The sequence below is a fragment of the Apteryx mantelli genome, chromosome 13 (genome assembly GCF_036417845.1).
Source record: "Apteryx mantelli isolate bAptMan1 chromosome 13, bAptMan1.hap1, whole genome shotgun sequence".
NCBI classification, from domain to species: Eukaryota; Metazoa; Chordata; class Aves; order Apterygiformes; family Apterygidae; genus Apteryx; species Apteryx mantelli.
This window is the reverse complement of record NC_089990.1, coordinates 14,554,494-14,626,582: the sequence shown is the minus strand read 5'-3', so window position 1 is coordinate 14,626,582 and position 72,089 is coordinate 14,554,494. Positions and strand designations below refer to the sequence as shown.

The 72,089-nt window shown below is 39.8% G+C and overlaps 1 protein-coding gene and 1 long non-coding RNA gene across 2 annotated transcripts; one reads left to right on the top strand and one right to left on the bottom strand.

Annotated features, from left to right (window-relative positions):
- Window positions 1-23,792: 23,792 nt before the first annotated feature.
- On the bottom strand, window positions 23,793-56,997 carry LOC136993248 (uncharacterized). The gene is made up of 3 exons (XR_010885486.1): window positions 56,982-56,997; window positions 24,551-24,676; window positions 23,793-23,818 (listed from the first exon to the last, which is right to left on the bottom strand). It is a non-coding gene; the product is annotated as an uncharacterized lncRNA (long non-coding RNA).
- A 1,240-nt stretch (window positions 56,998-58,237) lies between these two features.
- On the top strand, window positions 58,238-61,810 carry SLITRK4 (SLIT and NTRK like family member 4). The gene has a single exon (XM_013946365.2). It carries the CDS (start codon window positions 58,238-58,240, stop codon window positions 60,749-60,751), a length of 2,514 nt encoding a protein of 837 aa, XP_013801819.1. The 3' UTR covers window positions 60,752-61,810.
- Window positions 61,811-72,089: the final 10,279 nt, after the last annotated feature.

Sequence of the window (72,089 nt, the reverse complement as noted above, 5' to 3'; positions counted from 1 at the left end):
TTGCCTGTAGGACAGAGGCCTAAATTAGAGGACCTTTCGAGGCCTCTTGTAACTTCACTTTTGAAGACTTCTATATTTCTAGAAAATCTCACAGGCACTCATAGGCCTTTATTTGCTTAATGGTTGGCCCAAACATTAATCTTATATCAAGAATGTTAATTCTCTCATAAAAAAAGATCAGTGTGATGTGTAACTGAATGAGAAATTCTCATTGCATGCTGGTAATGATATTACATGATTATTCTTTGCCATGGGTTCAGAAGTGTCACTTTTGAACTGCTACTTATTGCAGCTATATTGCAGCCAATTCATTGTCTGCTATACCTATTGTACTAACCTGGTAGGTCATAATCATTCATGCACTGAAGTCAAAGGATTCGTCTAACTATTATGCAATAACAGAAGTTGACACTGCGTGTTTCCAAGTTTTATGTCAGTAGAAGGTGACTGCATCTATTTATTAGTGACATTAAACAGGTTACGACCTTTAAGCTAGCACAAATAAATACCTTGTGCTATTGAACTCAATGGGGGGTTTAGTAGAAGTGCTAGAATCTACCCAAAGAATAAAGATGAAAAGTACATATCTAAAGTTAGGTGCCCAGGCGCACAGTGAGACAATCCATCTGATTAAGGCACGTGAAAAAGATTCTCCACTTCCCCCTCAAGGTCCTGTGGTTTCTCAGATTTGATTGGAGCCTGTGAAAGATACAGATTCCTAGAAATATTTTAAAGGCCTTTATTTAGGTCACCAGTGAAGCATATAAGACCCTAATTTTAATCACCTTACTTGGAAAATTTCAGTGAAAGTTTAACTGAAAATCAATCTACTTACCCAGTTTCTGCAGAAGAGCTCTATTTTTTCATAGCTATCCCCTAAGAAATTAATAATTTTCATTTTGTGTAGTCTTCCCCTTTGAGCAGTGATCTGATTAAGCATTTTCATCTTTCTCTATGAGGAGAATGGAATTTAATAAATATATTTGTTTTTTGTATATCCATTTATTTATTATATAAATAAATCATACTAAATTCATGTTGTGTTGTTAACAAAGAGCAATATGTCAAAACCTATCATTGATATACTTCTAATTATTTGATTAAAAGGATTTACATGATCAACATCAAACTAGTATTTATTTCCTCTTCATTTTCCATTGTTTCATTTCATCTTAAAAAAAAAACAGAAAAGCACAACTTGTAAATAGAAAGATCAACATGTAGATTTACTTCTGTCTAAAGCTATGCTGTTATTATATGTGTGAATCCAGATGACTCTGTTTCTTTACCTGTACAGGAGTATGGTGTTTGGTTGAGCTTGTTACGTAACTATGCCTAGTTAAAAGTAAAAGCTTTTTCCTGGAAAATGTCAGTGTTACCAAAGTGTTCTGTAGTGACTCAGCCTAAATTGGAGTGATTCATTACATCGAAGTGACACAACACTTTTTGTTTTTAAGTGATTCAATACAAAAGCAAGCTTCATAGCTTCATTTTCTTAGCTTATGCATTATGGGGATTGCCAATGAGGACCCCGTCCCTGCAGTGTTAGACAGGGCAGAGGGTTTACTCTAGGTGTATCATAAAAGATACAGTCTCACCAAGAAACCTAGCTTCTGGGATGCAATGGGATGTCATGCAACCTACGTGGGAATGGATCAGAGTCTCCAAGGGGTAATTTTTTAGGTTTTTTTTTTTTTTTCCCCACAGACACCTCTAATGGTAACTTTTCTCTGTTTTTTAGGATGAAAACACATGTTGCAATGTAAGGACTAGGGGAAATTCTAGAATTTATTAAATTAATTTCTATCCCATTTAAAACAGAAAAGCTTATGAAAATGAGACAGAACATGGGCATGCACCATGGAGTGACATACCTTTGTGAAGCTGCTATTGCTTTACCTCAGAATAGGAAATATCTGCCAGCTGCAATGTTTCTGAACTCAGACTTTTTCACTGGCCCAAATGCTAGGCACAGTACTGCTGGCTTTAATGACAGTAACAGTCATCCCATTCAGGTTATTTGTTCAGACTGAGGTACATCATTTGCTGTGTTGAAAGCATGTGGTGATAGCAGCGTAATTAAATATTTTACAGATATCTTTGCTAAAACATGTGGGTTCCTCCTCATATCAAAGCAATCCTAAGGGGAGAGGAGAGGAGTTGGGAACTGCGTACCAATATTCCTCATTACACATTATTCCTGAGCCCCTGAAACATAACAAAGAATCAGCAAGAGTCACACATTGCATTAGCAGCAGATTGCTGTTTCGACTGTAGACTGCAGGACATGGAGTAAAGCAATTACTTGTTATTGACATTCTTAAGGGTAAAAAATTATACTCGCTAATTTTGAAACCTAGCTGAAAACTCATGCACAATGTTGGTCAGGATTATATAAACACTGTGTGAAAATAACAGAACAGCATTTGGAAAAGCAGAGACTAATTAAAGGCAGCCCATGAAGTCTCAGAAAAGGCAGGCCACGCTTCAGTGAGCTTTTGAAACTATCTGAGGAGAGCATGGCCATGCTAGACTTGCACAATGTGTTCTTACTCGTAGATCAAGAAAAAGCAAAGTGACAGAACTCCACATCAGCTGGCTTTTTTGGATTTGGCCCTGAGTAATGAGAGCTATACAGAGCATTGCCAAAACCTCAAGCTGTATGAGGGTAAAATAAATGGATTAGGACATAAAAACATACGTTTGGCTGCCTACCATGCACAGAGCTGTGGGGCAGAAAGTAAAATAAAGATATTGAGTATGATAAATGAGGGTGAGATGTTCGACATTGGAGAGCGTGTCCTGCCAGAAAGAAGTACTCAGAGGATGAGTGCAGGTGGGAGAGGTTGCGTATCCCACTAGCAAACCTCATCCCATCCCAGTGCATTAAACAGGACAAGATTATCAACAAACAGTAATTATGTCCTGAGTATTTCTTTGGGGACTCAAAAGAACATAGTGTCTGCTGGTAGCTCATTTCTTCATTTGACACTGTTCTCTGGGCTAGTACTTTTATGCTATTCACCATTGTTATTGTGCTGGGTTTCGCTTCTCACAATAAGGAAAATCATGTCTTCTTGGTAAGGTGGTCTATAACTTACAAATAAATGCCAGTCTCCTTCCTCTACATGTCAGTGGATGATAGGTCCAGGTAACATCCTGTGGGATTTTCAGTATGTCTAATAAGGGAAAATACTCAGATTTCCTTGATTTTGAGTTTTAGGTTTGTATGATTGCTGACATTTTTCACAGCATGACTTGGTGTTGAGTTGTACCTTTAGAAATACCTGAAGAGTGTTGTGTAATGCCCAGGGCCTTAGGCAGGCCCACACAGAACATGTCCATGAGCACATTAGACAGTGGTTAAGGCCAGTCCAGATGCCCAGACAAGGGCATTAGCTATAAGACTCTGTGCAGCATATCCGGCAGGGGGAAGAGATGTGGGTCACAGAGAAAAGCAGTGTTTCAGCACCTCCCCAGGGCTGCTCCATCAGTGTGCACTTGGTCTGTGATGCATCACCTCCTCCAAGACAAGTATAACCATGGGAGGCTTTAGTCTTTCCTACCGCAGCCTATGCAAACCACCAGCCCATGTGCTGGCCATCATTCCCCCGTCTGCCAGTCAAACATAAACCTCCTCCTTGTCAGATAGTCCCCCCATGGCCTATCAAACATGTACTGCAAGGGTAACATTTTGTAAGTGAAGAATAGAGTGAAAACTAGGAGAAGCAAATGTCAACCGGCAAATAAAAGTGGAAACACCTGTTTGCCAGAGAGGAACAGCTGTATGTGTGCAGCTGCTGCTCCCGCTCCACAAACACTGCATCCTTGTTGCTTTACTTAAGGTTGAACAGGTTCTCCATAGGCCTGTAAGATTTATTTGATGCTATTTAGAAAAGGAGGCTCCTTTACCTTGTGGATTTACTCAGCTGTAATCAGTTCTATGGCAAATAGCAGGCATATAAAAGTTGTATCTGGTTTTAATTTTATTTCTGCGGGAGAGATGAGTCTTGAATGGAAAGTGTTCTTATTACTGATCCTTACAATAAACTATGGACAACTTTCAGAGGATGATATGAGGCCCAGATTTTACTTTTAATTGTCTTCTGCCTCCATGTAGTCTGTTACCTGGCCCTGTAAGAAATCTCATTCATGGAGAAGCTACTTAAAGCGGATCTACATATGAACTTCATTTTTAGAGTTTGTCAATTTTTTTTAATTTTTTTTTGACAGGAATGTTTTCTCTCAGAAAATGCAGTTTGATCACAGTTTAAATGTACTATAGGTTATTTCCATAACAACTTTGTTTTCAATAGCTTAAAGGAAATTAAACTTACATCTTTCCTACATGCAGGAAAGGCCCCATTCCTCAAACATATGTAGGCACCTAACTCCTGCTGAAGAGCTCTCAACTCATGGTATAATTCTGAGCAACAGCTAAGTGCCACCAAACTCTACTGCACTGAATCATGAAGTATAAAAAGTGTGGGAAGAGAATATATGTTTTGCAGAGATACGTGAGCTTAAAATAATTAGACAGCAAACCAAGTGTAGATGCCTAGTCATGTAGTAAACTGTGTAGAACAGCCTAGCCAAAAATGAATTAGCCGCTGATGAACTCAGGGCCAGCCCTGCTAGACTGACACCTGGACACAGGGTAGCCTATAGACTAGCGTGTGTGCTCCAGCCCTCCAGTGCAGTCAGGTTATTTTCCTTGGGGTGTAGATGTACTTTATGCTAACTGTAAGTAATTAGCTTAAAGATAAGTTATATATGATAAAATTCAGACAGGTGAAATATTTAGGTATCAATTAGTTTAGCCATAACATACCCAAAGATAACTGGAAGTTGGGAACATATGGGACAATAAAATTAGGCCATTCAGTTCATACGAAATTCAGCATTGATATATCCTGCTCTGGAAAAGGTAAAAAATTAAATGTAGGAGGCATTTTTTTTAAAAAAAGGTCAATCCTCTATTACAATGGTAAAGAACAGAGTGATCTTTTGTAAAATATATTATTGGCAGTGCTTTTTTCCATTTGTGTCTGCCAAGTTTTATGACAGTATACATAAAACCAACTGTAAAAGAATCTTATAATTAGAAAACTCATCATCTTGCATTAAAAATTGGTACAAAAAAATTAAATCCCTTTAGTGGATGGCACTTAACTCCGTTTGACAGTAGGCTCGATCGTACATGCTTTACTCATGGTTTAATGCCAGTGACGTCAGTGACTTTTGTACAAGGCCAGCAGGGTTTGTCCTGAGTCATGTTCAGTCAGAAGGAATAGGCATAAAGAAAATTGCCTTTAAGGAAAACTATAATATAATCCCAGAAAAATCTCTGCATTTCCTATTAACGAGAAGCATCTTTTTTTCCTATGTAGAAATCACATGCAAAGACCCTCTTATATGTCTATGTTTTGGGTGTGCTAAAACACACTGAACCCTAGCCTCCTTGCTCACCTTGTATACCGTTTCAAAGGAGTTTGTGTGTCAGCTCTCCCTCGGCACGCGCCGCTGCTGCGAAGCGCAGCGCTCTGCCCGAGCTCCACCGCTCCGGGAAGAGCCTGAGCTCAGCGTCGTGCTACGGCAATTTGCCCTGTGAAACTGTCCTCCTCTGAAATCCTGCTAGTCTGACTGATTGAGGGCATCATGTGCTTTTTTGACTGTGCTCAGCACCAAGCAAAAAAACAAACTGCCCCATGACCCCTACTGGGTGATAGTCAGAAAATGGGAAGAAAGGGAAGAAAAAGTGACAGGAAAAAATGACAGAGAAATTTGCTCTGTTATACCGAGGCGACTCCAGCGCGCTGTGCTCCGGGCTGGCTGCGCCTGACCAAGAGCATCCCCAGCAGCACAGACCTACCGGCCAGCAGCCCGTGCCTTCGCGGGGGACGCAGCACCTTCAGTCACGCAGCCCCGGAGGGCTCCTGGACCTCGCTGCCCGCAGCGCGCTCTGCCATACTGCTCACCTGCAGCCCGCGGGCTCTGCGGCCGGCCGGGTCCAGGCTCGCGCTGAGGCCAGCCCCCTCGCGCGGTCCTTGCCGCCCGGCTCTGTGGGGACATCTTCCTCCATGTCACCTGCTTGAAAGGCTTCATAGGCAGATTTAGGGTCGCTTTCGTTTTTCACCTCACTATAAAAGTCAGCAAAAAGATCTGCTCTCAGCCTTGCATCTTCCGCATCAGCAGCAATTTTTTTAACGTTATGTGTGCTGAGGATGCCTCTGTATTCCCTTCTGTTCTTGATTGTCTCTGATTTCTTTAGGCTTACTTTGCATTCAGTACTACATTTTCTGAGCTATTTGTTTACCATTTCAATAAAAGCTGAAGAAACTTAAACTGTGACAATTAACAACATGTATTGTTTCTCTAAGAAAATTCTTGTAATTAGTATGTTAATTCCCCACAAATATGACCAAAGCTATATTAGCAACCAGTATTACCATATGCTTCTGGGAAGAAAATAATTTACAAATTATTTAAGAGTCTTCTGGGAAAGGAGACGAGAAGATCTGATTTAAGAGAGTGTGATGTCTTGAGAAAATTATACTCTGTCCCTGTCATATTTTAATCTATTATGGTGCTGTCTGCTTATGCATTTCCATTTGAAGAGTGTTATAATTTATCACGCAACTAGAGATCTTCTCAATTATGGTTAGTTATGTATCAGCAAGCAGAACACATGAATCTGTGGATTGTATGGCAGAAAGCTATCCACAAGGTATAGGCTGGAGCTGGTCCTGTCAGATCTCCTTGTACCTTATTATTGAACATTGTTTGACATCAGATTTTAGAGGGGGGAGGAGGAGGGAATTTGGACAATAACTGTGTGATTTTTAAAAAGAATCATTGTGCTGTATTCTCTCTGTACTTCTGTATATTGCAGCCCAGTCCAAATTTGCCTCTCATTGCGGGAGGTTAAAAGCTTCAGGATCTATTCAAAGGGAAGATCATCCTATAGCAGGGCAAGTATAAATGTCCTTCTGAGCTTCTGCAGCCCACAAGACTGTAGATCTCTTCTGCTGATTCAGCCTCTTGTGATTATTATTCCCCCTCTTCTCACCGTGGAAAGACACATTTCTTTCTAAACTCCGGAGGGTAAAAACAAGTAGTGCAGTGATGCCATATGTTGGTGAATCAGTGTGCAAGGAGTTAGGCAAATTTTAGCTTAGTTTAAAAGAAAGATGCCCTTTCTAGGCATTTAGGCCCTTCTAAGTCTATGAAGTTCTCTTAAAATAGGAAAAAGAAACAGAGGTTAGCCAGTCTAGTGTGTTACTGTTTTCTAGACTTCTTAAGATTTCTCCATTGTTTCAAGCCTTTTCAATTCCTCTGCTTTATTATATCCACCGTCTCTGGGCACGTTCTTCTCTCTGTCACAGTGTATATAATGTGCGCTCTGTCTCCAGTACTCTTGTCTGTATTCAAATATAAAATTTGGCGACTTTCAGTCCTGCTTTATAACTCCAGCCTAATGGGCAAGTGGCCCTAGCTGTCTGGCTAAGGAAGCCTAGAGGAACTGGTTAGACAGACTCTAAATATATAGAGTACCCTCTAGCTGTGTCTGCAGTTACAGTTTTTTGTTTCCTATAGGTATATGCTGAGGAATTTCTTGCAGAGACCAACCAAAGAGAAGGCTGAAAATCTACTCTGAAAGAACATATACTTTTGAGAAAACGGCATTTAGCCTTTAAAAATAGTCTGCAACCATGTTCTGTTTTCCTTGAATGGCTACTCAAGTGGAATATTTTCTAGCCTTTGTTTCTGTGAAACTGCACTAGATATACTGAAAGCCTGGAGGTTGCCTCTGAATTGGAGTGGGGAGTGTGCTTTCACATGGCTTGATATTTTAAAAGAAGAATTTGGAAGGCAAAAAAAGCACTACAAGCCCCCAAGACTCAAAATCAAAGAATGCTATATTGAAGCTGGATGAGCATTTCTTGAACAAAATCCTTCAGAATCCTTCATTCTGGTTTATTTTGCCAGGTTGTTCATTCTGAATCTAAATCCTCCCAAATGTTCTGAAAAATCAGGCATTCTATTTTCCTAATGAAACAGTATGACTTTTCACATGAAGCCCATGGTGTTTGGTATTTTTATGCTTTAAAATTAATACTAAAAATGCTGAAAATCATGAAGAAAAGGGTTTTCTTCTAAGCAACTGTTATATTTTTTAAAGGACAGTCTGAATTCTGTTTTGTTTTATCTGAAAATTTTGTTAACTACCAGCTCAGATACACATCTTTCTAAAAATCCAGGAGGTCTGTCTGCAGACTGTATGAAGCAGATATTAAGGCAATGGTATCAGTATTATTAAAAATTTGTTTTCTGATCAGAAAGGCAGAAGTAGCCTAAATTTCCTTGGATTAACACTGTCTAAATGTTACCATTAAAAATAGATCCAGCATTGATATTGATGACGATGGCATGAAGAGAGCTGTCGTGGGCCAGAGCTTATTTCTGAACAGCAGTCTAAAGACAAAATTCATAGGTTATTCTAATTTAAGGGACAGGGTAAAGAATTTTTTCAATTAGTTAACACAATACCATGTGTAATTATGCACTTTGTTCATAATTATCTGCTTTTGGCACTTGTATTTTGAGCCCATTATGTTTCCATGAGATCCGTAGTTTCAGTCAGACTCCTTTACAGATGACACATGAATCTAGTGAATAAGCTAAAAAGGCACTGCTTTCTTTTCTTCCCTTTTCACCAACAAAGAAGCCACCTGCCCTGCCTGCCACTTGCACAGCTTCTGGGAGCTGCCTCCGGTTGTGCCAAGGCTCCAATACCAATGTGACTTCAGGTCACTGTGGAGTCAGCTGCGGAGGCGATGGGGAATATTGGATGCGAGGAGTCAAATCCTTCTAACTGCTGTCAACAGCAAAACCTGCCTTGCACTGCAGCTGTTTTTCCATCTACAGATTTAAAGAAAGATATTGTTAAAATGCAGTTTTCTGCATTGTTTATGAGCTAGGCCACTGAATAGAAGGAAGAAGAGAGATTTGTAGATATTTACAAAACTGAGTTAATCTTAGAAAGCATGAACAAATTCAAATCCCCATTAGTAAATCTGGCCCAATAATATCACTGATTTTCCAATGCATTTAAAAATAGTATTATAAGCAAAGCAATCAAAATAGCAATGGAGTCAGGGTCAGAATCATGCTTTGTATAATGTCAGTAGTTCTGAAACCTAATATAATTCATTTTTATATGTATTTAAGCATAGTGAAGTGCCTTACAGCTGCATGTGTGTGAAAGTTGTCTTTTGCTGTATGCCATTTCAGGGAGCGCTCTACCTCACAGAACTGAGCTATTGCAATTCACAAGCATATTATCCCACATAAACCGCACACTGCAAAATATAAAAGGAGTTAACTTAAGGACATTGCATACCTTTATCATAAAATAATGAATATGAAATAAACTAATAAAATATTTTAAAATTTAATTTAGCCTCTCTCAGAGGAATTGGACAAGGAAAGAGTCCAAGAGCATTCAGTACCAAAACACAAGGCAATCTTCTGTTTGCAGAATGAAAGGTTTAAGAATATTCAGCCAAAGCAATGATTTGATTAGTTGAACATCAGTGGGCACTTCATCATGGATAATGTCAGTGAATGGCCCTCAGTTTATAATATGTGTTAATATGCAGTCATTGCATTCACCATGACAACTCCTGTGACGGTGTCATGCATTGTGTGCATACAAGTTAATGATACCACACATTTCCAAATGTCCGGGACACTGTCTTCAAAGTAAAAGAAGTGATTGTTAAAGTATTGCTTTTCGATCTGTACAGTACTGGCACTGGTTTTATTTTAATTACTGAAACAGCTAAGTTTCAGCTTCCCAGAAAGAAGCTATTGCTATGTTTCACTTCGCAATAAATTTTAAAGGAAAATTGTATACTTTAAAAAATCTAGAGTTCACAAAGAAAACTTCACAATGCTTTTAATTACAAAGGTACTACTGGATGCAATTATAATGGATTGAGACAGTGGTTGTACCTGTGATTTGTTTGATTTTATCCATTTTGTCTGTAAATGATGAACACCTTCCTTCTGAGTTGAGCTGTGATTATGCTCTGAAAATACTTTGCAACATATAACTGAGGCCTGGATTCGCTCTATGAGAATGTGTGGTACATATGATCACAACAGCAATATAGTCCAAACTTACAGCTTGACCACAAAGACTGATTTTAGAGATGAGCAAAGTGTGCAAAAATGCTCTGCTGCATTATCCTAGCCAGTTTCACTTTTTCTGTGGGAAATAAATGAATGATAATATAATGCAGAGTCATTATGCGTTTGACCTTATTAAACTAGAGTAGAAGCAAATTGTATATTATTGACCTTAACCTTGGCTCACTGTGTAGATGAAAGAAAATAATTGCACTAGTAAAATTAATAAAATGCCTGCATGCAGCTCTGCAAATTGAACGGACCTGGGCTCAGTATTATTAGGAATGATTTAGCCTATAGAAATGGAGTTTTATAATTAACAGTGAACAGGGACAGGAAAAAAATATTAGTCCACTGGCTGCCTTTAAGCAAAAGTGGATGTATGCAATCATATTGGCAGCTGGTTGTTATAAATATCGAGACTGGTTTTAAAGGCTGGAGCAGAAGAAACGCATGGTAGGGTGGAGATGGAAAATTAAGGACGTATGGCTTGAGGCCTAGAACAAGGGTTTTCTATGATCCATATGAGACCAATATCTAAGGCATCCCTAACTGTTATTACAATCAAGAAAAATGAACTAGTGAGACTTGCTGCCTGTGTGATTTTGTTGGAAATTTGGCCCAGGTACTGTGAAAAGAAATGACTGGAAAAATGCCTTCCTTGGGGCATTTCCTGTCTTCATTTTGGGTAAACAGCATATCTGCAATTGGCACTGCTGGACAGTAGAACAGGTCCTGTGTGTGTGTACGCAAAGGTCACTGAGGCTGAAGGATATGCTGTTCTTCTTGTCCCAGAACTGATAAATCAGCAGCTCAGAGTCTCAGAAAGCCTGCTTCAGGAATTGGAGTTTAAGTGGCACAAAGTCTCCCGAGGCCACTTGAGATTTGATCTTAAACCTGTTATTCATCAAAAATAATATGTTGCGTGATTGGGTTTTTTTCCCTCCAGCTGAAATTCTTTCTTCCAGAAGGGATGAGCAGTCATATTCTGCTTTGTCCTGTTAATTTAATTAGTATTCAATTAGTGTAACTGAGAGCAGAATTTGGCCTGCACTGTTTAACTTAAATGAGAGGTCCATCAGACTGATTCTTACATATTAGAGGACATCTTCATTACAACTTCATTTAATTCCCTCTGTGATTTCAGCACTTTTTTCTTTTTCTCAGGCAGAGTATCACTCCAACAACATCACTCAGGTGGGGCACTTTACTTCTTCCTTGACAGTAGTTGGCTCTTCCCAAGTACAAAAGAAAAAGCAGGGGTTGGGGTGGGAGTGGGGGTGGTAAGGAACAGACACCCTGATGAACAGTTGACTCTTTGCTTTTAATATTAATGTCATAATACAAATGACACGATTTCATTACTACCACAAGCATGTTGAGAATATTTTTGTGGCAAAGCGGTGCCCAAAATGTTTGCTGCCCAGCTGTTAACATGAAAGGGGACACGCTGGCAGTATATCCTGTAGACAACTGGCTTTCTTTGCTAGAGTGGTTTCAGGCCAAACACATGAAGTTTTAATTACAAGCAGTTTGAAATATTTATGCTCTTCACATTTCCTTATTCCTGTGCAGAAACAAGGATAAAAGTTCTTTTGAAATCTGATGACAGAAAGCATTTGATACCAACACCATGCAATTGTTGTGCCTAATTAATTAGTCTGAGTGAATATTTATGTTGTTGGGATTTCTATCATTGTATTGTCTGCTTAGTGATACTTTGAGCCAAGAAGTGTCATTGTGCAGAATGACCTGAAACTATTAAATCTCCCTCCCTCCGAAAAGACAGTTTGGTGCATGGTGGAATTAAGCATCATTGTGCGGTGTATTGCAATGCCTAACTTTTGTATGTGTGGTTTCTGGGATGGGATTCACTGCTCTGAGTGAGTCACTTAAGCATCCCCTTCTACGCATATACATTTAGCATCTAAGACCCTTTTCTGAATTTGAACAGTCACACCAGCTCTTTTAAAGGCTTAGCTAACCTCACTGCTTTTTTAAAATCGCTGTTGACACCGTGGTGCTGTTGCCTGCCTTTGTAAAATGTCTTTGTGGTTAGCTCAGGCACCGACGAAGAGATAGGAGCTGGGTTTTATGTCCTGTTTTGCCTTGAAGCTCTCCTGTTTGCCAAAAAAGACTAAGATTCATTGGCTAGGAAAAGTGAAAAGAGAAAACATGACATTCTAGAGTGGCCTAGGAGAGGAGATACAGATGCCACACCACAAAGTGCTGTGTGGTTGTGTATGTGCAGGGAGGGGAGGAGGGAGGGCGCTTTAAAGTAATGGTTGCATGAATTAAAATACAGAAACATTCTCTCCCATCTTCTGGGGAAGTCACTAGTCATTTGACTGACGTGTTTGTGTCTGTCTGTCTGTCTGTATGTGTGTGAGTTATATATATATATATATATGCACACACACACATGCACATATGCATGAAGACAAGCATAGTTATATATATATGTAACATCTCTTTCTGATTTTTTAATGGTTACCATGCCTGATGTGAGGCTCATTAGTACCTGCTGGTGGGCTCTCAGTCTGCCTGCTAGATCCGACCTCACAGGGAAGTTTAATGGAAGAAAACTTTATGTGCACAGATCATTTTACTTTTAGAAAGATTTTTGAGGAGTGTTATTCAACTTAGGTAGTCAGGTCCTTTCATGTAATTGAACTCTCATCCTTAAAATAGCGCTGATTTTCAGAATAGGTAACATCAGCTGAAAAGTGAATCTTCATTTTTTACCCTAGTAACATATTCCTAGTCTGAGAGAGCAAATCAGAGTGTTGTGATGAGTTCACTACAATGTCAAGGTGCAGAAAAAAATGTGCTGGGGAATTATTGTGGTGCCTGGCAATTGTTGATAAGGGCAGATTTGCTAAGATAGCCACAGAATTTTTTGAAAAACCCAACTCATGGATAGATGTGTAAACTAACACAGCTTTGTCTAAATCTGAACTGCAACTTGTACAACATGGAGAATGTGTTACTGCACAATTAATTACATTATCAACAGCAATCCTATTGTCTAGCATTCATTAGAGTAACATCATAAAAGCGTCTGCCTTGTAGGCTGAGGTATACTGTAGCCATACCTGAGTTTTAAAGGAGCTGTCTTGGATACTGGGAGTCCTTGCCAAGATCGAGGTAAATTAATCTTCCTGATCTCTGTTTTGTCATGGCTATGCAGTTCTCATTACCCAGGTTAGCTCATATAACATTAACTTGGGTACCTTCTAACTACACAGTTTTCCATATTTCAGATGTATCCAAAATCAATTTGCTTTTGTGAGTTAACCAAGAAAAAGTCAACTATTTATGTTACAGTCAAATCAAAATGTTTCCTGCCCTCGCTCTTCCCATGTCTCCTCTTAACCACCTTTTTCCCAAGCTGTTTGCAGTAGCAACACTGCTGGCTAATTAAGTACTTTTTTTGTTTCTGACTAGTATTTCAGCACTACTGTATTCCCTTAGAGCTGACCTCCTCCTCTGTCTACCTTGTACTCCATGTCTTGTATGGATTGCCCTATCTGATAATATCCCTCCTGCATGGCCCCATGGCATGCTCTGGCTCCAAGCCTGGAGGTCCCTGGCTCAGCAGGATGTCCAGGCAGCTCTCCAGGGTCAGGAATAGGATAAACAGGCTTCTTGCCAACCCACTTGATTCATGTGTATTTGAGTATTTTAATTTGGAAAGGGAAAGAAGAATAATGTTTCCAGGTTCACTTCTAAATTGTTTTCACTGGCTGTCATCCTCAAAGGGTGAAAAATGGAACAGTGAATGGGCAAAAAAAAAATCAAATGTGCAGCAATTATGAAACAAAAGGATCAAAGGGAGAGAGGGAGAAACAGTAGCAGAAACCAATAAATACAGTTTTCCATTAACAAGTAATCAAAGAGTATATTTTTATTTCTTGTGTATCTACCTTTGCAAGGAACCTAGCCACAGTATCCATCAAACACAGTGTCTCTATCTAAAATACACACCTATGAACGGTGCCTTTTCTTGCAGTAGGACACTATCTGCTTGTACAACTATCTGGGCAAGTGGGTGATCAACCTCATCTATGCTTATTTGTTCATTTCTTTATCTTGCAATTACTTAGGCTTTTTTGGGCTCATAAGGAAGTTTTTTCAGTCCTAGTTAAGTACCTCAGTTTTCTATTGCCTTCACACTTTTTTTTTAAACTAATATCATCTGAGAAAAAATAAGTGCTGGAGATGACATCACTGGAAAAAGGCTTATAGTCTTTTCTCCACCAAAAAGATTCAGAGGATCAGTTAGTGATATACTTCTCTCTAATAAAAAATGTTGCATGCTTCTGCTGCATAGCTCCATGGGGTGCTTCCCCAGCCGAGAGCTATGAAGCCCAATTGACTGGAGAGGGGTAGGAATTAATCAGAGGCCATTACTGATCATTCATGAGGGTTGTATGTACTGCTGTATGTATAATATTGCATCAGTTGAGCATCTGACTGAAAAAAATGAAATACTTTGATGAATAATCAGGATGCTCTTCTTTCCTGCCACAGGTTATATCTTAATATGGCTTTTCTCCTTTTTTGGTTGTTTGAGTTTAAAGTGAGTCCAAAGCTTTTGGTTTAGTTCCAGAATAGTTATTTAGAGGCTCCTGAAGCTTGGTAAGCCTGATTCTCTGTAGCTAGCAGTTCATACTCCATGACTTTGGTAGCACGTCATGCTCCGCAGTTAGAGCCTTGCAGGTAGGAAGCCCAGTGAGAGGGTTTCCTAAAGGGCTTAGATTTGCTTGACTGCCCCATAGCATAAAAACTCTCGTAATTCCTGTAGTGCTAAATCCTTCAGCATGCTCTTTTGGAGAAGCAAGAACAGTTTATCAAGGAAATGATGCTGACCTTCTGTCTTGAAGGCAACCTCACAGACATACTCTCAGTAGGTGAATGGATCCTCAGGGTAAAGAAACTTGGCCCTTATCAAGATGATTTGAGTAAAGATATTAATAAGTTTCTACAAGGCATCATTTTCAGCTTCTGACCTTCCTTTAATTAAACCTCCATTTGCTACATGCTGTTTAACTCTTGCAGACTGTGATATTTTGTCAAATGTATGAATCTGTAACGCAAAAATAGGTTCAATACTGTCTTTCATTCAGCTTTCATATTTTTTATACTGCTGGCACAATAAGGCACAATAAAACATGGTACATTGCTTGTTCCTGTACCACTGATGTGAACGCAGAATGCAATGAATATAAAAGGCACTGTAAGCAAAATCATTTCAGAAAAGCCTGAGGCTCATCATTTCTTATGGGGTTTTTGCTGCAAAGATTCACAGAAGTTTGATTTTTTAAAATATCTCAAAGACTTTTTTTTTCATTTTTCTCTTTCTCTCAAATTTATAAGAGAATTCTTCCTTCTGAACAGTGCTTAATAATCTGTGTCACTTCAGCCTTCCAGACCACCAGAAAACCTGTGGGTGAAATACCTTATACTTTTCCAGTGGGACCACCACCAGGAGCAATTTTTCATGTACTTCAATCTGCGCTGCTGCATTAGTGTAGCAGGGATTCAGTTAGTGCCAGTTACAACAGCAGTTTTGTATAGGAATATCAATTTAGTCTTAGTTTGAAAATGCTGAATGATTTCATATCAAATACTTTTGGATCATAGTGGTTTGGGGTCATGGTCTGCCAAGTTGCACTTGACTTGAAACAATAACCTTGTGAGAAAAATCTCCTTATCCTACTCAGTGCACTTCCAGCTGTAATGCAGTGCCGCACAGAATATGATCTCAGGTTGTGCAGTTTTGGAGAGGACTTATTTAAAACCTCTTGCTCCCCCATCTGTACTTATTTTCTTGTCAAGAGTACAGTGTCATAGAAAAAAAAATCACTGTATGTTTTAGATTGCTGTTTTGTAGCAGCATTTCAGAGCAGTCTTGATTCTGCCACTCTTTGGTAGAAGAAATTTTCCACAGAAGGAGAAGTTATCAGAGCCCCAGTTTTGAATGTGTCGACATTTCTAAATAGCAGCTTTTGCTTGTTTATCTGACATTGTTCATGACTCTAAAAACTCCTGGCTCTGTTTTCTTATGGGGGTAGAGGAAAACTCTCCTTCATGGAGACTGTGTTTTCAACACAGGCATTTTACTGTTATCATTTATGCTTTTTGATACATTTTGGAATTGTTTGCTGTTGCCTAATATTAGTACGTTATAATAATAGCCTAACGCATGCAAAAACCTTCTTGCAAGTTCTTAATGTGTCCCTGTTTGATAACCTATCCAGATGTGGGGTTTTTTTGCAATTTGTGGTTGTATCATTGCCACTGTCACCAAAATAACTGTTTGTGAATAGTATAGGCAAAAATACAGTTTTAACAGTAAATAAATTAAAATTATTCAAACTGTAGTTTCACCTCAAGAATACCTTACATCACAGAAAATACAAGTGCACGCTCGGGGGACCAACACCCAAGTGCACCCTGTAAGTAGCATCCAATATATATTCAATCCCATATATTACTTCTCTTTGAATTCTTTTGGTGTATTCTTCATGTTCATGAGGATCTCCTTGACTTATGGTGAGTAGTAGCTTATTTCACAAGCAGCCATATTGATTTCAGTAGAATGATTTGGGATGTAAGACATTATCTAGTGTAAGTAACACTTGCAGAGGCTTTTGAAAGAGGCTTCCCCAATATGACGTCAAGCTGTACTGAAATCTTTTAGATGTCCTTTTGTAGTAGGCAAACCATTCTCTTATAAAACATATTGACCTGTTAAAATCTCAGGACAACCAGTGAGATGGTATTACTATGCCTCTGTTACCCAGAAGCTGGGCAGAGGATATATACTTTTATGTTTCTGAGAAGGAAATGCTTCATTGCTAGAAAATCAATTGCATTTATTTTATGGGTCTTGTGGTGGCTTAGAGGATTCCGCCCCCTCCCCCCCCTTTTATAACTGGAGCAATGACATTCTGCTTCTCGGTGATGTGCATCATGAAGGATCAATATTCACTAAATATTGTATCAGAATTAAGCATATTTTTAAAAACGCTGCATGTAAGTTGACTGTGCCAGCAGCAGTGAATTAAGGACACCTATCAACACAAGTACAATTTACTTTTACATTCGTATGTAAGATACATCACATAGTCTTATGTTTATGGCTCCTTTTCTATGTCACAAAGTATCACAGTTGTTAAACAAACCAAAATGAAAATTCCAGAATGGACTCTACTGGGCATTTTAATTTCTCGGCTTTGTAGCTAACATTGTTTACCTGCCTGGCTTAGTATTATGTTACATCAGTCACACAAGGTTGTGGCAAGTTAGATGTTCTCATCTCTATAACTAATTACCAGACACCTCATTCACATACGCTTTCCATTCATAACCATTACAGAATTTGTTTGATGAAAGACTGCATTTATGTTGCTGTGTGTATACTTTATTTTGCCTTTGTATATGGAGAAATGGCTGTTTTTCTGAGTATTTCCTCATCCTGTCTTTAGCAGAGTGTATATCCCTGCATAATTTAAATGAGAAAAAAAAAAAGAAAAACACAAAATAAAGATACTTAAGAATGGTGCTTCCAGAATGCCTTGAGGAACTGTTAACACTGTTAGTGGAAGCTGTGGTATCCAACATGTTTGCTGTTACTATACATGTGCCAAAACAAAAAAAGAGAACAGCCACAACTACTTCTCAAAATGTGTGAATTATTTCAAGATACAGATTCAGTCCTGCTGTTTGGTGTAGCAGATTTGCACCTTCTCATTGCCACAACAGTGTCTTAAAAGCATTTTCCTTGGCCATAGATCCGGCACAAGATATCCTCTCTGCAAGACCTGGGCTTTGTGCAGCAGATTAAATGGGAGTTCTTTATATCCAGCTTCTGTATTGACTTCTTGGGGGTTATTAATATTTGGCATGACTAGAAATCCTTCACCATCACTCTGTGAGATTACTCTCAAGGAGACACACTGAATGTCTATTGTCTCAGCCTTCAGGGACTGGCCCAAGATCTAACTGACCCCAAATCAAAGCAGTACGAAGAACAAGATGCACACACTCCAAGCTGAATATCTCAGCCAGGGCCAAAGAATGAGTCCTGAGTCTTTATTAGCAAAATGTAAGTGTAAAGACTTATATTTTATTTTAGAATTAGTCATCGACAATTGGCAAGATGCTGGGAAAGTTTCTGGACTTCTAAATAGCAAGATGAAGCTGTAGAATTTATTGGGTCTTTATGCTGGCATTTGCTTTTGGACACCCGAGGAGTTTTGAGTAAGTTTGAAGAGTGAATCCTTGATTATTCTAGGCTCATCACTCTAGAATACAGTCCTGCATTCCTTGCACACTCAACCACCAAGCTCCTGCTGAGATCAATGAGTGTTTTGTGTACATAAAGAATGCAATAACAGGTTCCGAAAAAAACGTTTAGACAGAGCCACTGTTAGACTTTACTGCTTTTGTCAAGCCTTTTGTCGTGGTATAAACTTAATGCATGAATTTGCTTTCTCCTTGATGCTCATTATTTATGAAAAATGAATAAGGATTCATTTGCACCGTTGAGCACTTCCAACAGATTTTATGAGACATTTTTATGTGCAAGGACTGTTTTGGAGGATATATGTGTTCTTATGTTCATTGCTCACTATAGTTTCTCTTCCTGGCAGCTATGACAATTATTTACAGTAGTCTTCCACACTGTGGTTTGAAAAGAGGTAATAAAAAACATAAGGTGGAATCCTGACTCCATTGAAATAAAAGGAATTCTGCTACTGACTTCAGTTAAGCCTGTGTCTCCAGAGTGCTTTTCTTTGGTTCTTGCTGGCATAAGAACTGCCTCATATACCTTTTTTTTTTTTTTTTTAAACAGAAGTTCATTCACTCCAAAGTCCAAATCTCTTTTGAGGTCCCTATTAATAGAAACTTTAGGTTCATTTAAAAAATCAGGTTTTAAAAGCAAAGGAAAATACACCCCAAAAGAGAAAACGGTAGAAAAATCTTAACGTTTAACAGCTTTTGAAATATTTTCAATGATGCACTTTTCAAGGCATCCAGTAGGAATTTGAAGCTCAGTCTAATGGGAACTTGACTTCTTCTGCCTTTGTAGGACTGTATTTCTGCAAATTCTGTGTGGATATTCTCATTTACCCTTTGTCTCAAGCAGTTGTCAATGTTGATGCTTTTATCTTTGCTGCACAGCATTTTTAAGTTGCCTAGCACCTCAAAATCACTGACAAATTAACAGAGTTGCTCCCAAGGAGCTGACACAGGGATCACCAGGACTGCTGGTCTCAACCAGGATCACAGGCACAGCTCCACACATCCGATTCCTGTGAGGTAGCAAATGGCAAAGTCAAAGCAAATGGTGTGTTGCCCCAGGGCAGACAGAGACCAGGCCCTAAGGAAAAGTAGAGGCATCTACCCCAATGACAGCCTCTGTAAGGCGCTCTGGCACCATCAGCAGGCACAGTTTAAGACTGGCCTAAGTCAGAATTTTTTTGGTTTAGTTCAACAGATGTAAACATTTTAATTCAGGTCAGTCCAACCCCCACCCCCCCACACACCCCCAGCCCAATATGTTGCTTTTCAAACATTGGTATTTGGAATATTTTACCATCTTGTGAAAAAAAATCCCTTTTAGGCAGTGTGCTTTCCACTTGAAAAATAAAATATTTATCTAGTATTTTAGGTAGAAAATTCCCATCAAGTTTTAATGACATCTGACACTGCAGGTCATTTGCCATGGCTCAACAGATCTACACAGATGTACTCAGCTCCTCTTTTCTTAATTCTTACTTCTCTGTCCGTGAGGGTCCTGATCTGAAGCCTACTCTAATCAGTGAGAAGACTGCAACTGATTTTAATGTTCATGTCTCACATTCCTCAATTTAAGCCAAATTATAAACATTTACGATTTTGTATTTTAATAATCTCCTTAGGCTACCAGAGTTCTCATATAGGAACAGCTTCAAGACCTGCCATACGGATTGTGCATTAGATTTTCTTGCCTTTAATCAGTGATCAGCAAGTTGCTGGCAGGCAATAATTTCAGATAATTTCCGTCTAATGATTTGATATCATATACAGAACAAAGAAAAGTTGTAATGAATCATAAAAGACATTTTTATTCTCCAAGAATAAACTGGGTATAGTTATTGAATAAGACAGTTGAGTGTTATTGCATCCTGGAAAATTTCACTGAACTGTAGCTAACAATATCTTATGCCTCCAACTAAACATGAGTAGGAATGAGATTTATGAAGCAGAAATGATAATAAAAATTCTGACCATAAGTTGACTGGATTGCAAAAATGCATTGAGATCAACACTGAATTCAGTTTACTAAAATAATTACAACCCAAGTCTATTTGAGGGAGTCTTCTCTCTTTTACAGAGGAGAGGAAAAAATGAAACAACGATGCAACTAACAAGGATGGCTTGTCAAGGGTGACCAAGTGTATGATTTCTATCTTAGAATCAGTACTAAAAGTGAATGCAGAGCTGTGGCGCGGGAACTGCGTTTTATCTAAAAGCAGTGACTTTTATAACTGCAGGCAGATTGTTAGGATTTGAACCTTTATCATGTCCCTTTCCATTTTTTCACTTCCAATCAAAAGGCTCATCGATTTTGCCTGGCAATGGTAAGGGGACTCCTATAAATAATGAGGAAAAAAATGCTTCCTTAAAAAAATAAATAACCAGCCAGTGCAGTGCAGTGAGATGAATGTTTAAAATGTTAAGACCATCAGTTCTTCATGGGAGCAATTCTGTAGATATTATTTGGGAGAGTAGTCACCGAAGTCAACAGGACCACTCCAGGTAAAATTTTTGTGCAAGTCCCAGCTTTGGGCTTGCAGTCAAAATTCTCTTCTTGCCTGCAATTCAATAACACTCATTAAATACACCCACTGAGTTGTTTGTAGAAGTAGCAATGCTGCTTAAAAGTTGGGTATAGTTATACAGGTACACTATTTCACAAGAACATATAAATCAACAGCCTCTGCCCAAATTAGCTTATGCTTATGAGACTGAGTGAGAAACATCTTGGTGAGGAGAAAGATAATAATTTAGAACAAACAATAGGGAGAAATTTGGGCAATATTTTTTGGAGGAGAGCAAAATTATGTAGGTTGTTGTCTGTGTTGCTTTTCTGTTACACTCAAACTTTCAAAACCTTTACCTTAAAGTCTCCATATATTTCACTCAAATTTAAAGAAGATTTGAGAGAACATCTTTTGACCCTAGCAATGCTGCTTGCTTTCACTGTATGGTTGCAAATGGAGTGTTTCTTCATTTCATGCACAGGTAGTATGAAAAAGGATTGTCTTATGGTTAACGTGTGTGTTACACCTTTCTTTTCCCCTTGCCTTGAGATACCATGTACATGAGAAGTTACAGTTACATTTTTCCTTCTGCACTGGTATAAATGACTTTACAAGGTGCTGTAAAGAGTCAGACCCTTCATTCTATTTTCAACCTTGGCATTTTCTTTTTGTTTAGCCTAAGACAAATCATTTAGTTTTTCTGCTTCTTCCTTTTTCCTTCTGTAAAGCTGAGACAGTACTATTTGTCTAACTCAAGTTTCTTCTGAACACTTACAAAAACATAGCTACAAAATAATTTTATTTTCTGCTAAGTATTATTTATCCATATACTATATTATTTTCCTGCCCATATACCTGTTCTTGCTGAGCTTGTTTGCTTGAGCAAACAAGATATGCAGGGCGTGAATGGAGCTGTTTTTCTTATGTGAGAAGAGTGAATGAGTGTTTGGGCTCTGTCTCGTAACTGGTGATTCAGGTCTGGTTCCCTCACACCAGTGTTAAAAAGTTTGTTCTGGGAGGAGTGCTCAGATAGCCATATCTTACCAATTCAGGAAGCATGGAAGAAAAATGTTTAAATTGAAGCCATTGTATCCTGGAAAATGATTTCACTCAGAGACAGGTTGTCAGTATCAGATGGATAACAGGTCTTATCCAGTGTAACAGTTTTTTTCTTTCTTTGCTCTGTTGCAGAAAATATTGGAAAAACTGGATCATAAAATCCGTAGGACACATAGTCCTGTCTTTTTATTTACTCTATAAAATGCTATAGGCACATATGACACTAATATTAATGAAATAACTCACCAGTAGATGGGCAACATAATTTTCAAATCAGTGTCATTCTTAAAAATCACAGCAATACTAAAAATAGAATTATATCATTGGTGAAAGGGATGAGTGAGAAGAATAAATGTTATCCACAAAGCTGTTTAGAGATATAGGGGTTTGTTTGACATGATAGATATTGTGGTAACTATAAAGCAAATAGCCTTTTTAATTCGTAGGCATCTAGTAAGAAAGCTGCATAAAGTGCCTGAAAGAGTAAGATAAAAACTTGATCTCACTCCTTCTGAAATCTCTTGATGCATTGATTTGGATTAGATCCTATCTGATTATATTGTATGATAATCAGATTTGTGGTTATTTATTTATATCCTATGCAAAGCATCAGAATTAAAAATCAGGTATGCTTGGCTTTAGTAATATAGTCTTCTAATAAAGGAACAGCTATACTGAGCCATTGAGTTATACTGAGAATTGATACTAAGGAGCAGATCCATTACATTTTTATACAGAGAAATCATAAGTCCATACTTCACACTTCTGGGAAGGCATAAACAATAAACCAGATAGAAAATCATTCAAAATGGCATGAAGGAAAATAATTGTATGATCACTAAAGAACCTTGAAGAAACTGTGAGTTACACTTGTAAAATTTACAATAAGAATAGATCCTTTACAGATGTCTTGTAAAGGGAAAGGTTTATTATCCTTGTTGTATTTTGAGCTCCTCGTTTTTCTGGTGATTATTTGAAAATGTTCAAGTGATTTTTAGCAACTCTACTGCTAGGGGAAGATCTTTTTTATTATAATTTTTTGAGCTTGGAGGAAATGCTAGATGATTTTCACAGTCTTGACAGGGACAGAAGAAAGTGTGGGATAGCAAAAAACTGGGAAATTGCTGTTTATTGATAACATATATTTACATCCCACTTTATTCTTTCAGCAACAAATGAAAGAGAGACATGTTTACATATACAGCTATCATCCATTTTTTTATGAAGTTCAACAGCTGTTCAGTACTACACAGTAATGTTATTGTGCTGTGGTCAGGGGCTGGAAATACACGTTTTGACTGGATCTGCCAAATGTCTTTTGTTAATCAAAATTTGAATATCTGAGATTGAATATAGACAGCAGGACTGTAACATCTGTGTGTGTTAAAATTTCAGCAAATTCTTTCACAGCTTCAAGAGCACAAACTGTGTCCTTATGTCTCAGTCGAGATGACACTCAGCTATGGCACTGGTTCAGTGCCACAGTGTGGCTTTTTGACTTATTGGCCTACCATGGCCCTTTTTAGCTTATGAGACATTCATAGAATAAAATTGGGTATCTGCAGGTGAGAAGAGCAGGAGACTTCTGGAGAAAATAGGAAAAGAGTCAGTCATTGACTATTTAATTAATTTATTTATGTGAATATGCACCAATGTGTTTCTCCTTCATAAGTGTGCAGATTGCCCATTAATGTCAATGGGAACTCCAGAAGAGAATATACCCTTTGGTGTCTCTGGCGCTTTTCCAGCTGCAAAGATAGCATGCAGATAAAAGCACTATGATATAATGTTCTCAGCTCTTATCAGTTTCAAGGAATATTCAGAAAATGCATTTATTTACATGTCTAAATGTAATTTGGTTACCTAATTAAGTAAATGTGGGTAAGTTTCAGATTGGAAGTTGTAATTTAGTAAGTTAGGTGAGAATCTAACTTCCTCCATCTGATAGCATGAAAGGAATCTACAGATGGCAGTTAAAGCTCATAATATCACTCTCAAATACATAAGCATCTGTAATATCCACTTTGTAGATGAGTTAACAAAACACTAGTATGCAAGGATCCTGTTCATCTTCATCATAGACTACTGCACTTGCCCATATTTTAACCTCAAAGACTCTGAACTAGGACTACTGAAGTTAATAGCACTGAAGTTGATAGATGCAAAGAATTGCACAGAGGTCAATAGCATTAAGCTACTGTAAAACTGACATAATCATGAGGATAATCTGTCTCAGTATCTTTAAGTGCCAGCTGTCTTTTGTTCTACCTCCTCCAATTGACAATGACTATGTGAGGCTTGGAGTCCCGGGCAAAGCCATCCAGCGCACATGGGGACAAAGAAAAACTGAGACAAATGGTACAGTCAAGCTTATAAATCTCTGCTGAGACAGGTAAATAAGAAGATGATCTACCTGAGAGGCAATCATAAGTCAATAATGAAACTTTTTTGAGGCTAAGTAGGCAGTGTACATTAGTTACCTGCTGAAGACATCATATGATGGAATTCCCAGTTGTGGTTTAATAAATATGTGCCTGTGCTTCCATCCTTCTTAGACCAGGACACATCTTTCACCAACTTTTCCTTTAAATTGCAGTAATTCTTCTCTGCAAAAATAAAAACAGAAATCCAGAAAATAAGAATATCCAAATCTCAAGACATACAAGTCATATTCTCACAAAGATTACAGGTAAATAGGCTCCTGAAAATAACTTCTTTAAAAAGTTTAAAATCAGAAGTTAAATGAGAGAGAACAAAAACATGACAAAGTTACAATAGCTTATATTGAATGGATGGCTTGAGAAAAGTGGTTCTGGGCACATTACTTCAGCAAATGTCATATTTCTACAAAATGGCTGTTGAGTGTGAGCGCTCAACAGTGTGATTTAAGGGGAAGTGAAGGCTGCTGGTTACAATCGGAATATTAATACTTCACAGGATTGAGATCATAATGTTTTGTCCATCTTCTAGTCACACAACTCTAGTATGTTTGACACATTTCTCCAGAGAACAGGGATATGCTGGTGGTTTCTCGACTTTAAAATTTAAATGGGTGCACAGCAGGACTTGCAGGGGTCAAGTCACTGTGCCAGGTTTCCCTTGTGAAGTTTTTTGTGGTGATTCAGCCAACACTGTGAGCAAGCCTCAGTTCTGGTATATGGATGAAGCTTCACTGACTTTAGTAGATTCAGAGCGAGTTAAATAGCAAGTGGTCTGACCTTATCTGTCAACAAGAGGCACATCATGATCATAACCTCTTTACTATTCTGGACTTTTAATAGACTTGCCTGTTACTACACAGTGGGAGCATTAGCAATTTCTGTTGTAGATCATCACATTATACATTAAGCAGGATAGACTTTCACCATGAAAAGTATTAAGAGAGAAATTGCTCTACTTTAAAAATAATTTCCACAATATAAAGAGAAGTATGTATGAAACTTTAGGAAAGTCTATTTTCTGTGTGCAATTAAATTATTTATAAAGTATATAATTAATATGTTCGGTGATTTTGGTAAAGAGGCTTAGCTTTTAATCCTTCTTTAAAGATAAGAGATCACAGGAGTGAAATGCAAATATGAGGTCTTACTTTATGTTTGTACAATAATATCAAGCACTTTTCACTGTGAATGAGTATTAAAAAAAACAACAAGAAATCCAGCAATCCCCAAAGACTAATGATTATGTTATCAATGCAAGAAAATTCCTCAGCATACTGCTGAAAGAATTAGTTATAACAACAGTTCAGCACTGTCTGAATCATGGTATAGCAGATGAGAAGGTGTTGAAATAACTTGGTTACCCATAGGTAATTTGGATAGCTAATAAGTGGAGTAACCAAATGCTCCAAATGCACTCATTTAAGGAAAAAACTTCACAGTTTTGGAGACTACAGAGGCCCCAAACAATGCTGACCTGCCAGTTTCATTACATGAGGGCGGGGAGAGTAAGGAGAGAGAGAGCAGACAGACAGATGGACACCAGAGTCTCTCAGGCCCTGTGGCATCATGCTCTGCAAATACGTACAAGAAGAGATGAGGATGGCATGACTGCGGTCTGCAAAATGTGCAAATCTAGTGGCCATGTACTTGGATTAGGGATAAAAAAATGCCAGTGCCAGAGGAAATCTTGGGGGTTGTGGATACATCCGCTCAAGTATTAAAGTGGGGTGAAAATTTCAGGTGATGTTATGCATGCATTTCCCTATGATGTATGTGTATGCCACTCACTGTTGTTGAATCTCACAGCTTCATAGAGTAAATCAGTTTCTAGAAAGAGGCAACCTACTCGGTGAATTAATGACATCTGATTTCTTACTGATTCACATACCACATCCTTCTCCTCTCCCTTATTGTAATAAAGCAGCTCTCTCCCAAGCCTCCTACAACCATATCCTTTTGAATCGCTTCCCTGACAAGCGTATCCTCCAAACAACACCTCATGACCATGGCCACTGGTGCAGGAGACATGCTGGTCACAAGGCACCGCGTGCAGAGCGGCTCCCAGCTCCCTGCCTGCTACCTGGGGAGGAGGCAGTCGAGCCGCAGAAGTCACCCTTGCCTCACCCTGATGGGAGGCTGCGCGTAGCTCTTTCTTACTCTTCTAGTTCACTGCAGATTTGCCTGTATCATGTAGGAACTCAATCTGTGAGACCTCTGTATCTCTGTCAAATCTAACTGAGGTGGGCCAACGGATGGAAAAGGTGTTTGGTAGGGATTAGTGTACCGATATGCAGGCTGACGCCTTGCCTGTGTAAATCCTACTTTCTTGGGAACCAGTTCTTCAGATTTCCTCAGACCTATGCCTGCTTTTAAAAACAAGTCTCTGCTTCACCACCAAGTAAGTCTGATTTAGTCTTGAAGATGAAAGAGCAAGAAAGTTGTAGGAAAAGGTACCTATTCTATGAGGTTGCCAAAGCCTAAGAAATTCTGATTGTTTGGATGACCCCAGTTATCACTGAAAATAGAAGGTTCTCCATCTTTGAAATATATATTTCTGTCTTTAATTAAGGTGGCAGTAAACAACCTTATTATACATATACAAACTGTCCATAAGTTGAGGTACATAATTGTTCCTTTTTCCCATTTTATTATCATTTTAGAATTAGGAAGGCTGCGCAAGACACATTGTATACATTTTGATAAATATAGATCCACAACTACAGTCCATGTTTCCCCTACCCTCTGTCATATGCTTAAAAAAAATAACAATGTGGTGTATTTTGCATTACTGTGATGTATATATTCTTAATTATGTTTTGTGCAAGTTTGTATGCAAAAAAAAGGCGAGGCATATTATCATTGTGGCTAAATTCTGCATGGCCCTGCTGAGCCACGGGTTAATATATCATTTGTTTGGTTTTACTATTGCGATTTTCTTTGTTTAAACTTCTTACATCTCTATTCCATGAATCTATAAATTAGTCACTCAGTCGCTATATTCCACTGATTAAGACAAAATGAGATAAAGCAAAAAGTTTGATAGCTGAAGCTAATGGGAGCAACCAAGATTCAGCCACATGAAAGAATGATTACCCATTGTCAGTTTGTATTAAATTGTACATTATTAATATTTCTACTATCTAACAAGATAAATTTGCGATGCTAAATGTATCTACTGAAAACAAAATTTCTCAGTAGAGGAGCATAAAATTGTTGAGAATAAAGAATGCATGAATTAAATTTATAGAGTCCACTTAACTAAAGTTCTATGATCTAAAATTAATCTGTACTGTAGATTTTTTTTCTTACAATATGTGAATGCAAAGTTACCATACTTTGTCATTAGAGAGGACGTACTTCCCCAAAGACCTTGGATGAGAAAAAAACACAAGCAACTGACCACACTCCAGCGGTGTTTGTCTGAAGGGAGTTGAAATTTTTTTTCATTTTAGTTGCAAAGATTTTAATCCTCTATGTTTACTTTGAGGTGGAGACTCAGATTTAAGAATGCAAAGGAAACCTAAGCACCAGATTGAAAATATTTATAAATTTCAGGTCAAAACACACTGCATTTTATGCATTCTTTTCACTCAGGCTCATTGAAATTATTCTTCAGGCTCTAGCAGATGCCATAACTTTCTACAAAGAGAATCTTAGTCATTCACTAAACGATTCTTGTTTAATGAGATGTTTGTATCAAACTAATTTTGGAGAATATCCCAACCATTTTATCTTCATTCTTTGCTCTCATCTTTAAACAAAATCTATCAGGGCACTCTGAAAACCTATCATGAATTTATAAAATTTTCAACAGTTCTTAAAATCAGAGAGAAAGAGACTGTAAATTCAGTCTTGTAAACACTGTTACTGTTGGTGTACGGTATGTCCTGTTTTAAACAGAGTCAGGTATCTTGTCACAGCAAATGATATTTTATGTTGCCTACTCATGTGTTGCAAATAACTCTACCTTTTTCCTGAATCCAGTAGCTGCATTTTTTTGTTGAATTTCTGCCCTGTGCAGACCAAAAACCATGATTTGTCTGGTACCCTCTCTGTACTGCCCCAAGGTTTCCATGAGGCTGCCAGATTCATAGTTCTTTCCAAGTGCTAGAAAACAAGTATCTATTGTTCCGGATGACAGCGATTTCTACCACTGTCATCTCATAAATTGTGTCATGTTTAGGTCTCCAGAAAGATGCCAATCATTATGAGATCTATTTTATTTCCCTTGCTTTAGACCAACTGAATTAAGAAACAAATATCTTCTAAGCAAGAATAGTTCTGGACAGTAAAATCACACAGCAAAATTAATGCAAATGGTTCTTTTTATCATAACTTTCATTCAAATCTCGACTCTTGTTCAAATTTTAACAAGATTGTTGGCGTGCAAACTGAGTGAATTGTTCTTGCTGTTATATTTTTAAATATAGATTTCACATAGTTTTGCCAATATGCTGGCCTTCTAAAATTATCCTTTTGATTTTCACCACCTTCTTACATCCAGTCTTTAACCTTAACTAATATCCTAAGTATATGCCGTTATATATTTTAGAAACGCCATGTTCTGTGTACTTTTGACATGAAGACCATAGAACTGAAGCACTGACAGAGACCATCTTGTCAGATGTCATTCTGTCCATCTCCCTGGGCTGAGGTGCCATAAGTACATTTACGCTATTTGTCCAAGCTGCATTTTAAAGCTTGTAGTCTAAGAGATTTGCTAACACACCTTGGTAACCTCTTTCATGGTTCACGAATCTTCTGATGGGAAGACTTTTTCTGTGTATCAAATATAAATCATCTTTGCTGAAAATGAAGCATGAAGAGAAATTAATAAGAGCTTGATGCCATCCCTAATTATTCTGTCTCCTTATTCTATCATTAGAGTCACTGATGAAACGTTGACTAGAGTAGGGGACCTTCACTTGAAATCCCACTTTGACAATGAAGCACTGATACCTACTCTAAGAGGTTTTCTTCTTTCTTTTAGGTGTGCAATTAGAGGATGGTGATTTCGTAATAGATACATTTCCCAACTTGCTTTTTAGAATGTCAGTCACATTACTAAAATAAAAATGAAGTTTTGATCACATCTACTTCTTCCTATACAGTTATTGGTTACCGTGTCAAATAGGTAGATATATTGGTTCGACATGATTAGTTCTTCATATACCTCAGCTGTTGTTATCATCTAATTATCCCCCAGCTATTTTTAAATCATTTTAAAATCCATTTTTCCCAGAGAGCAGAGATTTTTAATTTTATTAAGCAACTTTTACCGAAAGTATACATAACAGCATGTCAGGGAATCTTATGGAAAGTGTGCAGCACATTATGGAATACAGCCTTTTGGAAATATATTTGCTCTTAAAACTGGCATTGTTACATGGAATTACATCATTGTATACAAGGTATATTGAATAAATAGGAGATTCATTGTGGCAGTTTAATGTGTTCTTTATTTGTACTTTTTCTTTTAAGGACCACTGTTAGTGCATTTCCTTTTAACAGGTGTTAATGTACTAGGCTTTCAGCAAAACAGATTAAAGAGGAAATTTTTATGACTTTTATGGGATTGCTGAAGAAAGGAATTTTTTTCTCATTTAAGAAATGACATATTATGGTAAATTAAAATTATCATCACTTTATTGCAAAGCAGTTCCCAGCAGCTATAATGTCCAGTCAAAGGCTGAGTGAGAATTGTTTCGTGCAGCTTGCACCAAGGAGCAGTTTATCAAGTGCGGTGTCTGCTTCCCTGTGCTTGTGCAGGCTCTGAGCTGTGCTTTTGTGGGACTCTGTTTGAACTGGCCATTGACTTCCCAGGCAGCAGGAGCAGGGCCTTAATGTTTTAGGGCAGATGGTTGAATCTCATAGAGCATTGCTTCCCATGCTTGAGGACAGCTGTGAGATTTAAACCTCCTTCGTTCTCACTTTGAATTTCTGTGAAATCCTTTGCAGTTCTAACATGGCCTTCCCACAGGGTTTTGATCGTCTGGCAGTATTTCAGCCAGGATGCCTGCACAATACATAATGACTCCATTGAAGACCACAAATAATAGTCAACATTTCTCAAAATGTGTGTAATATTTCTTTCTTGATGTTCTTTTTTTCCTCACTGGCTCTGCACCTTAAAGGGGCTTTTTGCTTACTACAGGTAAATAGCATAGTATTCACAAGGTTTTGTATCTCTTGTTATCTGTACACTTATTGACATGCTTGTCTTCTTTTCAGGCTCAAGGACATTTTCTCACTGTGTTTGAATGCCTTTCTGGTAGCTGATTACTTTGGCATTTTCCTATTCCATTTCTAGCAGGATTTCAGTGTATGTTTTTGCAAGGATAAGTGAAGTTTCAGTGAAGTTAAATGAACAGAAATACAAGTTAATGAATTGTTCATCTTTGGCTTTGTGATCATACAATTGAGCATTAAGATACAAAAATTTGTTTTGGAATGTTACAGGACAACTGAATTGAATTAATGCAGACAGCAGTAGTGGTTTGCCAGGTACAGCACTGAGTTATAGCTTATCTTCTATTTCTAACTTTGCAGCAGTTTTACATTTCCTATAGGGTAACCTAATAAAATATGTCATAAATACAGAGACAAAGTAGGTGTAGAAATGAGTTGGAAGAATCTGCTAGATTATCTATTGAATTATTTTGCCAAATTAGAATGATTGTTTGTGATCTTTCTTTGGCTGAATTAACTTTTGAATTTTCACAGCCAACAGTATGTTCCGTAACTCTACACACTAGTAACTCTCAAGTTTTCATGATTGTCAGGTATGTTCCTATAATTTATTTGCAGCTCTTATAATCATTTATTATGTGTAAACAAACTCCAGTGTTTGTAGACCAGAAAGTTTTCACATTTGCTCTTTATGATTTCTTTATTTATTACATTTAATTTCATTTCTTTGTGATTTTGTGTATATATATATATATATGCATGTATATGTGTTTGTGTGTGTGTGTATACACACATATGTAAACATGTGTATGTATGTGTATGTTTAACTTTCCTATTTACTTCTTGACTATACTTCATATATTTCAGTTTTCCTATGATACTAAGATGCCCAGAAATAATTGTAACTGTAAGTAATATAATTACAGTTTTTTCAAGGCACTGATATGGTCTTCATCCATGGGGTTTCTAATCTCTGCTTCTAAACACAGTCTCAGTGAGATTTCTGATCTCTGCTCAGTCCAAAATGGCCACTAGACACATTTCCAATTGCCGTTCACTTTCAGCCCTGATTTTCTGCAGTGTTGTTCATTTCTGCAGGGTTGAAAAACAGAAAATAAAATTCTTTACAGATTTTGGATTTTTCTAATTACTATTTTTAACTGAAATTTAACATTTTACCATTCTTAAATATGCTGCTACCTCAACTGTTGATGAAAATTTTGCAATTTGAAAATTATCCACTAACTTAAGAGTTAGTTAGAAAAGATGATGTAAAGAGCACAAACAACATTTTTCATTCTCTCATGAAAACTCAATTTTTCCATGATATTTTTGTCATATTTTCAGAATCTGGATAATGGAGAGCAGATATTTGTTTATTTAGGCTTTTGATCTTTCTAAAAATAGTTTGGTGGTGTGTTATTTAGTATTTTTACTCTTTATGATCTCACCCTGTTGCTTTGTTATTAACAGTCTGTAGATTGTTTTTGTTATGGCTTTTTTCTTAAGTCACGGGGCTCACATTTGGAACATCCCAGTGATGGATGTGATTTTATTCAAGCAAACCATGATCCCTTTCCTTTTGAAGCATGAGTGACAGAGTCGGCAGGCTGGATCTAGCCCTGAAATCATGTGATAGCCAACCCATCTATGTTCAGTCAAACCCTGTCCAAGAACTTTCAAAGTGGGATATGGAAATCATTACATTGGGAAAGTGCTATTTATTGCTCTTACTTTCACTCTGAATATAAGCTTTAGTAGCAAAGCTGTGCAGCTTTTTTGATTATTTAACTTCCTAGAGGAAAGGGCTGTTTACATTTCTTTCCCCAGCACAAAGATGCACAAATGGTAATGTGCTTTGCTGGTTTTAATCATAGCTACTGAAGTTTCATGGTTACACACATTGACTAAAACTACTGATTACATAAATGAAGGAAAATGCAATTTACTTTCCACAGAAATTAAATCCAGAGCCAGAATATATCCAAGGCCAAAGGGCTGATAGAAATATACATTGAAATTTCACAATACAAATAATAACAAAAAAGTAGTAATATCCTGTTCTTTTAAAGGACATGAAGAGGCTGGTTTCCATGAAAACACACTGTTGTTTTTTATCACAATGTGCATGTTCATAGAAAAGTGAGTTTCAGTTCTTGTGAGAGAAATCGAACATTATGGCTAGGAAGGGGCTGGCAGATGAGAGAACAGTGTTTGTTCAGGGGAGCTGGCAGTGGCTGTGTTTGGTACTGGCAATGATTTTAATAGCGCCCCTGCATAGGTAATCCAACAGTGACCAGCAAATAAATGTGCTCAGGTAGTGATGTGGGAACTGTTCAGCCCGCCGTAGGGACTACTCTTATAGGGCTAAAAGGCGTAGTAGTATGGGATTCTAATAACCATGTTTTATCCTTCAGTTTAATACTAACTGTAACTTGGATCTAATATATATGCTACATTTGTGTGTACACAAAATAGTACCACAGGTTGGAGTTGTATTAATTTAGCGACTGTATTTAGGGACTGCGCTGCTACATATGGCGTTCTTCATTCCTCTCCTTCCTGTTCATTCCTAAGGCCAATACGGTTTGCTGCTGTCTCAGTGCAAAGTGATTGTTCTGCAGTGAAGATCCTGGGTTTGATCTGTGATAGCTGTCTGCATATGCCAGAATTGTCTGTTACATAATTGCTCCAATTACTGGCATTGCATCTGAAAAGAAATGTGTTTTTATTTTCAGATGTGAGCTATTTTATGGAGCTATTTTAGCATAAGCAAAATTTCTTGCTTTAAAAAAAACGAGGGGAAAATATGTGAACACTAGATAAAGGAAGTGAAAATATGGGATCATGCAAGCATTTAAAATTAAGACAAATTAACCCAGGCAGGATGAATCTGTCTCAAAGACTGCATAAGGGAATGTAATTAATTTTCACATATGTAAGAAGTTCTCCTTTGTTTTCCTTTTTTTTAAAGTATGCACTCATTGATCCAAATGTAAAGAGCCCTATCTTATGGTTTTAGATCCCTATGAAGAGTTTTTATGCTTTTGTTAACGTAAAAATTAAAATAGGGTAGCAGTTTTAAGAAGCTCTTAGAAGGTTTGGGGGGATATATGATCTTTCAGCCCTAAAGCTATAATTTGTCCTGGATGCTAGAGAAAATCATCATTCAAAGGCACTCACTGACTTTGTGTCAGAAAGGCAGCATTTGTGCAGGGTAGCTAACCAGTAACCAAATTATTCACACATTTTTACATTAAACTACACACGTTTTTTCCTACTGCAATCTGTGATTGTTCTCAAAAGGGTAATTGTATGAGGCTGGTCACTAGGGAAGATGGTCTATGCTGTATATAAAACCTGAAAGAGCACAAATTCGGGGCAAGAGGAAATAAATGACCTGCTAGTAACTTGATGCAGCGCTAAGTGTAAGTATTTGAATGTTAACACGGCTTAATTTGAGCTATGATAGCTGACCTACAACATTTTTGTAGCAAGATTAATGCTGGAAACAGCTGTAAAGCTAAGTTCATATGGATACAAGATTCATGGGAAAAGTACTTCATATGCATCACAAAGAAAGGATTTTTTTAAAAAAATGCATAATATTTGCCTTTTATCAGAAATCATTGTGTTGTACCCCTGTATACCTCACTACACCTTTCCGTATACCTTGCCAGCTCAAGATGTCATGAATAGTCTTGTGCAGCCTCTAAAATCCTGCTGGGTAAACCCAAGTCCTGCTGCAGCGCTGGTCCCACACTGGCAACTGGAACTACAAGAGATAAGGTTTGACTCCATATAAAGAGCACAGTACAAGCCTCCAGATAGAATTATAATGAGCTAATCTAAATGTAATAAGGTCGCTGTAATGGTCAGATCACTCAGGCTATAATTTTCAAGCCAACAATTTGAAGTCCATCTTCAAGCACCTCAGAAGTGTCATGAATTTCCTCCAGCCTGTGATGATTTCATTCGGGATGAATGACAGTGAACATATATAAATATATATATACCACGAGGGGCTACATAGGCTGCTTTGCTAGCAGAGTTTGTAGTGACTGCAGAAATCACTGATGGCAGCCTGGATGGAAGCCTGGACCGCGTTACCCTGTGTAGTCCCCTTCAGCTTGTAACCACGATTCCTCCCAAGGCTGGGTCTGGGGAAACAGTGTCCGACCCACAATCTAAGACCAGTCCTCCCTTAGGCAACAAACTCTAGGTTAGGCCTACTGGATAGTCTCGGATAGTTATATGCTCAAGAAAACCTTGACAACTAGCAGGCTTTAAATGCCGCGTGCTAAACAAGAAGAGCCACATTTACCCAGGACATGTCTGTATCTCCCAAATCACTTCCCATTACCCCTCATGTGTCAGTATTGCCTTCAAGGTAATTTAACTAGCTGTCTCATCTTCCCTGTTGATAAAAAAAATAATCTCTTCCTCTGAGACACCTAATGGATGATCCCCTGAAATACATGCCTAAATAATTATCTGTCTAGGAGACTCTTTTATATGGTGAGTCATCATTCACTGTCACTATAAAGGGCTTGTTCTAATTTTGAGACCCTCATTAGAATTAAAATATCAAACAAAGTATCTGCTACTGACTGTCCACTAGAATTGCAGCAATAATTCTGTAAAGTAAAGAGAAAACAAAAACAAATTTTCTGAAGACACAAATTTGGAATATCCGATATCTTCAGCACAAAGCAAAGTCAGAGTTCATAGCATAGAACACCTGAGTTCAATCCTCATGGGGGAATTTTCTTACTAATTGTCTAAGCAGAAGGGAAAAATGCTGAGAAAATCAAAGGTGCAAAATGTTGTGCTTCAGTGCCATCTTCAACAGTACCTCCAGGAAAGGGACAGAATATAAGTTAGTAGATAGATAAATAGATATAATCATTATTGTGAAAGAGGAGGTCAGTTTGGGATTACAGGAGCTCTTACAGAATGAATTACTGGTTCCTATGCAGACTAGCATGGAAGAAAAAAGGTGGGAAACCATCTAACAGGAATGTTGAGTGATTTCCAGCTTCCAGGGACAGCTGAAGTCAGCTGGTCTTACTCTTTCTTCTAACAGTCTTTGTATTGGATTTCTTTCAGAAGACACAACACAGAAGACAAACGTAACAGGCTAAAATTAGAAAAATATCCCTTACAATGAACAAAAGCAGAGCTCAGTATGAGATTAGACTCCACAAGTCAAAATCCAGGAAAAAATTGCTATGAGGGATTGGAGTCTCCACAGAAGAAAATTGCTATTTGTGCCTAATTTCAGTCATTAGGGAGCAAGTTGTGCTTAGTCGGATTTGTTTAAACTATACATCAGAATTACTCTTTGAAAGAAAATTTGGCTTTTGACTCAAAAAATTTCAAACTGGAAACGTATGCTGAAAAGCTTCTCATAGCCCAAACCCTGGGCTACAAATCCCCATGTCCGGTTTCATTTGTAGATGAAAAGACTGGCTTCTTAGCAGAGTTAAGCAAGCTAGGGCTTTTCTTCAGAAAATATTCTGCTGCACAAGAAAGAGCTAATCTCTCCCCCAAAAAAGAATCCTTACCTATCACCTGCTCATCTTAAAAAAATCCTTCTTTTCACATTAGTGTTGAAGCCAGAAGGCTTCATTTCCTTTTCTTTAACAAGTGTTGACATATACTGGGGAACCCAATGCCATCATGAGTATCCATTTCCTTCTCTCCCCGCCAGCCCTTCCCCACATTTTTCTGCGAGTTTCTACCTATAACAGGAGTGATGGAGCAAGGAGAGAGCTGCGGAAGAAATCTGTTCCTCTCCGGTAACGGCATCTGGCCTGACAGGCACCCTGGCTGGTGGGGAGTAGTGCCTCTGTTGACTCCGCATGTAACTACTGTATAGGCAGAAATAGATGCAGTTGCATCTGATTTCTCCTCCTGCCACTGGTTGAGTTGGCTGGGAAATAAATGCATTTGCTGGAAGGTCTGTGTGCTCTTGTAGTCTCTTAAAGCACCATGGCAAGAGCCTTCAGTAGTGGTTGATAGCAAGTGGCTTCTGAGTATGTTTCCTGCATGCACTGTTGGTTCTTTTTTCACATGTTAATCACAGTTACCAGCTACCAGGTACCCACCATGCAAAATTTGAGCTAGACAGGGCAATGTGACTGGTTATATCCTGTGTTTTCTCATCCTTGACTTGAGCAGCACAGTTCTTTCGTTCAGGTGGAGGGCCTGAAGCCACAGGCATGCCAGCAAGGTCTTCAGTGCGTGGTAAAGATTTAAGGGAGCAATGCAAATGAGGATTAAGGTAGATTTGAAGATGTGAAATGTGTGGGTTTCCAACCTACACAGCAATCGTTTGAAAAAGGAATTGCACCAGCATAGTTCTGAAAAATATATGCAAGCTTATAACCTAGTTTATATTTATGCTACTCTTTTCATTGACTGAATTAATTGGCTGCACAGAGCTTTACCTGAGCACAGCTGCTCCTCTCATGGCAGGTACCTGTGTGAGCGAGCAGGGTCTTCACACACCCATGTGGAGAATAAACACCAATTCTGCTGAATGTGCCGTAGATTTGGTCTCAGCTGTAACTTGGATGACATCAGCAGCACATTAGCACAGGGTGATATTCTCCCTACACCCTCCTGTTCAACCCCGGCACCCAGAAACCCTCCTATTTGTCAAGGGTAGCAGTCATGCTGAGTTGGCAGCTATTTGGCAGTGGTTTTACCCAGGGTTCCAGCACCTGTTGACAGCAGGTTAGGCAAAAACAAAAACAGCCTGATTTGAGGAGTTTAGGATTGATTTGAGTATTTGAGGCTTGGGAGCCCTTGTTTCACTGTCCCATACATATCACTCCTCCTCCACATTTCTTCTTTGCTTACTCTGGTGTCCTCTTCCTCAGCTATCGCCATCTTCTTCCCTCCATCTCCAGACAAGGTTCATGTGTATCTATAGTCAGTTAAATAGATGCAGTAACAATTGCTAAGAAATATATAGCTTGGTTCCTGGAGAATAAAAATACTTGCGTGCTCTGCAATTTTATTGTCTTTACACTTGCTCCTAATGTCTTCCTGCTCCCTTTTCTCATTTAAGCATTCTGTGTGTGACTTCCACACACACAAGCAGATGCTAAAAATACATTAAAGGTAAAAATAAAAACAAAGAAATTGGGGGACCTCCCATGGATATTTAGTATTGCAGTGAGTGACTCTCAAGCTGCCCCACCTTTAAAGAAGTGGGAAGGACAGGGACAGAAGAGAGATCATTTACAGGAGGTAGAGGAGCAGCCTGGGGGCCACGTTGCTGCTGTAGGTGGTAGGAAGCCTGACGCTGCACGAACCACAAGCGCAGGAAAGGACAGACCATGTCACTACCGCGCAGGGCTCTGGAAAAGCCCGGCTGCAGCAGGGAGGCTCTCCGGCTGGGCACCCACAGAGGGGGCAGAATACCTAACGTCTTGCTATCTTGTCTGTGCCAAAGCCCAGAAAAGCAGAGGAAGGGTCAGGGTGTGCAGTGGGCTGGCTGTTCTTCAGCAGCTTCCCTGCTGTCTTCCCTGTCCCTATGCCCGTGCCTCCCAGTCCTGCAGTGAGCCCCTGCCCTGGACCTCCTGTTTTGAACAGTCATCCAACCCGTCTTCTCCGTCCTGGGGCAGCAGCCGTCCAGCCCTCATCACTGACTTGGCAATATTTGGCTCGGCCTGACGTGGGTGACCCCGCATGAGGTGCCTGCCCCAGGAAAAGTCATTACGTGTCACTTTACCCTGGCTGGCAGCAATTATCATTCTTCATATATCAGCACTTGGGAACATCTGGTGCTGAAACCCTCTCCGCAGCATGTTGCATGCCGAACCGCCCCTGCTGCGCCTGGCGTCGTTGCTTGTGTGCTGAACCTATGTGAAACATCTGCTCACCCGTCACAGTGGGTCCTTGTACTCCGGCAAGAACAAAACACCTTCCTTGGGGCTCACCATTTTTTACATTGTATTATGATTGTGGCATCTGCTTTGTAGTGGCTGTATTTCTACTTATTAATTGTCCCAAGTGTGGCAGACAGTATTTTACTATATTTTATACACGCATACGCACACACATACACAGATATATTATATATATTTATTTTATATAATAAAGCAGACAGTATTAGCTATTTTTTACAAGGTCTTTTTTCTTCATGTTGCAAACATTAGGTTAACATGGAGATTATTAAAACGTACAATCCATCAGACACTGTGCTATTGTTTTAAAGATGCGTATTGCAGTGATGCTTGTAAATTTGTCTTGTGTAGTATTTAATTCAATGGGGCCATGACGCCAGCAGGCTCTTTGAGTCATTTTACGATATCTCCTTTCCAGGGCTCCCTTTGGAGGCTTCCATAATACCTTATATTAAAAAATAACTCCTAAAATATTTTATTATATCCCAGACTAATAAGACATCCAGCTATCTCTGATTGTTATTAAACTATGCACGTTGCCACCTCTCCTAAAAGGTTTGCAAAGTTTCAGTCAGCCTGTACCATTTTTTGGTTTATATGGAAATTGTGCCCAGTCAGTGATAGATTGAATGCATAGCTTTGGGCAAAATGTGGATATGTTAATGTGTCCGCCTTGACATTGAAGAAAAATGTCCACTTTAGTCCCTTATAAGGTAAGTTGAGTTTAATATAGCTGAAATACACAGCTCTAAAAATGATGAGAATTTACTTTTTATCTGAATATGTTAAGAATAAACATAAACATTGTTATTTTTCTGTATTCTATGTTTGGATTCGTTTTCTCCTGTTATACTTTATCTGTAGCCAGTCCTGTCTAGCACAGAAGTGGCAAATAGAGTGCCATCTTGTGGATAAAGAAGACCTGTGCTTAAAATAAACCATGGGCTCAGCTTCTCTCCACTGGTTTGAATGCAATCAGTGCCAGTGTACAAATACCACCCAGTACAGCAAGCTGTGTGTACACAGGATTTGGTGGTTTTTAACACTCCTTCCCCCTGATATACAGCAACAGGCCCTACTAGGGGAGTAACAGAGGGCAGGTAGAGCCCCAACGTATATTTCCCTGGTGAATATTATTTTAAATTATACTCATGGTAATAGTAATAGTTATTCATTTGCACAGTTGTATTAATAGAGAGCAGTTTCCAATAGTGGAAAACGTACCATTTTTATCATGGTATGTTAATTATAATATTTTGGATGCTAGTAAAGATCAGTCACAATTTATATTTAGAGAGAGACTGAATGATTAAGAACATTCCTGCAGCTTATGTTAATCCAGTTTTGGAACAGAGACAAAATCAGTAACGTCTGCCTATTAATAGCTGATAACAAATCTAAGGCATGTTTCTGTGCAATCTGTCCATAAATTAGTAAAAAAAGAGATGAATTGCCATACCATAACTTTCAGTGCACTCTATCTATAGAATCACAAACACATACACACACACATTTCTCTGTTCCCACTACATCTAGGCCATCTTCAATAAATGGCTAAGCTATAAACTGAAACCACATCATTTGCTCAGATTTGGTCTGTGGTTGCACCATCATTACTACTATATCTGTTCCTGTCAGATCACCCAATGGTACAAAAGTGATCCAGATCAGGTGTACACATACAACTGCATTCCTGTGAAATTAGAGCACATGATGTGGGGTTTATGCTGGCTCTGAGATTTTATTCTGGATTCCTGCTGGCTGTGGGAAGACCAGCAATACCTGATCAGGCATAAAGCTAGAGTCATGGAAGCATAAGTGGCTAGTGCCTACACAGTCCAAATAAAGTTTGCTTAACAGAAATGTCCTGAAAAACTTGAACCAGCAAAGTGAGCTTAACATTTTGCAAGGTGGGATCAGCACTTTGCATCCTGTGGCTGCAGTGTTTCTCATCTGGTATGTGAAGCCCTGAGGCTGTATTGCCAGCCCATGGCCTGAGGAGTATCTCAGTTTCCCAGGCATGCCCTCTGGGAACTGGTTTAAGCATCACATTTACCCATCCCTCACTTCTGTGCCAATGGTACCAATACAAATGTTTGGCCTTGTGTGATAAACCAGACTGGGGCAATGATCCAAGCTAAAAGTCTTGATTGCTCTGTGTGTGTGTGTGTGTGTGTGTGTGCGCGCACGTGCGTGCAAGGGCTGCAGCCCAGAAGGGTGGAAGGGGGTCACTCCCTTTGAGGTCCAGCCACTGTGCTGGCCTGCGACGCTGCCTAGCTGCACACCAAGATGCCAAGCAGTCCCACTGCAGTCAGCTGGGCTCCTTTTGGCTTGAACTGTTGTTGAACGAGGAATAAACAGATAGGTTTGTAAGGAATAAGGGCACTGCAGTTTAGTCTGATGCCCTTCTTGGGTTTGTAATGAAACATTTAAACTCATCTCCCTACAAAACAAAATGCAGTGTAAATAAAGCAGAGTAGACTGACTTAAAATGATTCAGATGCTTTGCTCCTAATTTAGAGGAATGTCAAGTGAAAACTACAGCTTTGTGTTTTGTGCATTTTCCATGATTTTATACTGTCAAACATTCAACTGATTCACTGAGAAATGAAACGTTGCATTCACCTGGAGTCAGCCCAGCTATTCTCCTGGCTAGTGGAAAGGTCATCTTGCCGTCCTGGTCTTGGGGAGTCCCAGCTTTGCTCTTACATGGAGGGTGGAATGATTTTTATATTCTTCTGTTCCACATGAAAGACAAGAGTTTGGAGCCAAGGAAATCTGCACAGAGACCGGAACCCTGCAGCAGATCTCCGAGCTCCTCTGTGGGTGAGTTCTTTGCTCACAAGGAGCTCCGTGGGGCTGGAGGCAGTTAGGTTTAGAGAAGCAGAATCAGCCAGTTCCTCAACTATCTGCTTAAAAACTGGCTCCTGCAATGCCCACTTTCCCCTGCTGTTCGTGAGCAGCCCCCAGGAGCTGTTCTCTTCGTACCTGGCGTGACATTGAGCCCTTTCTTCTGCCTGCTGAGGTGCCAGCTCTGACGTCTGGGCGAGGCTGTTGTACCGCCACTGTTTCCAGGATTGTCCCTGGCAGAGGCTGTTGTTCATTTTCCAGAAAGTCCCTGCAATTCGAAGTCAATTAGCTGCAGAGCTCTGAATCAGCAGCAGGACCCTGAGTTATTCTTCGCACAGCCCAGATCTTCACTGGGAATATTCTGCAAGATCCAACCAAATTGAATATAAGTAGTTTCTTTTCAGATTGGTCCACACAGTTACTGAACACTGGATGTTTTCTGAGAACTTTACACTTGAAAAATAGGCTGTGGGTAATTGTGCTCATGAAAGATTACAGATAAAGTATGTTACAATCCCTTCTTATTAATAGGGGAAGCCTGTACTTCAGTTTACATTGTGTGGGTTGCATTCCTGTAGATTAACACTAATGTAACTGAGAGCAAACTTTTGGTCAACAAATACTCTTAAGTCAGACTTAGAGCCTAACAGTTCCTAAGGCTCTAACAGAGCCTTAGAGCCTTCTAACAGTTCCACATAGCAGCAACAGGAAGCTGTTTAGCAGATTTCTGGTTCCTCCAGACATGTTGAAAAGTGATTCTGACTAATGGACAATATTAATACATCCTTGGTGGATTTCAGAAAATGAATTATACAAAAGCTTAAGAAAGTTTGTGGGACTTCCTAGACATATGCTGTGCCTGGTCTCAGCAATGCAGTTCTGTGTAAAGCAATGAAGCAGACAAGACCTGTCAATGATTATTCGTCAATATTTGATTTGTTAAATATTGTGAATAGGCTGCTTGTTGAATAATAAACTAGTTCTAGAACTTGCTTCAGTGTAATTCAGGGCTTCTCCTGTTCATATATTAATGTTTAGACTTTCAAGTTTTTTAAATCAAATTATTATTTTAATTTCATTGCTGCCTTCTGACAAGTTTCTATCTAATTAACGATTGTGCTATTTGAAAAGCTTTCAATTCTTTACCCTATGGGGCAGCTTAGAAGTAATGCTAGCTATCTGAGCGGTCAAACAGATCAGTCATTTGTTTTAATAACTCAGGTGATTAGTGCATTGAGATGCAACTTATTCCAGATTCAGAATTGCTGAAATGTAATGCACAATGTTTAAAAAGCCTCTTTAGAAAATATTGGTGTTTAAAGTATTCCTCAGTTTGTCAGCTCTGATATAGAAGAAACAATGAACATACATAACCAAGGAATGTTCCTCCTGTATGAAACTACATAAGAAAACATTTTTTCCACAGTGAATCAGATTCTCTTTCCTTGATGAAGCAAATTATGGGTGTGATCCAGCTGCTGTTGAAGTCATCAAAGAGAGCAAGAGCAGAGATTGCAACAGTGGGCAGTGCATATTCCTTCAGTGAGAATTCACGCGTGAGTGAAAGAGAGAGTAATGTTTCCCAAAGTTCTGAAGGTGCATTTTCAAAAAAGACACTTTTAAGAGTCAAAGTCATACTAAAGCATTTTGGGGCAGAGGTTGTTAATGCCCTTAAATACTTTTTGTATATCTACACAGGCAGCTTAGCCTGCTCTTGAACTCTAAAGAGGGCTTTAAGATAGATGTGCCATGAGTTCTAACTCCGAGCTTGAGCCCAGGTGCCTCTGAGTGTTGGTGTATGGCTTGAAGCCAGAGGAAGGGCCCTCTGCGAACTGTGGAGTGTGTGTTGTCATGCAAAGGGCTGGATTCCTAAACAGAGGTGATCGCAGAGAGCAGATCCAGTCACAGAATCTGTGACACCAGCGTGTTCACTTACTGTGTCCAATCTTTTCAGTGATCCAAATTCACAATTTCACTTCCAGAGACTTTCCAGACCTCCCAGCTCCTGTTTCTCTAGAAGGAAGGGACGGGACTGGGCTTATGGCAACCCAATCTGGAGCAGTCCCGAGGGCCCTGCAGCTACAAAAGTTAGCTCTTTGCATTCACTTCACCTGACTTCCACCACAAGTCTTCCATTTCTCATGGGTGACAGGACGGAGTACTTGCAAATAACACTCCTCACCCTCGCCCTTGCCCTTGGGAGACTGGGACGTTCTGGTCCGTTTCTCACAGGCAGTGAGGAGGTGTTTACAAACAGCACAGCTTCACATCAGTTTAATCCATGGTCTGCAACAATATTGCAGACTCCAATTTTACCTAAGGGCTTTTTATTTCAAACTGATTCTTGTGTATATAGTTTCTCTCTTCTTCTTTTTAAAAAACAAAACACTAGGAAGACTTGCAAACCATTTAATGTGGAGCTAGAAGTGGGATGGGAAATGGGTTGTTAATGTGAGTTATCTCCTGCCATCGGGGGGGTTTAAGGCATAGTAAGATATAGTCCAAGGACATGAATCTGTGGCGATTGATCCTGCACACCAGTGAGGAGCAAACCCTGTTGCTTGAAGCATAGATATAGCTTTTGTTATCTGAGATCTAAAAGTGCATGTTGCCTTCTTCTCCTATGGTGTTCAAGTGTCAGGTTAAGGCATTAGGTAGCAGATGCAAAACTGGAGCAGCTCTACCTATTCCAGGAGCAAAACGTGCTTGCCCTCCCAGTCACCTGCCACCCACCTGCATGCCTTGCACATGGGCTATGTGTTGTGCGTGTGCCGGTTCTGTACGCTGGCAGTGCTCCACCATATCCACTGGCTGTCTGCCCACTGCCTGATTCAGGCCATGGGGAAAGGCTCGGGGCCACCTTCATGTGGTGATGAGCATATACCCAGCGTACTTTGCACACAAGTGAAATCACTCAGGGCTTTTTCCAAACTGCTGTAATACTATTTCGCAGGTACTAGGACAGCCTAATTTCTGCAGTGTGAAATACTTACCGTTTTTAAGGAGTCATTAAGCAAACTAACTCAACAAATAAATCATTGCTTGCCCTTTCTCAAAAACTGATTTTGCTACCATTCAGTGCAGTGAAAATAATGATTTCAAAGGATGCAAAACTGGTCTTTGTGTATATTAATATGGGCTTCCTCTGTGCATCCAAACAGATCCCTGACAGCTTCACTGGGGCTCTGTAATTGTCTTTGATTAACCTAGACATAATGATAGGAAGCTGCAAGATTGTAATGGAGATGAGAATTTTACTTAAGAAATGGTCTTATCAGGTGCTGGCCTGCATATCTCTGTTTGCTGCTCCACTCTTCAGAAAAATAGGCTGGAGAGAATACAAGAGAGTTGTTGAAATGAAATCCAAGAAATGTAAGCTCAAAGTACTTCAGAGAGATGCACTGAACCACAATGTTCTTCAAACCACAGGCCATACTCTCACTGCGCGTGGGGTTGGATGGTTCTGATTTACAAAGTGTTTGAAAAAAGAGAGGATTAAAGTCCCTGTAATTTGTCACTTGAAACCTTCAAAGTAGTTCGCAAAGAAAAGTGATGTGATTTTCTAGTCAGACAGACCCACGTAAAGGCAGGCATTTGTGCAGCCCTGTAGAGGGAACTGTGCTTGAACAAAGGGCTGATAGTCATGAAGCTGAGAACTGAAATCCTTGATCAGATTATACCACCATATCCAGTGTTTATTTATAAGGCAATTAAGTCAAGAAAACACATACCTAATTCTCATTAATTTTAATGAAATTACACACCTGAATAAGAGTTAAGTGCAGATCAGAGTCTGTTCCAAAGTTCATTGCATCAAGAGGGTTCTTTCTACTGATTTAAAGAAATTGGCTCAAGCTCAGTTCCTAAATTTTTCCTTCTGACAAACAGTAATAGTGAGTTAAAAACAGAGAACAGTGAGGATTCATTAAAATGCGTTATAAAGAATTATCACCTGAGATGAATTTTATATCTTTTAAAATATTTATTGTCAGAATGAATGGAAATGTTTTCTAAATTTTTAATTTCAGCTATGAATTTTCTCAGATTTACAAATATTAATGAAAATTTTATGGATTCCATGGAAAACTGTCAAATTATTTTCTGTAGTTTGCTTGCTTGTTCCAGATTATGTTTGTCCACTTGCTTTCTGACTTCTTCTTTTTAGCTGCAGAAAGTTTGTAAAATATATAAGGCCAGAAAAGGGTTCTATCTTCCATTTTTACATGGTAGCTCTGTTCTGCTTTGGTCTGGGAAAAGGATCTGAGAACTTAATCTTAGCCACTCTTTATAAAGAACTACCCAGTGATGCCATCACAATGAAATAGTCCCAGGCTAAATGTTTTGGGGCAGGTTTCTGTATTCTGTTCTCCTGTACTTCATATCTGACATTTCTACCTCAGGGATATACATTCTGCTTAGCATTAAATATTGCTGAAAATTAGTTTCTTGAAAATAATATTTCTTTTAAATATACCTATTTTAATTAAAAAAGAAAACTCATCAGGGAAATACATCAAAATGATTAAATGTTGGGTACTGATTTTTCATATGATAGAGATGTCATGTTATCTGGAAGAAATCCAAAGCTGACTGTTGACTAAACAAACACCATAAAATTCAGCTGTTGGGGTCTATGATGTTTTGGGGGAATATTGATTCTCATCCTGAGACAGAATTATAATACTGGTTTTGGTAAATCCAAAATATGTCTGCATTCAGTAAATATCTAGACTTGAGATAGTCTTCTTCTAGGATTTAGAAAACAAACAAACAAACAAAAACACAAAGAGAAAATAAGATATTAGTGAGATACTGCCTCAAATAGGCCAAAGCATGTATTAACTAGAACAATAATGCAAATGAGATAATTACTTCCAGAAATTCTGACTGAGCATTATGAGTCCATTTGACTTCACTGGTTGATGAACTGGATCCTAAATTGTACTTTTTAATGCCCAATTACATTTGGATGCAGATAGAGAAATATTATTAAATGCTGGAAAGCAGCACCCAAAAAATTAGACACCAAGCTGAAACCTGAAGGACAGCTTCACACCCACTGACCCTAGCTGAAACTTGGACCATTATATGCATGTATTCACATTGACCTGCCAACTACACATCTCAGTTTTAAAGTGTCAAATACAAAGAGAGATACAAATAAAGGCCTTGCACCAAAATTATAGATGGATTTTTTTTCTTTGTCTTTTCAGCTTCTAATAGATTTCATTGTGTATTTGTCAAAGCTGACAAGCTACAACTTGAGAAAACCAATACTTGAGTAGCATTTCATGGTGCTAGTTAACTGGCCTTGGTAGTTACAGTATGAGTTAATGCTGATTTACAAAGAGAATAGAAGTTTATTTTCAGAACAGTCACTACAGTGTGGAACTTTTGACTAAAAATTGACTAAGCATTAGAAACCCTCATTTTAAATAAAATTGAGTCTAGCTTCATTGGTTTCAGTGTAAGAATCATTAGGCCTTGACTTCGTCCAAAAATTACTTCAAGGACCCCAATGAAAGCCATAGTGTTTCTATTAGGAATGCTCATGATGGAAATTGTAATACAGTGATGTCAGTTACAACCCTAATGAAAGCTTCTTTCAATAAATACGGTAATGACAATGATCTTCGAGACAGAGGAAACAGCACAAAACAGAGTAAGTAAAAGGCATGAAGTTTTCAGAACAAACTGAAAAGGGAAAAAATGAGATGTCTTAGGTCTTGGCCTCTGTAAACAAGAAGAAGGCATCGCAGTTAGGCATCGCTGCAATCTCAAGGCAAAGCAGCCATGTAAAGTAAATCTACAGCCTTTTTTTTGGCCTTCTAAAGCATGGGAGATCATGGAAAGTAATCCTCTTCCTTTTTTGTTCATAAAATGACTTTAAAGTAGGGTGGGATTTTTTTTTCTCTCACTTTATAGGATCTATTTTAAATGACCTATTTAAATGGTCTGCAATTATGGTGCTTTTGTGTATTTTCCATGCAGAGTGAACAGACAGGGAATCCCTTGAAGTTATGGTATTTTAACCAACCAAAGAATAATCTTCCTTTCTTTCTCTCTGAATTCTTCATACAAAGTGTCTTAAATAGATAAGACAGGTCCATTACCATTGTCGTAATTGTCAGCTTCTGTCAGTTCCATTAGCGGATAAAGGTCTGTAAGAATATTACTCATGCACTCCTAGCCAACCTCCCAAATTCTGTACAAGCTTCCTAAAACTACCTCCTCTGATGCTCTTTCCAGTCACTCACATCTGTTCTTCTGTTGTTTAATGTGCTCCTTGCTAGGGTCCCTTTGTTATGATATGTCAGTTTTTTCTTCTTCCTCCTCAGCCAGGGTTCTTGCTTATTTTATTGATATGCCAATGGGTTTTATAACTTTTTTTATAAGTAAATCTCCCCATATGTTCAGAGTATGTGGGTTTCAGATTTGCCTGGTAGGTAATGGCTTCACATCTTGGAGAAGACCTGGAATGCGGTATGTCAGAAGAGCATACAGGTCATACAGCTTGAGATTAAGCAGAGACAATGTTTTTGATTTCTTTGATTATAATGAATATGTCTACAAGTGTAGCCTCCTCTTGTCATAAGAGGATTCAAATAAGGCTCATATTCTTCCTTACACTATGATGTTTTCATTATTCAGGCATCAGTTAAGACTTTACACATAAATCTGCCTTTGGCTCTTTCAGGATTTGGTAAATATGTGCAAATGCTTCTGAAAATGAGATTCCATGGACATGAGGGAAGAAAAGATATCTTTCATTTTTAGTTGTTAAAAGGCCTTAGAAAATCCAGACCTTGCTCTAGTGGAACAAAGAAACTCTGCATAAGCTTACTTTTCAACTTTACTTTTCCATAAGAACTGTGGTTAAAATTGAATTCCCCTGGATTTGTGTGAGTGTGAAGTTACAAAAGATGTTGTGAACTGATTCAGCACGTGCTGTTGCTGTGTGTTCAGTCCTGCTCATTCCCCCCTCACATCTGTTACCATCTCTCTCCTGCGTTGGGCACTCCCCCCCACTTATCTTACACCAGCTTTGACACCTGCTGGAGCCCTTTATGAGCCAATCCAGTCCACTAATCTGACAGAAATTTAACCCAACCAGAGAATGAAAAAGCAATTATTTTTGTCAGGTTATTGAGTTGGTTCAAGGACGGTCTGATAAGTGCCAGATATAGCACAAGGTAGGAGTATGACAAGACCCTTTGGCTGGAAGAGGGACATGAACAAGGAAAGAGGAAGGACAGACACTGAGTCCTTCCGTCTTTCATGAACCTGCCCTATAAATGTTAATGTGAAGAACTTGGCCCTTGTCTACCTACCTACCTATTTCTCTGTGACTGTTTTCTAAGCACCCATCTCAGTTTTAACCATAGATAAGAGGTATGTCTTATGGCCGTGACATGCTCGGGAGTTCTCTGAGTGCAAGAGTTGTTCTACATTGTCAGGGTTCTTTCTTTTGATACAGTTTGTTAACTGTAGGAAGTTAAAAAAATATATTTGAAAGATGTCCCTGCCCCAAGTAATGATTTTATCCAACTCAAACCTAACTTTTAACATTTTTAAAGATTATATTTTGTGCCTTTCCATTTCTTTTGATGGTTCTGCTCCCTCTTCTTGATGCATCCATGCAGTGGAGAATGAAGCACAGCTGCCTCTACATATTGCTGTGCTTAAGCCTTTGCTAAGAAGATGAGGGAGACTTCATTTTCCCTGCTTTTGCAACAGCCTGGATTGGTTGCTCAGACCCTGAGACAAGTTTGTGAGGCAACCAGCTACTGAGAGGACATTTCCCTTGCACCCAGACAGGGCTGAAATTCTGAAGAGGATGAGGCGTCCCTCTCAACGGCAGTCTCTTGCCTGATCACTTTGATCTGGTGTCAAAATATTTGTTGTTAAAAGCAAACATCTCTTCTTCGGTTACTGGCTCAGCATCACTTCCCTGAAATCAGTTTATACCTGATAAGCACTGGCCCATAAGCATTAAGTTAAAAAATGTCACCACTCAGTTAAGTAGCTGCAGTTTCTGCTTTCTTGCAGGATAGGACCATGTTCCTACGTTTCTTTACAATAGTCTAGAGGTAATAGGAAAGCTAGTACAGTGAGTGGGCCTGTTTTTTTAAAAAAACAATAATAAAAAAGTCTGTCAAGCTCATGAGCCTGTGGAGGCCTTAATTGAAATTAATAGAAAATGTGAAAGTAGAGGAAATTAGGGCAGCTGCAGAAGAAAACCCAGAAGCAAAAAGAGATTAAAGTAGTGCAATAAGCAAACCCATGCAATGTCTTAATTCTGCTTCAAACATCTTCCCTCTAGTATAGCTTGTTCCCTCAATCAAGCAACAAGTCTGAAACACAGTTTCCCCTGTAGATGCCTATTCATTCTGCCACCCCGGTTTTCCCACTGAGGAGCAGCAGCATTGCAGGAGCTGGGGAGTGACTCTCCCAGGGTGCTGGGAGATGGAACACTTGGCAAATTGCTCCGCGCTCATTCCCTGTTCGGCAGTGTCACAGCTTGAAGTTCTTCATCCAAGAGCCAGCACCAGCTTAAACATTAGCAAAAGTAAGGTTTTTGTTTTTCACTCACAAGATTGGATGACCATTACTTTATACTCTTTTATCCTACAGTTTTACTCTTGAACTTTCTAAGAAATAAAGTAAGAGACTTTTCTGCTTGCAGGTAGCTTAATGAGGAGGATAAAACATCCACCTTTTCTAATGTGAGAAGTCCCATGTAAGTCTGTAGAATGCCAGAAGGTGATAAGGAGTAGTCCCATGTGTGAGTAAAACTCTAGGGGAGGGGGACCTTAAATAAGAACATATTAAATATATTATTCCCATTCTGTGAATGTCAAGTGACCTCAACCCATCCCAGCCTGACTGGAAGCCTTACAGGCAAGGCATTCACAGTGTATAAGATAGTCCCTGCTCCACTGTAGAAGACAAGATAGTTTATTAGAAGCAAACAAAGACACAACCCTTGTCACATAGTACAAGATGTTTTTCCCCTTCTTAGAACACCTCTTTACTTCATATCCTCCATCATTTCCAACCACAGTCAGATTTTTTTAAACTTGGTATTTCTGTGCCGTACATGTCCATAGTTCTTTTATAGAGTTTGTAGGCCATTCACTCAGGGAAGGATGAAGTATGATTTGATGATTCAGTATATTCAATACTGTCAGGGTTTCCTAGCACAGAATCCTTATTGTAAATATATTTCTTTTCTTGAGAAGTTAGTTTACTAATCAGTTTCCACAGGAGAGTTGGGCACAACAACTTGTTTCCAGGTTTTGCATTTGACCTGATATCACGCTGCCTTATGGAACAATGACCCAGATAAGTTCTGCATATGACTGTTTTTTTTCCTTCTGATTTGACACCTCTCTCAGGAGATAGGGGGATAGGCCAAGCTTGGTTTCAGCCTCTGACAGTGAGCTGGAGGGTGAACAATCTCTGGGTAACTGAACACAGAGAAAGAAAATAAGTAAACATGCATTGACGGCACTGCACTGGCATCTTGCAATTTAGCAAAATTAAATGCCTACCCACTGTGCCCTGACAGTAAAATCTGGCAAGAGTAGTGTTATGAAGCTGGACGTCCCCCCAGGCTGAGTTTGCAGAGAGAATTAGTCAGAAAGCCCTCTACCAGCAGCATGCCCACTTTATCAAACGTTTAAGACAACGACTCATTGCAAATGAGTGAAAATGAATGGAATGAAAAATGCCTGCCAGTCCCTGTTCAAGGGATGCATGCATTGCAGTTTTTCTCAGATGATGCTTTCCTGGAGCAGGTGATAGGTTACTTGTTGCAGATTGAAGAGGGCTTCTGGATAAAATGGAGTAAGTTAGGTGGAAATAATATGGTACCATGCAGAGACATATATTTGACAGCATTTCTTCCGCTTTATTTAGCACAGTAGTCTTTCACAGTGGTTCTGTCTTCAGTGTATTACAAACTCACACTGTTTCCTATCACACTGTACCTTTAAAAGGATGCACATGCAGAGACTCACTCTAGTACATGCAGACTTTTCAAGGATGCTCTCTCTCCCCCTTTTCTGACAGATAGTCTTGCTAAATACATAGAAGATGGGGGCAATGGGTGGAGTTACCGACTTTTTTTATCCTCAAAAGGCTATGTCCTGTCAGCTAAAGTCCTATTACAAGACAGTGCTGTACAGTCACTGCTGTATTTTGCTGTGTCAGTTGTTGTTTGCTGAATATGGCAGTTGTTGCTGATTTATCTGGGAGCAGAAAGATGTTGTAGACTTGTTAAACATAAATTGTTTAACCATAGAAACTCCAGAAGCGGAGAGAGCCTGCATCAACCTATGCTTGCCTTTTCAGAGGTTGTCACCCACCTTCCCCTGTGTTCAGATGAGATGGCTCCTCCTCCACCCTGGCCCTGTGCGAAGGACCGCAGCATTCACTTTTGGTTCTTTGGGAAAAGGAAGGCATAGCATGTGGTGCTAACATAATAATTATAAAGTAGAGCCTGATCCACAGAGATTCCCATTGATTTCTGAAGACTTTTTGTATGAGTTTCTACTGCTGGCATGACTATTTCCAACGAGAACAACCCAAATACCTCTGTATGCACACTGCTTCTCTGCCAGGTGTCGTTGTGGCAGCTGGATACACAGGGCTTGCTCACAGATAGCCCCGGGATGTATGTCAGCACGGGAACAAGGAACGTGTGCTCCTCAGCTGGTCGTGGCAATTGCAATTTCTTTGGCCTTCTGATTTCAAGGGCCAGACATGTGTGAGCCTTCAGTATCTCTGGTGAGTTCAAACAAGCAAGCACTTACCCCGATGTCATTTTCGGGATGACAGCAAAGTAGACAGAAAAGAGAGAGCCAAGAAGAGCGACTCAGTGCCTGCAGAAAGAGATGCCTCTGTGCCCAGAGGTAGCGTGAATGTAGGCTGCTAGCAGCTGTATGAAAGAAGAAAGCTCTGTACCTGTAGCCTGAGTTCAGACAGTCTTACCAAAGCATACCTGAGGCGAGTGTGTCTGGAAATACACCTGGAAATCCCCAAGAACAAGTAGGATGTTTAGCTCATATTTCCCATCAGGTCATTTCTCTCTCAGAAACTTAACCTGGATGAAAAAAAAAAAAGCAAAAAAAAAACCCCTTGGTGCACAGAACTCCCCTGAACTTCAGCTGAAGCCGTGTGTGTGTGTGCATGCCAAACAGCTCGAGGAAAACGCTCACCAAGGCTTCTTGGTGTGAGTGGGATCCTCAGCATCCCTGCTGGCCTCTGCATTTTGATGATTCTGTTGCAGGAATGCTTTTCTCCTGACAGACGTTGAAAGCACAGCTTGCCTCCCAGAAGCAAATTTGGAGAGGTAGATGACCGAGCATGTCTGCGTGTTTAGAAGAAAAGTGTTGCTTGGAAGCTGTCAAAAATTTGAAAGGAAACAAAATATAAATAGGCTTATATGTAATTTTGGAGTAGATTGCATGGTGAATTTCAGTAGCCAAGAACAAAGAATTACCTTGCTATCCCATGAGCTTCTGCTTAGGTGCATCTATCGATAAGCTAATTGTCCTGGTACTGAATGCCACCCTGTGCGTGTCTCCCTGGGTGGAGAGTAGGGTGGCTCACTTTTCTACCATTTCTTCAGATACTTGTCTTTGCAAAAATTATTTTACTAACCTATCTGTGTGTTAGGTTTTGCTCTCCTTTTGCTAAACTGAAGGAAAAACACATGCTCACGTGGCAAACAACAGACAGAGAAAAGGAATCATCAAGAGGGATGAGTGAGGTTGCATCACGGCAAGATGTTTAAGAAAAGGTTAGAGATGACAATAATGGACATGGCATGTAGCCTGAATAATCTTGTAGACTTAAGGGAACCAGACCAGATAATCCAAGCTGCCCTTTCTGTCTCCACTATCTTCCAGTCACTATCTACCATCAGTCTACACAGAGAATTTCTACTGATGAGGATGGAAATTCCACCCAGATAGGAGACCCCCAGAAGGGACCCCCGTTAAAGTGAATTACTCCGTAAGTATGTCGTTGTCTTGGATGTCAGTCTTGACTTTTAGCTTGTGCTTAGGTTTTTAATTGCCAAAATTATCTTTGGTTTGTTGTATTTTTCAGGCTGAATGCTGATATATAAGCCTAATTCTCAGTGGATTTGACATGTTGTAGATTAGGATGAGTAACTTGGAAACCACTTAAATAAGACTTACAGGAGGAGTTATTTTTTGTAACTGCAAATTAGAAATAAATATAAAAATGCAGCATATTAAAACCCTAACAATGAAATTGTACAGCATAACTAAATTTCATTCTAAGTTCTACAACATCATAAACTTATGTCATTGTCAATAACCATTTATAATAGAAGCATCAAAAATTATTTAGTTATGGTGAAATACAGTTCTCTTAGACACTTACTCATTTCATGGTTTACTTAGTTGAAATGTGCTCCTTTGTTATGTTTGTTTGATTTTTGGTTCAGTCTCTAAGCACTTGATTGAATGGTGATGGGAGTAGTGATCTGTCTTTGATATTGTCTAAATACCATTTCACCTATTAAATAAGCAAGGAATTAGTTTAACATCCAGCTTAATGTAGCTGGTTAAACAAAGCTGGCACCTTAATCTTTACACCTACATTTCTGTACCTGTTGTTAAAATAGCCTTATAAGCCAGGTATTTTCCTAAATGAATTTTATTATAGACCTTTGCTTTCTATTCCATAAGTTTATTTGAAGAAAGAGTTTGAAAAATTCAGCTTAAACTATATACAAATGCTTGTAAACTGGGCCTTTTATATACATGCATTCCCTTTTATGAGAATAGTACTTTGTTAATGGTTCAATAATTAAAGGAGTTTACATTTTAAAGACTTCAGTTTTTAATTGGTTGAATATTAAGCACAGATCATTTTCAGATCTGTTGTGATATGCAAATTATTGATGTCTCAGCTGCATTTGTTTTCAGGTATCAGTCTATCCGCATAATGCAAAATAACGTTCTGCAATTATTTCAATTAGATGCAGTCAGCCTTCAGAGCAAGCTATTTATTTCATTTCTGTAAATGAAGAAAGCAGTTGCTGCTTTCCCTTCCCTGATGTTTACTGCCCAGAACTACCACTCACGGCTGGTATGTGTGCAATACATAAACAGCTTTCCAACTGAATTACATTAATGTTCATAGTAAAGGACAAACAGTTGAACTTCCCTTGCAAGATTTCATTTGGTTAACTGACTCTCCCACCTTGGAAAGAGATGTCACCTTGTTTGGGGGTGTTCATTATCATTCCAAACTACATTATGAAATGTAGAGTAAGTAGGAGTTCTTAATTAGCAGAATCTGTTTTGCACAAGTGCATAACATTAGAGGATTTTTTTTTTATCAGACTGCAGCTGTTACCTAAGCAGAGGAGGAATTTCACCTAGCCAGAGAGCAGGAGATACACAAATAGCTGTGTTGTAAGAACGGGTCGTGTATGTCTCCTCACAGCGATTTTGTTCCATAATTGCAATTCGCATTAAATGCAGCAAATGTTACCATCCTGCCCACTCAGTTTCCACCTCTACTTTCTTGGGGGGGGGGGGGGGGATTGTCAGAAAAGATGACGGGGGGGGGAATCCTTTCCTCCCCCTCCTCCCTCGCTTTCCACGCGGAGGTGCTCGGCGGCGGGAGCCCGGCGCGGGGCGGCACCGGCACCGTCCCTGTCCCCGTCCCCGTCCCCGTCCCGGCCGTGTCCGCGCCCGCGCCCGGCGCCGCACTTGCAGCCGCGCGGCCCATGGCAGCGCCGCGGGGCGCCGCGCGGCCGCGCAGGTGGCAGCGGCGGCAGCGGCGGCAGCAGCAGCGGGGCCCCGCCGCCCCGGGGGGCGCCCGCCGCCCGCGCAGCGCCGCCGCCCCCGCAGCGCCGGCTTGAGCTCCGCGGGGGCGCAGCGGGGCATCTCCGCGCGGAAGGTAACGGCGCCCCAGCGGGAGGCGGGATCGCGCTTGCGACGCGGTCGGGCTGCTCCCGCGGAGCGGTGCCTCCGCGGCTCGGCGCTCGGGGGGGTGTGTTGTGTGGTGTTGTGTGTGTGTGTGTGTGTGTGTGCGCGCGCGCGCGGCGCAGGGGAGGGGGCTCTGCGCGCAGGGGTGGGCGAGAGCAGTGCGGCGGGAGCGGGCGCCCGTGCGCACAGGGCTGCTCTCGCCGCGTGTGCGCGGGGCGCCCGGCGGCGGGGCAGGGCTCGGCGGGGCGGGCGCTGCGTGCGGCGCAGCCCGCCGGGGACCGCAGCACCGCGCTGCGCCTCGCTCCTGCCCGCCTGTCCGCCCGCCCGCCTCCGCGGGTGTGCCCGCCCGCCCGGCGTGTGCGCGGAGCTGCCCGAGGCGAGACCGCGCCGGGGGAGCGGCGGAGCGGCGCGGCGCGGAGCGGGGCCGCGGGCTCCCCGGCCGCCGAGGTAGAGAAGGAGCCGGGCTCGCCGCGGAGCGCCGCCGCCGGGAGCAGCGCCGGGGGCGGGCGGCCGCCCCGCCGGGCGTGTGAGTGCGGGCGGGGAGAGGGGCCGTGGCGGGGGCTGCCTTTACGTTGACGTTTTAAATTTTATTATTCTTCCGGAGGTTTTGTTGTTATTACTATAATTATTATTGCTGCTATTTTAAGGGGAGGGGGGGCAAAGCCGAGCGGGCGACAGCGGCTTCCTGCCGGAGCCTCCTTCCCATCTCGCCTCTCCCCCGCTTGCCGGAGCAGCGGCGCGGAGGCTCCGGGGAGCGGTGCCGGCTCGCTCCTTTGCGGCGGCCGGGCGAGCGGCGGGCCGGGGCCGCGCCGGCGGATGCGCCGGCGGAGGTGCGGAAGGGACGGGGGCAGGCTCTGCGCCGCGGGGACGGGTGTGAAGGCGCTGCGGGCTGCACTTTGCGAAGGTGCTGAGCGGGGAGTGTTTGGGGAGGGGGGGCGGTTGTGCCTTGTTGCAAAGGGATGCGGGGCTGCATCGCCGCGCTGTGCCCCCTTCCCACCGGCGTGTGCGTGTGTGCTGTGTAGTGTGTGTGCGCGCCAGCGTCCCTCCTCCCTCCCCCCGCCTGGAGGCAGGGGGCGACGGGGCGCCCACGGCAGAGGGGAGCCGGCAGCAGCCCAGCCGGCTCCGGCCATCGTGTTGCGGCAAAAAATTGCGGTAGTGTCTGCGCTCCCGGCCGGGCTCGCCGACCCGCCGCCGGCGCAGCGCCGCGCAGCGCGCCGGGGTCCCGCGGTGGCCGCGCTGCGCGCCCGCCGGCGGAGCGCGGGGTCCCGCGGAGCTGCGGCCGGAGCGCGGGCGAGGCGGGAGCCGGCGGCAGATGGATCAACGGGGGCGGCCGCAGCGGGGCATCGGGCTGCCCCGGCCGGGGAGCCGCAGCGGCCGCTCCGCTCCCCGCGCTGCCCGCTGCCTCCCCGGGCCCTTCCGCCGCCCTTCCCTCGCCCTGCCGTGCCTCTTCCCAGCGCCCCCCGCTTTCCCTCTCGCCCTCCTGTCCTCCCTTCCTTCCTGCCTTCCCTCCCTCCCAGGTCCCCCGGCTCATCCTACCCTCCTTGCGGCTCCCTCCAGTCCGATTCTCCTCCCTCCAGCTGGCTCCTGTTTCCTGCACTTCCATCCCGGCTCCCTCCTTCCAACTCGGTTGCTTCCCACAATGTGAAAGGAAGTGGCAAGTTGGGAAGTGGGGGAATGGGGAAGGTGGGGGGAAGCAATTGATTATTGACTGGTTTGTTTAGGAAAAAAACAGCCTGTAACTCAGAGGAAATCCTGTGCCTTCAGTTTTTCTGAGTGAAAAATGGCAGCTCAGCTGGCCTGGCTGTATGTGAAGGGTTCTTGAAAGCCACCTCTGTATCAGTGCAGGGATGAGAGCAAATTACATAAGCTTTTACCATTAAAAAAAAAAAAAAAAAAAAAAGTTGTTCTTCTCAGGTTTCAGTAGTGTCAGGCTGGTGAATTGTGACTTTGTTTTGCCCTGTAAGTCAGGGTGTTGTTATTATTCCTGGGGACGGGACTGTATGCCTGTGCATGCTTCTTCCACATCTGTGTGCCTCCATTGGTTGCCTAGAGCTGATCTTCTCATTTTATGGATGGTTCATTGTATCTCTGTGATTGATTTACCACCTATTTACTTAAACTAGGTAAAATAAGTGACATAAACAATGTGCTTGCATGCCTATGTATCCCTTGAGTGAATCTCGATATTAATGTAGTGGTATCTGTATGCATCGATGCTATAGAGATATATACATTGAATGCGGACACTGCTTTTTTTGCCAGCAGCTTCATTCTTTCTATACTGTGCTATCCCAACCCAGATTTTTGGGCATGCATAACTTCAGCTTTTTTGTTTAACATTCCTGAAATGCACGGCAACATGTGAGCAGTGCAGGATTGAGGAGAGTAAATATGCATAAAATTGGAATCTCTCTTGGTTATTTTATTTTGCTAGTTATGCATGTTTGGCGTGCGAGAAAGAGAAATATATTTGATAGACCTTACAAAGTTATTTGTATTTGTCTACAGGGATTTACATTCCGTATTTGAAATTCTAGCTCCCATGTATTTGTTTGGGTTGTTAAAACCTTTCATGTTGTTTAAAATTCATTTCATGTTGTTTGAAATTCAGTGCTTGTAGTTTATCTATAATCCTTGGCAGGTACAGTAGCTCAGTGGAGTACAATTTTTAACCCGAACGACTTTTTGGAACAATGACAACTGAAAAACATTTTCTTTTTTCTTTCCTTCTTTCTTCTTTAGATTCTTTATCTTTGTTCAGGAGCCTAAGGTTGCTTGCTGATCACAAGAAGATGTTTCTGTGGCTCTTTCTGGTTCTGTCATCTCCAGTTTCTTCTACAACTGCAGATGCTGATATATCTGTGGAAATTTGCAATGTTTGCTCCTGTGTGTCAGTTGAGAATGTACTCTATGTCAACTGTGAGAAGGTTGCAGTCTACAGACCAAATCAGCTTAAACCACCATGGTCCAATTTTTACCACCTCAACTTTCAAAACAACCTGCTAATTGTTCTATATCCAAATACCTTTCTTAATTTTACACATGCAGTGTCCTTGCAACTGGGTAATAATAAATTACAGAACATTGAGGGAGGAGCATTCCTGGGTCTTAGTGCATTAAAGCAGTTGCACTTGAACAACAATGAATTAAAGATTCTCCGAGCTGATACCTTCCTTGGTATAGAGAACTTGGAGTATCTCCAAGCTGACTACAATTTAATCAAGTTTATTGAACGGGGAGCCTTCAATAAGCTTCACAAGCTGAAAGTCCTCATCCTTAATGACAATCTGATTTCATTCCTTCCTGATAATATTTTTCGATTTGCTTCTCTAACCCATCTGGATATACGAGGGAATCGAATACAGAAGCTTCCATACATTGGAGTTCTGGAACACATTGGGCGAATTGTCGAATTGCAGCTGGAAGACAACCCTTGGAATTGTACTTGTGATTTGTTGCCTTTGAAAGCGTGGCTGGAGAACATGCCCTATAACATCTACATTGGCGAAGCTATCTGTGAGACACCCAGTGACTTGTATGGAAGGCTGTTGAAAGAAACCAACAAGCAAGAGCTGTGCTCCATGGGGACGGGGAGCGACTTCGATGTGCGCGTTCTGCCTCCCTCGCAGCTGGAGCCGGGTTACAGCACACCTAATGGCCACACTACACAGACATCAGTGCACAGATTAGTCACAAAGCCTCCGAAAACTACAAATCCTTCTAAGATCTCGGGGATAGTAGCAGGCAAAGCACTATCCAATCGCAATCTCAGTCAAATCGTATCTTATCAGACCAGGGTGCCTCCTTTAACACCTTGCCCAGTCCCCTGTGTTTGCAAAACACATCCTTCTGACCTGGGATTAAGTGTAAATTGCCAAGAAAGAAATATAGAATCAATGGCCGAACTCGTACCAAGACCTTTAAATGCCAAGAAACTGCACGTAAATGGCAATTATATTAAGGATGTGGACACCACAGATTTCACTGAGTTCGAGGGGCTGGATTTACTACATTTAGGCAGCAATCGGATTTCAGTAATCAAAGGAGAAGTTTTCCGCAACCTTACAAATTTACGGAGATTGTATCTCAATGGCAATCAGATAGAGCGTCTGAGCCCAGAAATGTTTGCTGGCCTCCACAATTTGCAATATCTATATTTGGAATACAATGTTATCAAAGAAATCTTAGCAGGCACTTTTGATTTAATGCCAAATTTGCAGTTGCTCTACCTGAACAACAATCTTCTACGAAGCTTGCCAGCATACGTTTTTGCTGGTGCACCGCTTGCTAGACTGAATCTGAGGAACAATCATTTCATGTATTTACCTGTAAGTGGCGTTCTTGATCAGCTAAAATCTCTGACACAAATTGATTTGGAAGGTAATCCATGGGACTGCACGTGTGATTTAGTTGCTTTAAAACTGTGGCTCGAAAAACTAAGTGAAGGTATTGTGGTAAAGGAGTTGAAATGTGAAACACCTGTACAGTTTGCTAACATTGAACTGAAGTCTCTGAAAAATGAGATCCTCTGTCCTAAACTCTTAAACAAGCCATCTGCTCTGTTCTCTAGTCCTGTGCCTGCTGTCACTTTTACAACACCTCTGGGACCAGTTCGGAGTCCTTCCGGGGGCCCAGTTCCGTTGTCCATCCTGATCTTAAGCATATTAGTTGTGCTTATTTTAACAGTGTTTGTTGCTTTTTGTCTTCTTGTTTTTGTGCTTCGGCGCAACAAAAAACCAACTGTAAAGCATGAAGGGATTGGAAATCAAGAATGCAGTTCTATGCAACTGCAGCTAAGAAAACACGATCACAAATCAAACAAAAAAGACGGACTGGGCGCAGAGGCCTTCATTCCTCAAACCATTGAGCAGATGAGCAAAAGTCATACCTGTGGCTTAAAGGAGTCTGAAACGGGCTTCACGTTTGCTGACCCACCAGGGCAAAAAGTCATTCTGCGAAATATTAGTGACAAAGAGAAAGATTTATTGCATGTGGATACCAGAAAAAGACTCAGCACAATTGATGAACTGGATGAATTATTCCCTGGGAGGGATTCCAATGTATTTATTCAGAATTTTCTTGAAAGTAAAAAAGAATACAACAGTATAGGGGTCAGTGGCTTTGAAATACGTTACCCAGAGAAACAACAAGACAAAAAAAACAAGAAATCTCTAATAGGTGGTAATCATAGTAAAATTGTAGTAGAACAAAGAAAGAGTGAATATTTTGAACTAAAAGCTAAACTTCAAGGTTCGCCTGACTACCTACAAGTCCTTGAAGAACAAACAGCTTTGAATAAAATGTAGTTCATGCAATCTTATTGCCTACAGAGGACATTTATTTAATGATGAAAGTGCCTTTTGTTGACTTTTAACTTCCAAATACTATATTATATTGATAGGCATAGAGGCAGGGGATATCCAAGGGTATCTGATTAACTGTAGCTGCACATGATTTGTCCAGTAGAGGAGAAATTCCTTAATAGGTTTTACTACATAAAGCTCATACCCTGTGGAATCTTGTAGGGATACTGCAAACTCTATTGCCAAAGGGATGCTTTATACACGTTACACTGAATTTAACCTCAAGAGGCATATATGTTTTCTACCTTAAATGTTAAACCTTCGTCTCCTTGTGATTTGTTAGAGCAAACACAAGAAGCCTGGTACTGGTGTTTGTACCTCAGCTGGGTCCTTCATCCTGCACGTGGATTTAAGTTGGTGGAACTGGAGTAATCCTTTGATTTGTGGTGTTGTAATGGCACTGTTTAAAGATTATCTGAAAAGTAACAAGCATGCAAAGAGAGAACATTCGATAGTATGTGTAAATTGGTTACATTTATGGCCTGCATCTTGAAACCACTGGAATTATAATGTTAAATTGTGCAAATATTTGTTTAAAATATACCATGCATTACATACCGATGAAATAAATTTGACCACTTGAAACATACCTGTCTATACATAAAATTAAAAAAAAAAACAAAAAACTGACTTCTGCAGCATTTGTGGTGATCTGAAGAAAATATTTGATGTTTATGCAGAATCTATTGTAAGACTCATCTCCAATTAAAACTAGAGTTCCTTCTCAGTTACATGAAATGCTTGCAACCCTAACGGGTTTTCCAAAATTGTCAAAGTGCTTACTGTGTGAGCGTGGCAGAAACTATTTTTGTAATATAATTCATATTTATGAAATACTTTGTATACTAAATAGGAAAATATGTACTCCTTAATATGTATTTAATATGCCTGACTTGTTTTCCTGATCACAATGCATTAATCTTTCAATATAAATAAAAACAGAACAATATACCAAACAGAAACTGGGTATGTAATGTATAAAATTATCCAGAATTAAGTGATCAGGTATAATAATAATAAAATTGTTCTGTATTATTCTTGTGAAATTAGCATATTATTTTATTTCAGATTTGTTACCAATGGTGCATTTTAAAATAGATTCATTAGTTTTTTAGTATTGTGTCTCAGCCAATTACTTGCCATCAGTTGTCTTGCTTTTCAGGGTTCTACAGCTTAATCTAAATAGTTTTCACTACAAGTATTTACAGGAATTCGTGGTAAGGGTAATATTTCAATTGTATATGCATCAATTTTCTGTTCTTACTATCTGTCTGACTGCTCTCAATCAGAAAATCTAGCAGAACAGTAAACTATATGGCAAATCACATCTATTTAAAACCACGCTGTAAAATGAATATAGTGGTCTCAGTTCAGTTCAGAGTATTGTGTAGTTCATATGTATAGGGAGTAAAAACTTGCCTTTGTGAAAGCTGATTTTGAATAGCTAGGAAAAAAATAAGTAGTCAGGAGAATGGAAAATAGCCACTTTATCTCTCAGATAGATGGTAGCTTGAGATGAGAGTAGAGATGTACTTGGTGAAGTATCATACAGAAAATCTATACTATGAGATTTAACATAAGTTCATTGATGTGAACAGGAATTTTTTCATTCGTTTCAATGAGCTTTGGATAAGACCCTCTATCTCCTTTGCTTCCAGAACCTTTTTTCCATCCACCTTTTATAATCAATAAGTAAATCAATCAAGATTAGTAGGAAATAAGCATGAATGTTTTTCATGAATTTGAAAATAGCAAATATTACAGCAAGACCCACACTGCTGTGGGGAAGGCTGTATCAGCTTTTTGCATTATAAACCTCTAATTTCAGGGCTTTGTGACACTGCTGTAAAATTTTTATTCTGGTATGATACTTGGCAAACAACCTGGAGTATATTTTTTAACAAAGTTTAAAAAAAAAGAGCTGCTTTATTTAAAAGAAAGCAAAAAGGCATTTTCTACTTTCAGACACATTTGTTTATGCTCTTGTAACCTAGAAAGAGGGTTGTTTTATTATTTTCTCCATAACATAAAGTATATAAATGACTTCAAATAATAAAATAATAACAAATAAATGGCTGAGTTTATCTTTCAAAAAGCTGCTGTTATCCATGCACAATAATTTACTTAATTCAAAATGTCATAGGGATTTTCAGGAGATGGTTACTATGCATATATGCATTTTTGGCATAAAAAGTTCCTAGCTGCCCGTCAATGCAATACATTGCCAAGGCTTTAAAGAGAGCATTGGAGCTTATTGTTTCAGGAGTCTGCAGCTTAAGGGGTGTTGAAGGCAGCCGGCTGTGATGGCCCCTCGCGGCTCTGCGGGCAGCCAGGGGATATGGGGCCGCTCAACCCCACTCTGCCCAGGCTACAAGCTTTGGGGATGTGTCGAGGTTCACTGGGATTTGCCAGGGCGTGAGGCTTGTGACACCCTTCGGCATGCTGTTGCAAGCTGTCATGCTTTTTCCCATACCCTTCTGGTGAGAAGCAATGTTAAAAAAGCATATGAAAATAGCAAATAAACTAAGACTCTGAGGTGATGTTAAAACCAATGTGCTCATGACTGGTGTTGCCCCGAGTTAAAAGAACAGTTGGCAAGCAACCATACCTTCCTCAGCTAGATAAATTGAGTTTGTTTTCCTCTCTTCTTGTGAAGTCTTCTATCTGCTGATTAGGAGAGGAAGAACTGTACTGTTATGTCTATGCCGGGTCAGAATTTTCCTCCTCATTGAGGTCTCAAACTGGTAAAGCATTTAAGCTTAACCTAAATCACATGCTATGGTACTAGTCATGAGCTTAAAATGAAACACTTGCTCAAGAGAGGGTCTTAGGTGGAGTTTTGTCACTTACTTCAAAAGGAGCAGGCACAGAAATGTTACTGTGTGTAATAATAATCCATAGAGTCCAGGTGTCTAACCGCACACCGGCGATCGCTTTTCTCCCGTGAGTTGTCCAGTGACTCTTTTGGGATTATGCAGTTGAGTGTAGGTTCACCAGCATCAAAAAGGTTGCACAGTCTGGACCTTCTCGTAGAAATTGTTCCGTAGTGTTTTACATGTATGGTGCAATATGTAGGCATAATAATGTGAGTAAAGAATGCAGAAGCTGGCAAAACACTGTTTCTGTGATATTGTTACTTTGAATGACAACCTTAATGTCAATTTATTTCCTCCATGGTTTGAGACAGTGTATGTGTCTATACAGCAGTTTTAGTGTCATGTCCATTCAAATCTACAGTCAGCCTGTCTGGGAAGGTGACTCTTCTGATGTGGCTCAACAGATCTGTCTGCTCACTCTATTGGTTTGAGTGGTCATGCTTGTAAAATGGCTGTTAAGACCCATAGACATGAACTAAATCAGTGAAGGTGTTAGCATAATCTGTTGTGTTCATTGTATTATAAAGAAGTTTACATTTTTAAAAATGAAATCAATAAAGTATAATCATTTCCTTGAAAAAGAAAAAATTTGTGCAATTTTATCAGAAAGCAACTATTATGGTGCAAGAACGCAAGGCCATTAGACAATTTACATCTTATATTTAGAGTTCCAGATTACCAGTAAATACATTTGAAATCTAATATTAAAAAATCTTTTTTTCCATGTTTTTTTTTTTTTGAAAAAAGCCATAAGGAGAGTATAAATTATGAACAGCATGGCCTTGTGAATACTATTAACAAATGTTTCAGAGTTAGCGAAACACATTCAGAACTTGATGGTGGTATAATATCTATAATATTTTTTGCATGATTTGTACATTGATATTGTGTGAAATGAGCACAGTGAGATTTTTTTTTTGGTTGCATCCAAAGAGGTGGGAAGGAAATATAAGAAGAATGTATTTATAATCACTCTATTTTGAAATAAAGTAAAGAAAACAAAACGTATTGTTCTTACCCTGCTTCGATCATTCCTACTTTAGATTAGTTTATAATAAAAACAGTTACTTTTAACGTCCAGTCCAATATAAAACAAAGAAAACCATTGTTTATGACTTTGGTTTGCCTTCAGCAACATCAAAATATTAGCCAGTATTGACTTAAAAATTTGTGTGAAGTATTAATAAAATTGTTTGGTACAATGGTATCTCTGAAACTACAGTTTGTTGAATGCCTGTAATATTCTCTTTCAGATTATTTGTATATGGGAGAAAGAGAATCTGTTAAGTAGTTAAACATTAATGTCTTCTAATCACCTGGGACATTTCATGTTATTATTGTTTAATGAAAGTTTATCCTATTGTCTAACAAAATCCTCTTTGCCTCAGTCATAAAAATAGTCCCTCAGAAGTCAGTGGAACTTTCTGCATTAGTAACGTGAGGAGAATTCTGTTTCTGGTTGGGTTCCGAGATCATCAGCATAGACGTGTTTGGAGGAACAATCACGTAATGCTAGGGGCATTTGTTTTGATTTTTTTCTCCCTTTCTCATTAATCGCCTTGAGTAAGACAATTTTGTAGAGGAACAAAATTAATTTATCTTTAATTAATCCCTTACCAAAGAAAAGGAAAAAAAGAAATCAATCCATACACCGTTTAACTAGGATGTTTTTTATAAATGAAAGTTGAAAAGGCATCTTTAGGTACTTTAACTTCCAAATTTAGATTTTGTAGTAAAACTGTTTTACAAAGTGTAATAAAAATCTTCATGAAAGGGGAGAGGAGCAGGAACAAAACTATGCCTAGATTAAACATTCCCCTGCTGTGCCAGATTTAACATGCAGTATAATGGTAGTGAATGAGAATCAGAATGTGATATGGACTAGAAAATCAGGACTTGATACTGATTTTTTTTTTTTTTTTCACTGTCAACTGCAGTGAAATGCTAGGAGCAAATCCATGGCATTCATGAGGAAAGTAAAGGCCTGCTCATATATTCAATGGGAGTTATTTCTAAAGAAGAACCTGAGGATCAAGAGTAAATATTCATGTTTTGAAAATAGTATGCATACATTGTTTTCCTGAATGTAGAAGAATTCAACAGTTTTCTTGTAACATATTTTTCCATTATTTATTCTTTATTTCTAATTGCAATTCATTCATCCTTTTGTATTCTGATCAATGCTGTGTTGAGAAATAAAAATAGGAATGCTAATGCTCAGGGCCTAACTCCTCTCAGAAACAGACTTCAATGGAATCAAATCAGACTTAACCTGGTGAACACAAAAGCAGAAATTTACCATATTATTTAAGGAGTTGATCTATCTATCACTGAAACCAAAAAGAAGGCAGGTCATATTTTTACTAGTAATGTAACAAAATTGGCTCGGAGAAAGAAAATATAATCTTGCTTTTTGTTCCATTAATTTGTGTGGGAGAGCTATTATTAATTTTAAATAACTGTAGGACAGAATACAGTGTAGGAGCAGTCCTGTTTAACGTCAGTGGGACTCTTCACTGATTCAAGAGCTGTGGGCATTCTGCAAATATAGTGTGGGTACAAAACTATTTAAATTTCCTGTTTTAATGCATAGACTTGCATTATACATCAGATAGCTTGCATTAAGATGAGACATTTTATCTTCTCCGTGTAATGGAACAAACTTACCCCGCTCCTCTCCCATATTAAAATAGGGACTTTATTGCAAGTATCTTCATTTTACAGTTAATTTTATTCATAGTCATTGGTAATATTTAAGATCGTTTATTTATTGCCCGGAAACAGTGCATTTTGAGTAGTCTGTTATTTCTAAAATACCATTCTTTAGTCACAGACTGATGCTGTATTATATTGATTTTTTTTCATTCTCTTTATATGACTTTTTGTAGTCATTTAATACTAAATAATTTCTTAAGAGCACAAATAATCAGCATAAAAAAAAGACACCTAACAGATACTATGTATGCATTTTATATATGTATGTATGTGTATGAATGTGTGTGTATACATCCATGTGTGTATGTGCCAAGAAAGAAACTGGCATAAATCAACACTGATGGGCATACAAGTGTTTACAGGATTGACCCTGTGGTCTTTGCTTAATCAGAAAGCAAAAGGTGATGTCTTCCTTAGTCAGTTTTCCCTATCCACAAGCATTTCATTTCTTGATTTAATCTCATGTCATTTCCTAGAAATGTGTGCCCTATGACCTTCCAGGACATTCTTCTACTTCATGCTCTCATTTCACCTTCCAGTCCTTTACAGCTGAATATTTGTCTAGACAGTGATTAATAGCAGTTTCCAGAGAGAAATTGGCTTTGCCAATTTGAAAAAAAACAAACAAAAAATTAAGGAGACTTTTTTGGATGGTTTCTGAGTCATGTGAAATGATGTATGATCCAAAATGGAGAGGACTAGGAAGCAGTTTAAGCTTCCCTTAGGAAGATTAGTGCTGGGCTTTTGAAGATGGAAAATTGTGTTTTTTCATGACTGTAAGGTATACAGTGTAAAGTAAATGTGCTTCCACCCTTTGAATGCTGACAGTCATACTTGTGGGCTAAATGCTGCAGATGGCTCACCCGTTTACCAAAGCTAGGTTTTGGTATCACTTGTCACGGAATTGTCTTGAACAAGTTATTTAGGTTAAAACTGATATGATATGTATTTTTTAATGAGGCTTTTCACCAAGATGTGGATACATTTGTGTGCGCATTGGTAGTGTTTGGGTATGGAGCTTACTCCATATCTAATGTTTGTTGAGCAGTTTTTTTTGGTAGAGACTTTCTTCATGAGATACATTAGTGCTCACATCTGAATATGAGTCGCTGCACAGTAAGCGCATCTCAGTGAGTAGAGTCACGAAGGGCAGAGCATTTTGACAGATTTTTGAGCTCTTCACTGCAAGAAACTGCAGGAAACAATGTACTGTACAGCAGATTTCCTTGCTCCCCGGCAAGATTTCAGAGACTCTGCGAGTCCTCTCAGCAGGGTATTCCTCTTGTCTACTGTCTACACGCTGCAAATAAGACTCCAGGTAGCCAGTCTGGTATATGTGCAGTCTGTGTTTGCTTATACCCAAAAATAAATTTGAGGAAAAGAATGGGAGAAGGATGCTCATTTTTCTGAAAACCAAAACAGGCTGAATTTGAATTTTTCAGGATTGAACTAGAAAAATATTTGGAGAGATTTTAAAGAATCGTCACATTGTTGGATAATTATTTGTATTGAGAAAGTATTTTACCAGGAGAAAAGCAAGTAGCTAGTTTTATATTTTTAGCAGGTAGCTTTTGAACTTGTTCAATTTTTCAATTAAAATATGCCCTGGGAGCCAAGGGACTCACAGGTGCAGCTGAGGGCACAATTTAGCTGCAAAGGTACATCATAATTGTCTTGCTACCTTCTGTGTGGTAGAAATTAAATGCAAGGGTTTGAATGTTCCCTTCTCTGTTTACTTTAATTGGAGTTAGAGCAGTCCCATTCTTCAGGACCAGTCCTTAAGGTCTGATCTTGCAGCTGGAGGTGTGTCTGCAGACTGATGAAGTTGGCGATATGAATGCAAATGTCATACCATCATGCCTCTGGATGGAGATAATACTCTGTAAGAAATGGGATTTTTATGGTTTCTTTTCTGACTGTTGCCATGCAATTATACTGCTTTATACTAGCAAAGACCTTTACTTTTGGGATCCGTCTCAATAAACTGATAGGCTTACAAATGTGATTAGGAGATTTGTCCAGATGTCTAGAAAACAACTTTTAATTCTCATGGTTTCCTAAGATGTAAATGAAGAGCAACAGCATCATGAATAACCTATAATTAAGATTTCTTTTTATTCAATGAAAATGGCCTTTGCCTTAATTAGGAGAAATATTCAGAAAGTACTTTGAGAGAGTTGGGATATTGCCAATAAATAGGGTCCCCATTCTGTAACCCTTACTCAAGAATATCAGCCATGGAAGGACTAGGAGGTTTTATCTTTTAAGCAGCTTCCCCTAGAATTTGGACTTTCACTATATCTGTTGGAGCAATGCCATGAATGTGATTTTGTGGTGTTGTCTCAATAGTCACATACACAGTTCAGTAACGGGCAGAAGTAATGGCCAACAAGAACAGCAGAACATACAATATGTAGCTTTGTCAAGTAATTTAAACCCCCTTCCACCACTTCAGCATATGACAGCAAAGATAGTAAGGATTACATATTTTAAAACATGTCAGTGAGGATTCACTTACATTTGTAATGTGCTTTCAAAATGAAAGCAGTATGCAAATGCTGAGTATTATCAGCATACAATCCATTTCAAAAGGGGAATACCATTGTACTGTACATAGTATTCTATTGTTCAGATTGAGAAGTATCACTGAAAATGAGTAAGCTGGGTTTTTCCTTTCTGTATGCTTTCCTCCTTCACCCATTGAATAAACCTGTTTTCTCTATACAGAGTAATAAAACTCTCAGCCACATGCAAGAAAATATATATGCCTAGAAAAGATAAGCAAATGTGTTCCCTCCAAAGAGAACATCTGCAATATAATAATTCATTTTTTTCAAGAATACAAGATTGGCACCTGTGGCAGTTTCAGCTTATGCTAGCAAGTTTCATGGCTAGGACATGGAATTGGAGTCTGTTCCTATTTCCTGTGTCCACACGAGTATTCCCTTTGACATTATACATGCATCAGGCCAGTTTGCCTAGCGTTGCTTGTTGCTGCATGGTTTTGAAACAGCAGTATGTATTCATACATACTTATCCAGGTATTTGTCATGGGGTTCCCAAAGAGGAAGACCCCAGAGACAACTGGAAAGTGGTGTGGTGGGGAGATGACCTCTGCAGAGGTGTCATCTCCTGTACCCTGTGGAGCAGACCTCTGTGGCATGGCCCAGAAGGTCCAGGGCTTGGGCCAGTGGGACAAAGTTGTAGCAGGGCTCAGTAATGCCCTTGTTTTGATGGTACAGGGAAATAGAGTAACGGGAGCAGGGCGGCGGAGCAGCTCTGTAACCAAATATGTATGATTTTCTTTTGAGTACTTCAGTATGGGGGCTAGTCCCTGTTTTGCACCAGGAAAAACAATCTTCACTTCTGGGTCCACTCTAAGCTCTAAAGTTTGGGGCTGGGCTGGAAGAGCTTGTTTGACCAATTGTGTTATGCTCCACAATATGGCTAGACCAGGACCTACCTCAGATTTGGAGAGGTGTGTCTCTTTTTCCCTCTGTGCAAACAGCGCACAGTCAAACTTGCATTAACAGCTCTGAACAATTCTATAATGTACCACCCATAATAAGCGTCCATATGCAAAAGCATCATTCCCACTTATTATTGCTAATACCATGGATGGTAGACAGGGAGAACTGATTTTGACCCCGAAGCTTAGTGTAGTGCCTGGATACTGATCCTTTTGCTCCATAATTGCATATATTCCTCTACAATCATTTGTTTTCTGAATCACATCACTATGATTCCCACTAATACATAGAGAGGGAAGACTTTCACCTTTTTTCCTCGTTCTTCTGTGAAATAGAAATTCCTATAGTCCATTTCCAAGCCTTAACAAGCAATGAAAAATCCTCTACAGGAGAACTCCACTTTGTGTAACGCACTGAAGATGGCACTGTAGTAACAACTTCACACTGTGAATGATAAGATATGCTTGTGTTTGTTGCTGGGAATTTATGATTTTTTTTTATTTTTTTAGCTCAGCTAACATAAAGCCAAAGGTCAGTTTAATGTAGCACCACCCGGCACTGCTACTGTAATTAAGGCTGGAGAAGTGCTTCCATTACTTAGACTTATGTTCAAGGAGATTCCAACTCTGCGTAAACTACATGGAATAGTTTAGAGTTGATCTTAGTAGCTAGGGGTTTTTTTTATTACTATTATTAAAACAGCAGTGAAGGTAACAAAATCCTTCCTGTTAGGGTATCATTTGTCCATCTATGTAACCTTTAGAAGTCATATTGACACTGCAGTGACTCTCTAAAGCATATGGGGGGCCACAGGTCAGGGCCTCATGGTTATTGTTTGTGTTATACAAACCTTACAGAATTCAGCTTGCCCTCAGGTGGGGGGTTTTATTTATATGAAACAAGTTTCAGGTTTAAAAAAAAAAAGTGAATTCTAGTGATAGGTAAGAGTCATAATTTGGTTAATGTTATTAAAATAAAGAAAAATGAATGAATGAAAGCTGGCAGTTCTAAGTGTCTAAACTGATGTCTTTATCCATTTCTTTACCCACCCCTTTTAGACTTCTCACTCATACGAGGTGGGAGTTTTGGCTTGTTTTGAAGTGTGTGAGTAATTGGGCCCCTGTGCAGCAATTATTTTTCACAGCTACTTCCATCATGCATATCTAAGCTATTTTGGAGGGTGATTAAAAATGGAAAGCTTATATTCTTTTTAGGATTTGCTCTGCTCCTGAGAAGTCAGTGGAACTATTTGTGTGAACTACCCATCAGTGAGCTTTCTTTCTGTTGTTGAGAAATACTACAGGATTTAAAAAAACATTAGTTTCCATCATAGACAATAGCTGCACCAAAGGACCTGATGATATGCCAGCAAGCCAAATTGGGGTGTGGGAGGGGTGTTGGCCTTTTCAAAACTTCCAGAATATGTACTTAATGTGTTAGGCTGCAGAAAGAGAAGTGCTTAAGGTGTTGGAGAGCAACTTGTTTTTTCTTTATATCAAGGGTGATGTGAGGCCAGCCAGATGTTACATGGCTCTAGAAAAACCTCTGCATTTCATTTCCAGTTGAAGGGCCTGACCCCATAGCTGCTGAATAGCCATCTCTTTGGGCTTGTCGATCAGGCTGGTATGTTTGTTTCTTCTCCCAATAGGGATTTTTTCAGAAGCAGCAGCCTCAGCCCTGGAGCGGTGGGAGGGAAGGAAAACAGCACTTCACTTCGCTTGGCGCTGCCTCCTCTGATCAATTAATGAGCAGTGTTAACCTCCCAAGATAGTCTTAGCTTGTGTTCCTCAGCGGGAAGGATGACAGGCATATGGGGCGTGGGAGAGGTGTTACATGAGAGATTTGTATCGGAGACAGAAAGAGGTAGTCGTGGAAGTGCTTGGTTGGGAACTGAATCCGGATGTGTTGTGCGTCTTGGCGAGAGAGCAGGAAAAGGCGTGAGGCCCGTGCCGCAGCCCCGGCAGGGAGCTGAGCTGTGCCGCCCATGCCGTGCGGCGGCCCCTGGTCTGCAGGGACTCTGCAGCAAGTGCTTCTGGGGCCAGGCTTTGGGGTCTTGTTGCCCCACGGAATAGGCATTTCTGAAATCCTTTACATGCAGCTCTTCAAGGAGATGGGAGTTAAATAACTAAATATGTTTAGGGCCTTGATCTTGGAATAAATCTCCTCGTAGGTCTTTAATTATCCCAGCAGGGTGCTCTTCTCTGCACACAGCGCTGCCAA

Bases quoted from the DNA above. Each gene is read 5' to 3' on its own strand.
- SLITRK4 (XM_013946365.2), top strand. From the start codon at position 58,238: ATGTTTCTGTGGCTCTTTCTGGTTCTGTCATCTCCAGTTTCTTCTACA.